General features: G+C 40.9%; 1 protein-coding gene across 1 annotated transcript; it reads right to left on the bottom strand.

The window, feature by feature from the left end:
* Positions 1–10,963: 10,963 nt before the first annotated feature.
* SLC2A9 (solute carrier family 2 member 9) lies at positions 10,964–56,417 on the bottom strand. Its single transcript, XM_081960271.1, has 12 exons — positions 56,177–56,417; positions 50,957–51,055; positions 41,979–42,139; positions 36,262–36,386; positions 29,088–29,233; positions 28,477–28,609; positions 25,753–25,940; positions 20,690–20,800; positions 18,109–18,210; positions 16,719–16,794; positions 15,033–15,160; positions 10,964–11,272 (listed from the first exon to the last, which is right to left on the bottom strand). The coding sequence occupies exons 1-12, from the start codon at positions 56,225–56,227 to the stop codon at positions 11,018–11,020; spliced, it is 1,575 nt and encodes a 524-aa protein (XP_081816397.1). The 5' UTR covers positions 56,228–56,417; the 3' UTR covers positions 10,964–11,017.
* Positions 56,418–60,948: the final 4,531 nt, after the last annotated feature.

Raw genomic sequence — 60,948 nt, 5'->3', positions numbered from 1 at the left:
TCTAGAAAGCCAAGGTCATCCTTTGTCTCTGCACCTCAGCACCTGACCAGAACTGGATGAGTTCATTCATTTCATTTCATTTTATTAGATTTATAAGCCGCTCCCTCTCCCCAAAGGGACTCGTGGAACTGCCAGCATGGCAGTGGGAGATTGGACCATGTGATAGATTTTTGGGTGTGGGGCAAGATCTTAAACTTTCAACTAGGTGGGGAAAACCTGGAAGCTTTCAGATTCGGGTTTTCCCAGATGTGCCAACATCGCTCTCTTAATAAATTGGAACTTTGAGCAATACTTTGCCTTGGACTCTGATTTACTTTTGGATGCTATTTGGAACCCTGATAGACTAGTTAGGGTATTGGATCTCCCATGTAGCAGTAGAACCCTGAGAAAGTGCAGGCAGTGGTTGGCTCTCCCTGCACGCATAGACAGCTGCAAAGTTTCCTGGGGTTTGTTAACTTTTACCAACAATTTATCTCAACATCTCTGCAAATTGCACTTCCAATTACTAACTTCCTAAAAACTAAGGGGAAGGGAGTAAATCCAAACTGAGACAGCCACTGAACAGGACCATGGAGTACCAAGCAGCATTTGAGACTGTTTTCAGTAGAACTAATGTTGAAGCACCTAGATCCAGAAAAACATTTTATTATTCAGGCAGATGCTAGTGACATGGCAGTCAGGGTGACCCTCCTCCAAGAGAATAAGCAAGGCCAATTACAGCCATGTGCATATACCTCCAAAAAATTAACAGATACAGAACAGAGATTGACAGTTTGGGAAAAGAGGTGTATGTTGTCCATTGGGTTCTCCTCACATGGAGCTATGTGAAATCCCCTTCCAAGTGAAATCCCCTTCCAAGTATGGACTATCCATAAAACTTTGGAGGTCCTTACGACCCTGTGGAAATTATTCCCAAAGCAAGTACACTGGGCCCAATGCTTCGAATGTTTTGATTATACCCTCAAATACATTCCTGGGGAGGAAGAATTTTCTAGCCTATGCCTTATCCAGAATGCCACAGTACAACAGCACAAAATCAGAAGTGGTCAAATCCCAGCTTCTCAGCTAGCAGCTAAAGTGATGACCAAGGTGTTAACTTACATTCCTAACATTCTCCCCTTTGGGTAAGTGATACATATAACCTTACATTCCTAACACAAGCACAAGCAAAAGCAGACTTCCCAACAGACAATGCCGCAACCCAGGTGTTAAAACACTCCTCACCAACAAGTGGTTTCAGGCCCATAAAGACACTTGTTTGTTAAAAGACGTCCTGGCCTGGATGGAGGGAAGTTGTATGTCTCAGCTAGCCAAAGCCTAAGCCAAAGTCATGGCAAACCTGCCATGACTCAAAACTAGCCGATTTGTAACTAGATTTGTAAAAATGTTACACCTGATAAAGAAGCAATTCTGGTGGCCGTCCTTGAAGAAAGATATATACAGCTACATAGCCAGTTGCCCAATCTCTGCAGCCACAAAGAGAAGGCAAGGAAAAACCCCAGGAGTATTACAAACCGTGGCTCAGCTTTCAGCACCCTGGAGAGAGATTTCTATGGATTTCATTATAGAACTGTCCAAAAATGCAGGAAATACTGTCATTTGGGTAGTGACTGACACCAAGCAGGTTCACTTCATACCTTGACAGAAGATTCCCACTGCAAAAGCCCTGGCCAAAATGTTTCTACACTGCATATATCACTTACATGATGCCCCCCAAAGGATTATATCTGACCGGGGGGTCAAATTCATGTCAAAGTTCTGAGGGGCTTTCCTAAGCCTCCTGGGTACCAATCAGGGCCTGAGTTTGAGTCATCCTCCTCAAACAAATGGCGGGATGGAATGCATGAACTCAGCTCTAGAGTTCTACCTAAGATGCTTCATCAAGTAACAACAGGACAATTGGACTGACCTGCTTTTGCAGAGGTTTGCCTACAATAATGCAGGATACTTGAGCACTGGGTTCACTCCATTTAGAGTAGCTACTGGCCAAGAATTCAATGCCAGAACTACCAATAGAAGAGCCTACCATACCCTCCCTTAATGTTCTGAGAGAGCTCCCCAAACATGACAAACACTCTGAAATTAACTCAAAGGTTCCTTTATTAGGAACACCGGCAGCCCTGGCAAAAAGTTTCTCTTTCACTGCAGGCTAACAAGTCTGGCCAGCTAGGAGATGAATAGTTATCTGCCACATCTATTCATCTATGCCCCCTGCCTTTTATCCCCAGACCTAGGATGGGGCTTTGCTAGCAGTGGTGGCTCTTCCTTCCCAAGGATTGGCCCACAGATTTCCACTGCTCTCTTCTCTGCCTTCTCTGCTTTGGCATATTAGGCACTGGACCCAGCTGTCCCTCCTCTTCCTCATCAGCCACCTGGTGGCTGTTGACTCTCCAGAGGGCTGATGGATGTCCCAGGCTGCACCTCTGTCTCTCTCTGCCAGTTCTATTCCCCCTTCCCCCTCTGAGCTCTCAGGTTGCCTTGATGCTGACCCTGTGCAGGGTCTCTAACATCCACCAGCTCCATGACATCATCATGGAGGAGTGGAAGAGGATTTCAGTGGTAACCTGTGAAGTTCTGGTGAACTCTATGCTCAGGAGGGTTAAGACAATGCTGGAAAATAATGGTGGCTACACAAAATATTGGCAGTTTGGGCCCAATTGGACATTATCACTTAGGGGTATGCTCGCTTTTGTTGCCAGCAGTTTAGACGTTAACAGCTGTGTGTTTTGTTATTTTGAGGGGATAGCACATTTACACTGTTATACAAGCTGTATACTCACTACTTTGCACTGTAGCCAAGTGTCATTTCTTCAGTGTTGTCACATGAAAATATATTTTTAAATATTCACAAAATGTGAGGGTGTACTCACTTCTGTGATACACTTGTATATAAATTTACATATATACATACATACATACACACACACACACACACACACATATATATATACAGTACACACATACTGTACATAAATACATACATATACACATTCTTATAAATATTAACTATTTGCTTACTATACATTCGCTTATACATATTAACTATAATAGCTTCTATAATATAAAGTATGCATAACACTTTCTCAATTTTAAATGTTTAGCTATGTCTTTACTAAAACAAATCCCATATTAAGATGTATTCTATATCTATCATCATCTCTTGCCCTTTTTAGTATTTTCAGCTCCTATTGACTTTTTGATCAGTTGCCCTTGCTTCTCCCTTGGGATCTTGTATCCCTCTACATCACTCATGTTTAATCTAAATGTCTTCTCTGCCTCCACATTGGCCTCTTGCTGTCTGCTCTCTAAACTACCTTTCAGAGCCTCTTTGATCTCTGCTAAGGAATCTTTCTTTTTGCTTTCTTCTACTTTTGGCTTCTTAAAAAAAACATTTAACTGTTATATTTTTACTGTCTCTCCTGTGTCTTTATCGACTTGTGTCGCTTGTTGGTTTCTCTCCTCTCTTCTTTCTTCTGCTCTTCTGAATTTTCCTCTATTGTTTGAATTTCTTGTTCAATATCCATCATCATTTATTGGCGATTTCTCGATCTCCCATCTGTATCATGTATCAGTTCTATCAACTCCCTTTGATTCCTTATCATGGTTTTCCTTGATGACTTGAAACATTAATAGTATTTCCATTGTATTTATTTTTGCAAGTTTTCAAGAATGTCAAAAAGTCAATGTTAAATGAATTTGCTCAGTCCCTGAACTGTTCCTTAAAATCCATGTTTGTAATCCTCAAAGTCTGCTGTTTTATTCCCTCTGAGTTATTTAAGTTTATAAGTCTTGTTTAGTTTCCCCCCCCTCCTTTCACCTTGTGGAATATTCTATCAAATGGTATTAGAATGGCCCGCCAAATTTCCTCGTTAACTCACAGAATCAGGTGTTCAGTTTCAAGGACAATTCGTCTCCTTTATAATCCACATTGATTTCAAAATTTCAAAAGGCTCACCAGTTATTCCTCAACTGCCAAAATATAACAAGTAGAGACAACAGGAAAAACGAAGAGACAGCCTTCCAGATGTTGTTTGCCTTTTACTTCTCTTCTTATCTCCTCCTATGACTCCCCCCCCCACTCTTTTTCAAGTTCTTTCCTAGTTCTATATCAATATAGTATCTTCTTTGGCCAGTAGATGGTGACACAGCTTTAGATTTCAATACCAAAAAACGGGGCTGCCAGTTGATTGTCAAAGTTCAATAAAACTTGTTTTTCTTTACATAATTTCTTCTAATCAGCCATCTGATTACTTGCAATATTCCATACCCACCCATTTTCCTTTTTAAGTAGAATCATCAGGGTCTCTCTGGGAGTGAACGGGCATGATTCATTGTCGTTATTTTTCTAGCCTTCCTATCCAGGGCTTTTAGTTTTGCTTGAGTTCAGGCCACTATTCCAGTGAATTGCTCAGGTGTTGCTTGCCTTGATGGCATTTCCTCCACTGAAGTTTGGATTTTAAGATCTTATTCACTCTATTGATGTATTCATTCCTAACCCTTTTCTTGACTTCATTGTGCTTGATGTTGTGTTTTAAAGGATGCCCAGGTAGGGAATGGGACAATTAACTGCAAGCCTCTGGCCCAGCCCACTTCCTCCCACTGCCTTTGCATGCCCTCCCTTCTTCCTACAAGCTTGCCAAAGCTTGCCTCTCTTGCCAAAGAAAGGCATCTAGGAAATCCAGCACCATTGGTTCAGCTTCCTAAAGTGCTCACATTTCTTCTCTGGCATTTGGGGCAGGCTACAAATGGGGGAAGGAGATACTTTCTTTGCCTTGCTGAAAAATTTCTCAGGATACTCACCCAGCTAGGGGTTGGCATGGGGTGTGGAGGGGGAAAGGAAAACATTGTGGAGATCTGGGATGAAGAGGCTCTGTACTCTTTGCTGAGAAAGGGGGCCACAAGCATGGGGCTGCCAGCGTCTGTGGCAGGGAGGTGCAGGCTGGCCAGGAGGGAGAAGATGTGTGGTGATCGTATTATTTGTCCCCATTGATTCCAAGAGGGCATGGACATTTCTTCCTCTTGTCTGGTGTTCCCTCTGGCTTGCTAGGGAAGAGGGGTGGATAGCTTCTGAGTGGGAAATGGATGGGTGGGTTGTGCATGCACATGCATCTGTGTGGAATTGGGAAAGATACCCAGGTGGAGGGTGGACGTGGGCATACACATTTTTACTTTGATACTGCCACCACCTGATCACAAGGGAGGAGAAAAGTGTGTGAGCCAGAGGAGCAGGGGGAAAGTTCCCCAGGTGCCTATTCCGCATGCTGTACCCCATTCCTGAGCTATCTGAATAGGTCTGGGGACTGGACTGGTCTGGGGACTCCCTTCCCTTACTTCAGAGGGAGAAATCTGGGTTGTGGTTGGGTGAGTCCCAAAAGAGGTATCACTTTTTCCTCCACACCTTATTGCCACCGTGGCCAAATCAAATCGAGGCTTACATAGATACTGATTGGCCTTTCAATGGTCCACCTTTAGCCCAAAACATGGGCAGCAACTATGGCTGCCTGCACCACCTAAAATGACAGAAACACTCAGCTTTTGGGGAGATTCCCCCCCCTAATCTTGGCTGATGATTTGCAATGGCTGCCCAGAGCAGGTGGGCATATCTCAAACCCAACCTAGGCAGTGTCTTAGAGACCTTCCCAGAGGAGCTGCCAAGTCCTAGCATCAGCAGGTCCTTCCACATCTCAGGGGCTTTTGGGATACATTTCCAATGCCTCTCCCCTCTCCTTGTGAGTCCTGGGCATCTCCCGGTACATCAGGTGGCCCAAGGAGACCCAGCAGTGTCTCCCTGTGCTTGACTGAGCACCTTCATGCCACAGACCCTCCTCCTGCCCACAGCCATGGCCTCCTTCTGGCAGCCCAGCTAGCCTCTGAACCCTGCCTGCCACAGGAGTCCCGTGTCTCCTTGCCTGGGGTGACTTAGCTGAGGACCAGGCATTGATCCCAAACATGGGTGTGAGAGGGCGCCATGCAATCCTCTTGCTAGATCTGTACTTTTCCTTAAAAAAGGAAGGTATCATTAGGGCACCCACACCCACTCAGCCCCCATCGTCCCTTTATCTCTCTGGCCCCACCAGACCTGCCACTTGGCTGCATCCTTCCAGTTCCATGTATTTGTTCCATGTATTTGGAGAAAGTGTGCAGATGGACTACCCTCTTCCATGTGTGCCAACCATACAGGATTGAGGGAGATGGCTGGTACTCTCAAAGAAGGAGAAGCAAGTCAGGATGTTTGGCCTGAAGATGTCTTCTCTTGCCCCAACCATCTTCCTCAGCTCCTCTGCATGCCCAGCCTCTTCCAAACATCCCTTTAACACAGGAGATTTATGGACATGCAAAGGCAGTCTTGATTTTCCAGAACATAGTGCAGATTTTCAAAGAGAATGGAGGCTTTGCCCTCTGGCTCAAAATCTAATAAGCATGACAAGAAAGGAAAATGGAATAGGAAAGCAAGATTTCTAGCATGGTATGTGGTTGCCTGTCTCTGCCCCCCTTTCTGGAGCTTTCATTGTTGTTGTTGTTGTTGTTGTTGTTGTTGTTGTTGTTGTTGTTGTTAAATGTATTTGCTACCCATCTCGCAGTTTGAGGCAACTCTGATATAGCAGGGCTCTCTTACAAATGCAGGGCTGTTCCATTTGATCCATCCAAATGGATGTTTCAGGCTGTCATACTTTTCCATGTGTGTGGTTGATTTCTGATGGGACTTAGCCAAACATGATGATTGTAGATATCAATACAGAATTAAGTGGCACCTGTATTATTCAAGTAGCATAGAATTACTGGGACTAGTGAGAAAGATGTCATAACATTGACTGCTCTCTGCATCTGAGAAACTGTCTATGCCATGTTCCCAACAGGAGCTGTGAACTAACAAACCTGTGATGGATCTTCCACTAGCTGAGCACAAGTTATTCCCTCCAATAAGAGGTAGTATCTCTTACTTTCTTCCCAGTAGAATTAAAATAGTTATTGACTTCAGCTATTCCCCAAAAGTTGTTTTAAATGTCATTCCTCACAAGTTGTTTGACGTGTTGGACTCCACCAACACTAATACTAAATCTAGAAGACATGCAGGTAGAGACGGACACAGCTTTTAATAAGAGAATTCTTACCGAAGATCAGAAATAATCTCTTCAAAAGCCTCTAAACAAGCACAAAATTGCACCCATAGGGGAAAAAGTGAATAGAGGAAAAGACTGGACTTGAAGAGAAAACGTTACTGTGGTGAATTCTGCTGAGTAGCATGGGCTGTTATGCTAAAGAAAGGAAACAACTCTCAGCAACTCAGTATTTATTATCTTTTTTCTATATAGCCTGTACTTGTTTTAAATCTTCTATATTAACTGCATAGTTCTTTTTACCATTAACTGTGCACAATTAGAGATGCAATTGCACAATAAATTAAGAGCAAATCTGTTTGCAAGGTTTTTTTTTCTCTCTGAATATTTATATGAATTTATTACAGTCTTTGTGAACTAAATGATCTTGAATGGACCAATACGATTTTTTATATCTATTGAATGATCCTGAGAAAATTGAGTGATCATTTATTCAAGCCTCTGCTTACACAAGGCTGTTTACCTGTCCACTGGGATTGCAAATTTATGAGGATTGTAAACTTTCACAAGAATTGTAAAACTGCTTGGAATTGCAACAACACACTGCAGATTCTATTCATCTACAATTACCACTCTATTTTGTTTTGTGGATTACAAATTGTCAGACACAGCAATATTTTTTAAAGTAAGAAATCTCTTCAGTATTATGGTAAACTATTATTTTTGTATAATCTTTTACATTAACTACAAACTGATATTTCATTTTTTACTTCAGCTGAGATATTTTTCCTTTTCAGCTGAGATTTTGTTTTACTTTTTATCTTTTATTCATTTTTCATTATATAATACACCTGTGGATTACAAATTGTATCAAGAGGTCATCTTAAACATTAGCCAGAGAAGGGACCAAAAGAAGAGCTTAGAACTAAGGAGAAATTTCCTGACAATGTAAACAATTAACCAGTGGAGTGACTTGCCTTCAGAAGTTGTGGGTGCTTTCAGAGACAGTAACACTAACTTGTCTGAGTGTATATATATGTATATGTATGTGTATACACACACACACACACACTCACATACATACATACACACACACATACACACACACACATATACACATACATACATACATACATACATACATACATACATACATACATACATACATATATTTCAAACTTACAGCAGTCTTTGTCATCATCCAAAAAGAAAAAAATGCAAGATAGTCAGGAATACAGGAATATCATGAGGTAAATTATACAGTATACAGAACACACAGAAGGGCAGGGAAAAAGGGGAAATCCCCCTTCATACTTAAGGCAACCAATCATGAGTCAGCACTAACTAATCAACTACAACTGTGTGTTCTGGTCCATTGTGTACTTTACTGTTCCAGCTACTAAATTCAATATTTAGTATTGTGTTGCGTTATCCTCAAATACTGGTATAGCTCCTTTAACTTCAATAGCAAAATCTTTCAATAATTGTGTACAGCATATTATCTCTGAACATAATCTTGATAATGCTATGGATTCTGCTTCAGCTGTAGAAATGGCAATTGAAGTCTGTTTTTTTAGATTTCCAACCCACTAATGTGTTTGCAAACATTATAACAAATCCTGACTTTCTATCTTGTACATCATTAGCCCAATCACGATCTACAAAACATTTCAATCCCAATTCACTTGAAGGTTGTAAATGCAATACTAAATCTATGGTTCCCTTTAAATAATGTAGTAACCAGTGTTGTTGTGTAGACTTTGATGTATAATGGCTTAAAATATTGGCTGAATGAGGGCCTTGACCATTGTGATAAGTACAACAGACTTCCTATGACTGCCTGATACAGTTCCTATAAAAATAGTTATCTTTGATAGTTTGAAAATCTGATATCATGGGAGTTTGTACACTTTTACAGCTTTCCATATTATTTTTTTCTATTTTCTTCTTTTCACTTAAAATATACCCTCCTTCTTGTAGTTTCTTTATTTCTACTCCTAAAATGGTCTTTATTTCTCCTAGACACTTTAACTGAAAATCCTTTTCAAGCTGTTTTGCAAATGAATAAATTTGTGATTGTTCTTTTGTTATGTAACAAATACCACCCACAAATGCTAACAATATAGATATTTTGCCTTCACAATTTTGAGTATGCAAGCATGGATCAGCTTTATTGCTTCTGAATAGTATCTAAACATTTGTTCCAATTTCTCTGATTGTTTTAGGCTTTATGTTCTTTGTTTTATTTATATACTCTTCCTGGTTAATCACTCTCATAACCAGGAGCTTGTGCCATATATATATTTGTTTTAATTATGCATTTAGGTAAGCAGAATTGATATCAAAATGGCATATCTTGTAATTTTGAAATGCTGCCAAGGTTAAAATTAGTCTTATGGTTTCACTCCTCACTGTAAGCACAAATACTTCATCATAAGGAACATTTTTCTTTTGTGTGAAGCCTTGGGCAACTAACCTTGCTTTATATTGTACTTTATCATTCACCAAAAGTTTCTTTTTGTACATCTATTTGCATCTAACAGCTTTTTCTCCCTCTAGTAACCTCATTGGAGTGAAAACTTTACGTCTTTACATAGACATCTCTTCATCCATTGCCTCTTTCCATTTCTTTTGTTTTAATACTTCCTGGTAATTTTGAAGCTCTAAAGAGTGTTACACACTTTTACTTCATCAACTATAAATCTTTCTTTGTTTGCTCTTTCAGACCTCCTTGGAATAAAATGTTCCTATTTTACTGGAATCTCACTCTCCAAACATTCCTCTGAGCTATACTCAGACCCTGAGCTACTCTCTGATTTCTATTTAACGTGCCTGTTATATTGGATACCTCTGACTAACTGGCATACAAATTTTGGTATTGGCATGTATCTATTTCCAATTCTTATGTTTAGAAAAATTTGTAGAACGTGAAATAATGACATTTTTGTGTAAATCTATATGCCTTTGTTCTTGACTGATAACCTATAGATTTCAGTTTCCTTGCGTTTGGTTGTACTTTCCTCCTAATTGTTTTGGGAATGTGCACCCATGCACTGCTGCCGAAGATTCTTAAATGTGCCAAAGATGGTTCTCTTTTTATAACATGTAATAATGGAGTTTCATTAATTGCTGAACTCCATAGTCTATTGACCAAATAACTGGCAGTTAAAATTGCCTCATCCCAATACAGCTTACCTATTCCTGCATCTTCCATAGTTTGTAACACAGCATTCCTGTGTTCAGCATTATGTAATTAAAACTATATATATAACCTGATAAAGATGAACCACAAAGCAAGATATGTTTTCATAATTGGGGTAAAGATACTGTAAGCACTAGATGATATTGGTTGAGCTACAATGTTCAAATACACATTCACTAAATTGTATTTATAAAATAACTGTCACTCAAAGATGGAAAATAAAAATGGACTGCAAAAACCTAAAGCACTGATTATATTTAAAGAGAAAAAGATTCTGAAGACCTAAAATTTAAGTATATCCTCATAGACAGAATTGCCATGAGTCTAAGAAGTTATCTATATGGGACTAATTATTTTAGCATTAACCTCAAAAGGTTAAAACACTCCATAAATCCAATCTTCACTATTTAAAAAATCTGAGTTTTAATCAAAGTTGTAAATAAAAAATAGGTTTTTGAATTTGCAAAACATATGCTTGAAAAAGTGAATTATGCTTGAACCATGAACCCAAACTAGTGGTAAAAGTCACTGCACTCCTACAATTAATCAAGGAATCATTGGAAATGCTAGTTGCTTAATATGCCTCACTGCTCAGATGTGAGTTTGCATAGTTAAATGCATCAATGATCTTGCTCAAATAAGGCAGTTCCTCATTTTTTGACTCTTTATCAACTCTAGTCACAATTTCTCTCCAACCACAAGACAATTAATAAATAGCTTTATTAAAATGCAAAATAAAAACATGTAAAAATTGAATTTAGGCCATATCACGTTTGTTTTTTTCATTTCCCAATGAATGACAAAAATTGGAATCTTGTACTTCACTTGATTTTCCCTTAGGATCAAAATGACCCATTTCCTGGATTTCCAGAGGCATTTTCTTCTTGGCAAATGCCTGGTCGATTTCAGCAAGTGTTTTCTTTTTTGTTTCCGGTAAAACACAGAAAAGGAAAGTGGCTCCAAGAAGACAGATGGCAGCAAAAACCAGGAAACAATATGTTTGCAACCCTTCCTGAAAATACAAAGCAAAATGAAACCTGGATTATCAGAATCCCTACCACAGATTTCAAGCCAGTCTTGGTCTACAAATGTATAAGAACAGCTTCCTTTGACTAAACACATGCCTTCTATTACTAGCATTTCATAATATGCTTTAACGCTGAGCATCATATTTTGATTTCTCTAGCTTAAAAACAATAGAAAATCATTCAGCCCAAACTATTTTGAACTATCCCCGCATATTGTTAACCACTAGCTCTGGTCATATTAAAACTGTGCTATTTAATTGAATACAAAATTATGTAGGAAAGTTGATCGGAACTATTTTCGATGGTCATAAAAATAAGGGTGAAAAAGGGGTATTAGTTGTAGTTACCTACGTTTTATTTAAATGTAAGGAAAAATGTTGCATATGTAAATACGAGGAAACAGCTAAAGCCACCGTGATTGGCCCAATTTCCTGGCAGGAAATTGGAGACCTGTCACTGGTTGAATGTGCTGGACAGTTCCCTTCAAGAGGGAGCTGCTGGGCAGTTTGATCCCTGATTTTTTTCTGGCTTGTAAATAAACAGTTCTCTGCCTCTTAATGGACCCTACTTAACACTGGTGATGAAGGTGGGATTCTAGAAGAGAACAAAGGACACCCAACCACCGCGTGGCATCGACAGCCATCTTCACAGAGAGAGGAACTTTGCATCTGCCAATCCAAGATAACTACACACGATCCACCAGCTCCAGCACCCTTTGATCCAAATACTGAAGAATGGTCCTCCTATATGGCCCATTTTTGAATGTTTTGGGAGGCTAACAATTATAAAGATTTATCTGACAATAGAAAAAAGGCACTTTTTCTAAGCTATTGCAGACCCGGAATCTTTAAGATGGCTAAATCGCTGGCAGCCCCAACGGACATAGAAACCATAACGTAGGCCACTCTGCAAACCATCCTAAAGGAACATTGCATGCCCTCCCCATCGCCGATGGTGAGACAAAATGAATTCTACAGCAGATGCCAAAAGGAAGGTGAGACGATAAATAATTTTGTTGCAAGATTGAGAGAACTCGCCTCTGAATGTGAGTTCATAAATCCTGAGGAGACGATGAAAGATTGTATAATTTTGGGAATGAGAGACCTAACATGGAAGTGGATATGGGATCGATCTGCACTATCATCGCCTGGAAGAAACTCAAGCAGCTAAGCCCAAAACTAGAAAAGAAGGATTTCAAGCCACAGAAATTAATTTTGATCGATTTTCACGGAAACTGCATCCCTGTCCTAGGAAGAGCCTCAGTGAAAGTAACCTTTAGTGACTTCAGCAGACCACTGCAGCTGACTGTTGTGGAAGGTGAATGCCCAACCCAGCTTGGGGTCAAATGATTCAAGTCCCTGGGACTGCGAATGACTGGCATCCATGCTGTCCAGAACGATGACTTTGCAGAACTGCTCACCGAATTTGAGGACGTTTTGACGGAAGCCCAGGCAAGTATAAGGGTACTGCTGTATCTTTCAACCTAGACCCCAAAGTTGCCCCTGTCCAGATTAAACCTCACAGAGTCCCCTTTAATCTCTGGTCTAAAATAGATGAGCAGCTAGACAAGCTAATTGCTCAAGGGGTTTTAGAACTGGTTGATCACACTAAGCAGGAAACACCCATCGTCACATCAATCAAGCCAGATGGGTCAGTCAGAATATGCATGGACTATAAATCTACATTAAATAAGGCCCTGCAACAAAGCACCTATCCCGTGCCCATGGTCCAATACCTACTGCATTCCCTGGGAGAGGGGAAAACTTTTGCAAAACTTGACTTAGCTCAGGCATATCAACAACTGCCTGTGGACGATGCCACCGCAGAGGCACAAACCATTGTGCATACAAATTACAATTTGTGGTGAGTGTAGCACTGGGGCTATTCCAAAGCATAATGGAACACCTACTAGAGGGCATTCCCAGGGTTGTGCTGTACTTTGATGATGCCCTTTTGTCTACAGGCGACAGGGAAAATTGATGCACTGGCTAAGGATAGTACTGATCCGGTTTCAAAAAGCCGGACTTAAAGCAAAAAGAAAAAAGAAAAGTGCCAGATAGCACTCCAACATGTTCAATTTTTAGGGTACTGAATTGATGGGTTGGGTAACCACCCCACTGATAGCAATTTTTTGCTCTTTTTTGCCCTCCCCAGCTCTCAGGAGCATTTTGCAAGTTCCCCAAACCCTCTGCATGTCCATTTTTGCAAAGGGTTTCAGTAGGCCAAAAATGCTGTATTCAGTGTATAAGATGCACTCAGTTTTTCACCCACTTTTTTGAGGGGAAAAAGGTGAGTCTTATACTTTGAAAAATAAGGTACATTTGAAACGTTTTTAGTGGATCAAGGAATCTAACACACCCTGTCAGCTACTTTCCATCCGGCCACTAATGGCTTGGCTTAAAGGCTGATCTGGTCAACTAAAGAGGCTCTGACCCGGATGGCACCAGGGGACTGGCAGGTTAACATCCATAAATTTCTGCTTGCCCAGCACATAACCCCTAACACAACCACCAATCACTGCCCAGCCAAACTGTTAATGGGTCATAAACTGAGGTCAAAACTGGACAGGCTGCACCCAAATTATAATGCAGAAGCACCCTTAGATTCGCAATACAGGACTTAGTTTATGCCTGGAATTATACAGGGGGTACAACCTGGGTTCTGGGCAAAATAATCAATATAACCGGACCTCAATCCTACCGAGCAGAGTTGACTGATGGTGCAGTCTGGAGGAGGCATATTGACCAACTCTGGGGGTGAAAGGAAAACCCTATCAGGAGACACACCCAGAAGGCCAAACAAGAAACACACCTACACTACTCTCAAAACCCGAACCAAGCATGCAGCGACATATCTGAGGACCACAGTATCCAGCTAAGAGGTTTCAAGGAACTGGGTGTGGTGGACTTGGCCATGCCCCAGGCCGAGCCCCAGATGATTTCACCAGTAGACTCAGGAGCGGCAGCAGACCTGACTATTCCAGCTGCTGCTGCTGAAGCAACTGGACTGCACAGGTCAGGTCACACACCCCTATCTGTGTGACTATGTAAGTTGAGTGATTGATGGACGCTCCTGCCAGGAGCGGAAGGGTGTTGCATATGTAAATATGAGGGAACAGCTAAAGTCACCGTGATTGGCCCAATTTCCCGGAAATTGGAGAGCTGTCAGTGGCTGAAGGTGCCAGACAGCTCCCTTCAAGAGAGAGCCGCTGGGCAGTTTGATCCCTGATTTTTCTCCTGCTTATAAATAAACAGTTCTCTGGAACGACGTGTCCTGCCTCTTAACTGACCTTACTTAACAAAAAATTTCCTCAAATAAAATTTGTATAAGTTACCAAGGGAGCTTGTGGTTTCTCATTTTTGGATGCTTTAAAGAGGTTTTGTGTGTTTTATGCAAACTGGCACTTCTTTATATTAAGTTGCCTCATAAACAGGAACAGATCAGCATGCTCTATATCTTCTCAGAGCCTCATCTTTTCCTGTGTATTTTTCAATTAATTATTCTGTTAATTTTTATTTAAATTGCCCTATGTTTTTATTTTTATGTCCCCGCCCCTTGATGGTTTGCATGTAATGACTTAAAAACTATTCTTTTTAAAATAAAAAAATAAATAAATCAGAAGTTTTAAAACACTGAAAAAAGACAGTATGAATAGATCAAGAGGGTTACATATTGATTTCATTGCAAAGCATACTTTGCCCTTTTTAAAATGTTCTGGTACCTTCTGTAATTCAGAGCCCATACCTGAATGAAAGGGAAAAGGAGTCCAACTATGAAATTGCAGAGCCAGTTGGTTATTCCACCAATCATAAATGCTGCTGGCCTTTGAGACTGTGGAAATAACTCTGCGGTGAGGATAAATGGAATTCCACCTGCAAGAAAGAGACAAAAATTAGGTGTTTCATAAACCTAAATAAGAAAAACAGAGGCTTGAGGTCTATTCAGGCCAGGAATCTATTGCTATAGTATACTCTGAGGCCTTTCATTCTCTTGTAAATGATTACACATATTTGATATTTTATTAGAAAAGATGAATATGAAATATATAATATGTACATATATCATTCTTGATCATTATATATTGAAAATTATTTTACCATGATTCCATTAAAAAAGAATGATAAATGCAAACAAGATGTAATAGGTTTGATTCCTTGCAAATAGTATGTGGTACCCTGCTATGAGTATGAATACTTGCATCCTGACTTGATATTAATAATCCAATGACATCCTACTAATCTCATCTATTGTCTTCTCCTTTTATGTCCCTCAATTTGACAAATTTAATGATTTTTTTAAAGTCATTTTCTGTTCATGTGCTCCAAATACACAACTTTTTGCCTCAAGGAAGGAATCACTTTTAATTTAATACAGGATAGACCAATTCTCTTAAAATCCCTAATTTGAAGATGTTTATCTTCCTGGTTTTTTGTTTATGTACTTGGACTCAAAATGGCAAAAACTGTGGACTCAAAACTATAAAATGACAATGTCAACTGCATATAAAGAGAATTTGTATAAGAGAATTTGTATAAGAGAATTTGTATAAGATGTTTTACAGGTGGCACTTATCCCCAACGAGAATAGTAAGAATGTCTAAGAATAAATCCGAAAAATGCTGGAAATGTCATCAGACGCCGGGCACATATTACCACATGTGGTGGACTTGTAGTGAAGCTAAAAGATACTGGACTATAATCCACATGTGGCTGGAGAAAACGATACATAAACACATAGACCTAAAACCAGAACTCTTTATATTGGGAATAATACCAGAAACATACAACAAGGACTTGAAATATCTGATTATAAATGTTTTAACAGCTGCTAGAATTGTATTTGCCAAAAATTGGAAAAATGAGAAATTACCAACACAGGAGGAAATTATTTGGAAAATAATGGGATGTGCTGAAATGAGTAAGCTTACATTTGAAATTAGAGAACTAGAGGATGAGCAATTTTATAGAGTATGGGATTTGTTTTACCAATGGTTAGGAAAAAAAACTGGAAATGAAATTGTTTTCTTATGCAATAATAGAAAGTTATATTTACTGCTATGGACGTTTTTTTTTTACTATGAAATAGAGTACTTATTTACACGATATATGAAGAACAATAATGAACCTAATGTGTAAGAGTGGGATGATTTGTACATTTAGGTATAATTGTAGGTAGTGATCATTCTATAATATAAAGATTTCTGCTATACTAAATGGATGATGTAATGAACAATGGATACATATATGAATTGAAATACTTAATGACTATATGGATTAATAATTAACAATGAAAAATTATATTTGGCGCTGTGGATGATTGATGACACTATGGTTAATTGAAGGTATAAATGTACAATATGAATTAATAGGAATATTAGAAAAACCAACACAACTCTTTCCGTCAGAGCATCTTTGAAAAGAGAGTCACTACCTGGTCCGATGCAAAATGAGGCAATGATTGCAAGAATGCAGACTATACTGAGATATCGAAGCCAGTCTGCTTGATCCTGAAAAATACACAATAACATTAAAAATGAATTATTTTTTTGTAAACCTACAGTAACCTATATGGCATTTTTATATTATGTTTTATTATTTGTGGTTTATTCAAATTGCATCTTTTTTATTTGATTTTAAACCATCCAGAATAGTTATTGGGCAATTTTTTTTTAAAAAAAATGCAAATCAAATACAAAGAGATTCTCAGACTGCTTGTAGAGAACAAGAACATTTGCAGTCTGACACAAAGACCACTTTGCTGACACCGTATCTTTGGAAATCTGTATGCCATCTAATACCTGCTTAGAATAATAAACCTAGTCGTTAATATGTCATGGGTAGCAAATAAATCCCAGCTTTATTACTCAGATTAAAGGTACAATAACAGAAACACTCTCTACAGGCTGAGACTAATCAGTTGAAGACATCCAAAAAGAGAGTGGGCAGGCCCTTGTGTGGGGCAGCTTTCTAGTTCAGTGCCCTCCAAGCTCTATCTCCTCCTGTCAAAATCAGCCAAGGTCATACCTAATCATAGTCTCTGATTACCCAGAACTACAACTGTTGGATTGCTTAGCATTTCCATCAGAAATGGATTTTGTTGAACCCAAAGTTTAAATTCTAGTTTTCCCCCTTGTTGTTCAAGACTGATGGAAGTGCTCTGACATTCAAATGTCAGATGAATATGAATATGAAAAAAAAATCAATATTAACAAGCAAGAAGGGTAACTCATTAACACAGCACCTCATGTTTGTCAAGATCTGTACAATCAGGCTAAAGGGCTCTTGGGCAGACAGCTATGCAGAGCATTCCCAGATCTTTGGAAAAGTGGAACAAACATATATGCTTCAAGGCAATTTTCACTACCTCCATAGCTGTGATCCTGAGTAGTATGATTTAATCTTTGAAAAGAAGATTTTATTTAAAACTGGAAATTAGGACTGGTGAAGGCATAGTTTAAAACCATGGTTTGTTATAATGGTTCTGAAACATTTCTATGTTTTTCAATTTACTATAAATAAAACTGGGAAGGTATTATTGCAAAAAATATAATGCAGATATGTATCAGGGGGAGCACTTCATTGTTATGCCTCAGTTTGTTACACTACAAATCCTGTAAACTACAGTAATATTTTTAATGTAAAGTTTGAACTTGCTTCTAAAATATAGTTCACAAAAGAAAATTAATATTTTTCATTGTTCTAATTCAAGGTTGCACAGAAAAGATCTAATATTGGTTGCATATAAGAATGATTAAAAAGAATGTTTAAACCTGATGATTTCACATATTTAAAAGAAAATAGATCAATTAATATATACAGACCTGTAGACTCATACACACAGTAAGTATGACGAAGAAGAAAACCATCAAACCAAATCCCCCAATCAAAAGAGGTCTGCGTCCAACTCTTTCAATCACTAAACCCTGAAGAAAAAAAATAGATGGTTAATTATATTATAGAATTGTGGATGGATTCATCCTAAGACCTTAGTAGAACAGAATCATCCTTAGGCAACTCATTCAATTCATAGTACTTATATTTATACAAGGCAAATCAAGAGTAATTCCCATACATAAACTGAAAACTTAACTGTTCTTAAATCAATCTATAAACAGACACCTTTGAATTTTGGCCTTCTAACTTTATAGAATACTTTATCTTTTTAACTCAATGTCCTAGTCTGTCCCTTTATTCCCTTTATTTACTCCTTTAGCAGAATCTGACTCTTAAAGCTAGTAGGTTTATTATGCACTTGGTTCAAAATTAGAATTTTTTTTGAGCTTCTAATTTCCAAGTCAATGTACAAGAGTTCCAAAGGCTTTGTATACACTTTCATACTCCAACCTATATTGTTCTGTAATGTGTTTTACACTTTTCTGCTTCATCAAAATGAATCAAATTTGTGAATAAAACTGATCTGATTATTTGAATTCAACCCAGCAAAGCACAGATTCAAATGTATTAAATCAGATCAAAATTCTAATTAAATCTTGACAAATTTCGCATGCTTGCAGTGCTTAAAACCAGTAGGTTTGCAACCAGCTCTCAGGGTTCCAATTAACCCCCAACGAAAGAAGATTCCAAGGTTTGAAGTTCCTCAAAGTTCCATTTTATTAGAGATGTCATATTGGCACATCTGGGAAAACCCGAATCTGAGAGTTTTGGGTTTTCCCCACCCAAAAGAAAATCAAAGATCCATTCCCTGCACCCACAAGTCCATCACATGGTCCAATCAATTCACAATCCCAACTGAAGATAACCCCCAGTCACTCCCATCCAGATGCAACCAAATGCCCTTGATTCCCAAAGAAAGGAATGTTGTTATGGCTAATCCTCCACTGACTCTTTGTAATCCCCCCTCCCGTTTTCCCAGGAACTAAGTGTGGCAGCCTAGAAGCTCCAAAGAAAAAAATGGCTTCCAGAGGATTGACACCAGCAGCAGACCTGAACCAATATCAATTACTATATTTCTATACTCTAAAAATAATGACCTTTTAAATTTTCTTTTTGCTCCTATATACTCATGATCTCACATTCCATCTTCAGCTACATTATTACAATGTATATTAATACATTATTAGAATAGCAATTAGAATAATAATGTATTAGTAGCAACATATAAATATATTTTGTAAGTAGAGTTCAATATTTCATGGTGTTCAACAGTCAGAATGATAAAGGCTTGAGTTGTTAGTGGCAACCTCTCTACATGTAAAGAAGTAACATTCTTGGCATTCTACAAATGGCAGTTTCATATGAAGTATTATGCATATTTCTTTCTCCTAATAGCTTTAAAACAAATGCTTCAGCCGGTTGTTTGCAAAGTATGACTTTTTTTAGTGTTTTCCTCAGTAACAAAAATAAATCATCTTTAAGGAAAATATCTTTGAATGGTAGAATAAGAAATCTTCAAATGGTATAGGTCAATGTTCCCCAACTTTTCTGGCTCTGCTGACCAGCAGTGATAGTGGAGGGGGGAGGGGATGGTTTCACATGTGTGCCCACCACTTGCACAAATGGAGTTTCACCTGATTCCCTGCCACTTGAGTGGCCCAGTTCCCAATGGGTCGCAGACCAGTATTGGTCTGTGAACTGGGGGTTGGGGATCCCTGGTATAGGTAACAGTTTTATCTAACCAAAAGTTCAAGTGTAATCCTAAACATGTTTTCTTGGAAGTTCCAATATTCTTCAAAGAGCCATTCCAATTATTTCAACAAAAGATTAAAATGTACATTTCAGTTAAAGCCAAGAGTTCTTACACATGTAAAATTAGCTCTCTATATTTTAACATAAATTAATTGTCATTAGTAACATCCATCTATTTTTTTTCATTAATGTGCTATGGGGTACATTTCTTCATGCCACCCATGATTCCAAAAACAAAATTAATAAATATTGATCTATTCAAAAGATCAAACTCCTAAGTTTGTAACAAAACATTAGATACAATCTCAGTTGCTTACCCGATTAACTATTTTCCTCTCAGATTTTCAAAACAAGTAAAACCTTTGAGATGGTGAACTATGTCTGTTATTCACTCTAAAGTGTTATGCACATTTTTTAATTAATTTTTATCCTGCCTTTATTACTTTACAAGTAACTCAAGGCAGCAAACATACATAATACTTCCTCCTCCTCCTATTTTTTCTCATAGTGACAATCCTGTGTGGTGAGTTGGGTTGAGAGAGCGTGACTGGTTCAAAGTCATCCAGGCAGCTTTTATGCCTAAGGCAGGATCAGTACTCACAGGGTCCTGGTTTCTATTGAAGATTTTTATCAGATTCAGTCTTTTTATTTCCTTATTGCCAGTTCAAAACTAAGATGGAAACTGAAAAAGATTTTATTCTAAATTATATACTTTTTATACATTTCTATGGGTTTTCCAATGCACTAGACACTTACTGAGAAAAGAGCAGCCAAGATCTCCACAGCTCCTGTGCTTAAGATAACATGCGGTATCAATTCAGGACTTAGGCCAGCTCCCTTGAAAATGTCATTTGTGTAGAACCAAATCTGGAATAGAAGCCACCTTCCAGTTACTGGGTTTCAAAACAATTATTTGACCCTATCAAATTCTAAGTTCTACATACAGTATATACATACATTTAATGATGGTCTGGAAATTATCAAAATAGTTCTCCATAACCTCCAGATGTCCAGCCTATGGACATCACCATGTTGAAAACATTTGTATCTAGGTATATTATTGAAGACAATGCGAAATATTTATGAGGTTGCTTCAAAACAACACCAAAACGAATAGAAACAATACTATTCACTCTAAGCTTGAGTTTTGTTTTTGTCCATTTTCCTGTGTCAGCACATTAATATTTTCCCACCCCAAAAATGAGAGAAAAGGATCAGAATAGAAAGTGGTGAATGCTCATCTTATACATGATAAAGGACATTTTTGTGGGATATGAGGAAAGAGTCCATCACCCTTATTTTCATTTAGCTGAACAACCAACAATCAAACCACAAAGAGAAAAAAAAGATAATGTACGCTGTTGTAAAGTTCTTCTGTACCTCAGCTTTCAGCTCCTTGACACCAGGACAAAAAGTAAACTGCTTAAGAAACCCCTTTCTGGATTTCAATCAATTTCATTCATTCATTTCATTCATTTTCACTTTGGCCAGTGATGGTTGGACTGAATTTGCCACAAGCCCTGACTGGGGATTTACTTTCTAGGGAAGGGAGTGGAAGGGAAGGGGAAGGAAGAAGGGAAGGACTTCAAAAACAATTTGGAAAAAAACATTTTGGACCTGAGGGAACAATATGATCAATACACGTGATGTTAATTGTCAAAACATTTTAAGGTAATGACTGCATGGTCTCATTATTTATCACTTAAAGGTTGCAATGTCAAGCAGCATTTCAATGTGCAAAAGAATAATTGCAATCCATAGAGCCTTTACAGGTGAAACTCGAAAAATTAGAATATCATGCAAAAGTTCATTTATTTCAGTAATGCAACTTAAAAGGTGAAACTAATATATGAGATAGACTCATTACATGCAAAGCAAGGTAGTTCAATCCATGATTTGTCATAATTGTGATGATTATGGCCTACAGCTCATGAAAACTCCAAATCCACAATCTCAGAAAATTAGAATATTGTGAAAAGGTGCAATATTCTAGGCTCAAAGTGTCCCACTCTAATCAGCTAATTAAGCCATAACGCCTGCAAAAGGTTCCTGAGCCTTTAAATGGTCTCTCAGTCTGGTTCAGTAGGAATTACAATCATGGGAAAGACTGCTGACCTGACAGTTGTGCAGAAAACCATCATTGACACCCTCCATAAGGAGGGAAAGCCTCAAAAGGTAATTGCAAAAGAAGTTGGATGTTCCCAAAGTGCTGTATCAAAGCACATTAATAGAAAGTTATGTGGAAGGTGAAAGTGTGGAAGAAAAAGGTGCACAAGCAGCAGGGATGACCACAGCCTGGAGAGGATTGTCAGGAAAAGGCCATTCAAAAGTGTTGGGGACTTTCACAAGGAGTGGACTGAGGCTGAAGGCAGTGCATCAAGAGCCACCACACACAGACGGATCCTGGACATGGGCTTCAAATGTTGTATTCCTCTTGTCATGCCACTCCTGAACAACAAACAATGTCAGAAGCGTCTTACCAGGGCTAAAGAAAAGCAGACCTTGTCTGTTGCTCAGTGGTCCAAAGTCCTCTCTTCTGATGAGAGCAACTTTTGCATCTCATTTGGAAACCAAGGACCCAGTGTATGGAAGAAGAATGGAGAGGCACACACTGCAAGATGCTTGAAGTCCAGTGTGAAGTTTCCACAGTCTGTGTTGATTTGGGGAGCCATGTCATCTGCTGGTGTTGGTCCACAGAGCTTCATTAAGTCCAGGGTCAACACAGCCACCTACCAGGAGAATTTGGAGCACTTCATGCTTCCTTCCGCAGATGAGCTTTATGGGGATGCTGACTTTATTTTCCAGCAGGAGTTGGCACCTGCCCACACAGCCAAAAGCACCAAAACCTGGTTCAATGACCGTGGGATTACTGTGCTTGATTGGCCAGCAAACTCACCTGACCTGAACCCCATAGAGAATCTATGGGGCATTGCCAAGAGAAAGGTGAGAGACATGAGACCGAACAATGCAGAAGAGGTGAAGGCCGCTATTGAAGCATCCTGGTCTTCCATAACACCTCAGCAGTGCCACAGGCTGATAGCTTCCATGCCACGCCGCATTGAGGCAGTAATTGCTGCAAAAGGGGCCCAATCCAAGTACTGGGTACTTATGCATGCTTATACTTTTCAGAGATCTGATATTGTTCTATGTACAATAGAACAATATCAGACCTCTGAATATCAGACCAATTGTTTTATTGATTGCGTGTAATATTCTAATTTTCTGAGATTGTGGATTTGGGGTTTTCATGAGCTGTAAGCCATAATCATCACAATTATGACAAATCACGGCTTGAACTATCTTGCTTTGCATGTAATGAGTCTATCTCACATATTAGTTTAACCTTTTGCATTACTGAAATAAATGAACTTTTGCACGATATTCTAATTTTTCGAGTTTCACCTGTAAGCAATGCATGCTGCCTGCTCACCCTTCGCCTTGGGTCAGGGGCTGGGGCCAGGGATGTATCATTCCCCAAGGCCCTGGACCTGCTGCCAGTCTCCACCAGGTTAGGGAATGCACCATTCCCCGGCTCTGGGCCAAGGCCCGCCTGTTGCCCACTCTCCCTTCGCCACACGAAGTATCCTTACCTTCCTCCCACGACAGGCTGCCTGGGAAGGCAAGCCAGGGCTCAGCCCTGCCAGCCCGCATCTCGCACTCCTTGTCGCAAGATGTTTGCAGCCTCTTTTTTCAGTGCGCCTGGAGGTGCTTCTTGCGCCAAAAGATGCGGTGGCTGCAGGCTTCTTGCAGTGAAAATTACCGGAGTCGCTCCACTTCTTGAATGCACTGCCCTGTTCCATGCACCAGTCACACATGTGCACACGCACACACCGTTGTCTGCTGCCACTGCACCAGAGCAACTTGCCTGGGCAAGTCAGAGCTGAGTGGCTCAGCAAGCAATGGGGTGCACATGCACGGCTGGTGCATGGAACAGGGCAGTAGTGCAGCATGTTGAAGAAGTGAAGCGGCTCCAGTAATTTTTGCTGCAAGAAGCCTGCAGCTGCTGCATCTTTCAACACAAGAAGCACCTCCAGGTACATCGAAAAAAAGAGGCTACGGCTGCCGGCATCTCGCGACAAGGGGGGGGCAAGATGTGGGCTGGCAGGGAGCCCAGCGGCGACAGCCCTCAATTGTCTTCGCTGGCAGCCAGCCGCAGGAGGAAGGTAAGGATATGTCATGTGGTGAAGGGAGAGCGGGAGGCCTTTGACAGATTAGGCCAGGCCTAGTCAGAAAATAGGTAGAATAGAAATTCAATTTTTTTTCATTCCGGGTTCTGTGGGCGTGGCTTGGTGGGGGGGTTTCATGTGACTGAGTGGGCGTAAGTAACACCAAGTTCACCATGCTCACTCTGCCACTGGACCCCCCCAACCACCAAGCTACACCCACTAGTGGACAATCCTAGTGGACCATCACTTACGTATCAGCCAGCAGTGTGCTGCAGCTACCAAAAATGCCAACACAATCATAATCTACCTTAAGACGGAAGGAATTAAGATCATGTGAAGGGTTAAAACCACTTTCTAATGCCTTGGTAAGACCACACTTAGAATATTGCATCCAATTTATAAAAAAAAATATTGAGACTCTAGAAAGAGTGCAGAGCAGAGCACCAAAGATGATTAGGGGATTGGAGGATAAAACATATGAAGAATGGTTGCAGAAATTTGATCCAGTTTAGCTTAATGAAAAGAAGGACTACAAGTGATATGATAGCAGAATTCCAATATCCAGGGCCCTGCCACAAATAAGAGGGGGTCAACCTATCTTCCAAACCATCTGATGGTAGGAGAAGAAGCCAAGGAGAGAACTAACCTAGAATTAAAGAGAAATTTCCTGACGGTTAGTACAATTAATCAGTGGAATGACTTGCCTCTAGAAGTTATGGGTGCTCCAACGTGAGGTATTTAAGAAGAGATTGTATAACTATTTGTCTGAAATGCTATAGAGCAGAGGTCCTCAAACCTTTGAAACAGGGGGCTGATTCATGGTTCCTCAGACTGTTGGTCATGTGACTGGGTGGGTGTGGCCAATTTAGCAGTCCATTTTGCCTTTGTCCTTTCTGTACCTGTCCCTCTCCTACTCACCTACCAGCCCTGATCATATGGCTGTGAAAGACATCCTGAAAGGCTGTTTTTAAAGCATTTTAAAAACTTTTAGAGCTCTACTTTACAAGATGGCAGCTGCTTTCCAAGCCAGCAGTAACCCCTCCCCCACTCACCCACTGGCCCTGGATCACGTGGCTGCACTAGTGAGATCACCCCTCCCCCGAACCCTTCGGCCTTATCTTCGGCAGCAGCAGTGCGATCAGAAGTGCAGCTCAATCAGTGAAATAACTAACCAGAAGTAAAACTGGACTGGATGCTCTCTGGAAGATAAGGGGAGGGGCAGGGCAAGGGGAGGGGCTGAATCCCACCACTCCGTGGGCCAGATACTTTGCATTGGCAGGCCATATCCGGCCCGCGGGCCATAGTTTGAGGACTGGTCCTATAGAGTTTCCTGCTTGAGCAGGGGGTTGGACTGGAAAACATCCATGGTCCCGTCCAACTGTGTTATTCTGTTAATTGCAGATTTGCAGTTCATATATTTTCAAGAAGGGGAAGGGGAAAGAGGAAAAACACAAACAGAAACAAGTGAGGATTTATGTGTTCAGTGGTTTAGATCTGGAGTAAAAGCAGGAAGGGACAGGTCATACATCTCTTGGCCAACTGATCTCCCAGATTTTTATGTTGAGGGAGTGCTATTATAAATTACTTGATATTTCAAAGAAAAGGTGGGCTGTGAAAGCAATAATTAAATACATATTTTATATAACGACTTACAGCATTAAGGCCACAAAGTTGATAGCAAGCCATGGTTACAACCACAGTGAGAATCTGCCACCGCTTAGTGTTGTCACACAAAAGTTGAAATACAGATGCTACTTGAATGTTTCTCTGTACTCGACTCTCTTTCAGAACTTCTTCTATTTCATGTGACACGTCAGATTTTCCAAGGAATTTCTGAAATGCTGGAAGCCCACAGTTCATACAATTTATACACAATTAGTATTATTCACGTGAAACTGTACTTTACACCAAATTGTACATCAATTACACATTTTACACATCAAATTGTAATTGATTTTATATCTTTATTTGTTGGCAAAATCAGGTAATATAATAACTAAGATGGTTCTTTGTAAGTAGAAATTTAGAAGCACAATGAAATCTAAACTTATCTTATATTTACTTCTCCGGGAATTAAGCTAAAGACATTTACTTCTGACTAGATTCTCCTGGTCACACATCTATTAAAATTACTATATTTATTCCGAACTATGGAAGACAATGGCAATGGGTTCCATTACAGCAAATTAACCAATCTTTCTTTTTACCAGTCTTTTCTGTCTGAGCTAGTTTATAGATAAAGTTAAATTATTTAAAATATTTTTTAGTTGTTGGTCTTCACACGTGCATGCATGCCAGAAACTGGAAGACCAGGTGGCCGGTGCACATGTGTGTGCCAGAAACCAGAAGTTCATCTTCCTGGCATGTGCATGTACATCGGGCAGCAGCTCTTCTGGTTTCCAGCATATGCACACACACTTCCATTTTGGCACTCAGTGCTGAAAACGTTTGCCAATAGTGGTCTAGGACCTTTACACTCCCACCATTGGCCATGCCTCCTTCACCTCCAGCCACCCATCTCTGCCCATTCACAGCCAGCTTTCCTCCTCCACTGGCCCACCCCTGGCCATTCTTCACTGCCAATGGGCCCAGTGGTGGGATTCAGCCGGTTCATTCCAGTTCAGTAGAACCAGTAGCTAATTTTTTGCGAACCGGTTAGATGTGTTCCGGAAACTCTGTGTTTTCCAGAACACATCTTGTTTTCGTTCAACTTCCTTCCAGTTGGGATAAAAACCCCTCCCCAAAAGTCCAAGAAAGGAGTGATGAAAACCTTTGATCATATCACTCAGGTGAAAGCTGTCTTACTTTACAGCAGGAGATGGGATAATTATTATTGTCCCAAATTGCCATAATGGTTGACCAGGGCAAATCCCCCTGGCACTGAACCATTTCCACACAGTTGTAATTCTGAATTATTTCCACAGATGTCTTTGGACTAAGGGAGGTTTGGCAAATGCCTGGTAGAGGATTAAAAATGCAGAGCTCTAAGTGAAATGCAAATGGGGGTGAGGGGAGAAAAACAGGGGAAGGGAGATCTTTTACTTAATTCAACTATACTTGTTCATAACCGGTTTCCAGTGGTTGTTGGGAGGAGTGATACTTTTCTGCAAGTAGAGGGTCATGGTAAAGATTCCCAGTTTTCATTTAGATCACCCTCCCCCAGGTGCGCAGAGCAGGGAGAGTAAAGTGGAGCCGAAAGGAGGAGGAGGAGCCAGCCAGGTGCAGCTCTTAGGGATGATGGGCAGCCAGTTGCATTCCAAGCATGAATGGAAATTGTGTGTGGGAGGGGCATGTGTGTTTAAGTGTATTAAACCAATGCAATGTTCAATGCAATGAATGGATATCGTTTGCGGGAGGGGCATGTGTGTTTAAGTGTATTAAACCAATGCAATGTTCACAGAGTATTATCAGCATGTGTGAATATGGAGATTTTTCCCCCTTCCACCTGTTATGATGCCAGAAGTCGCACCGGCCTCCCCACCCTTTCATTGGAGCTGGCTGCGTTACAAGCCAAACTATCTCTGAGAAGCCTACAGGTGCCCCTCTCTTCCTTCCTGGTCTCCCCACAACACACTTCGATTGTCTTCCCCCATAGTGGCTCCGATGGCTATTCTTCCAACCTCCACTTCCCCTCCCCTTGAGTCCTGGTGACAGATCTGTGCTGCCCCAATAGCAGGATGCTTTGGTACTGCAGCTTTATCATTTCCAATACCTTCCCCTTTAAAAAAAAATCTTGCATCACATGCTGCTCCCCCACAGCTCCCGCGATTGCCAATTCCACACTAACCCGCAGCACCTGCCTGCCATTCAATTGGCTGGGGGCGATTTGTTCTGTGCTGCTAAAGGCCTGGGTCAAACAATGTCTGGGCAAATGGACCAGGCCAAAGGACAAGGGATGGAGGGCCAGAGACCCATTGGCTATGGAGAATGGTTGGAGGAAGATGGCCAGCAAAGGAAGAAAGCTGGCTGTGAATGGGCTGAGGCGGGTGGCTGGAGGCGAAGAAGGCACGGCCAAAGGTGTCTAAACATCTCATTCTGCCTTTAGGACAACCATGACCTGGGTGACTGAGAAAGTCTTTGTCTATCTCCATAGACAAAGACTGTTTCCAGCAGGAGAGAATATGCAAAAATGCCATAATACAATGATGGTTTCCTTTAGGCAGATCAAGGCTAACTTTTAAACATGGCACTGCTGTTTTGTTGTTGATATGTTATCAAACCTAAAAGATTGGAGAAGCTCCCTACAGGCCAGATATCAGCATGTAGTGCTCCCGAAGACTGCCGTCCACAACAATATTGCATTTGTGCTTATGATCTTTGCTTTTCAACCAGGTGAACAATAGGATCAATTGAGATAAAATATGAATGTGACAGTACCTTTTTCTGCTGCTTTTGTGTCGTTTTTTTCAAGTAAGAGGAAGCGAGGACTTTCTGGAAGAAAAGGCAGGACTCCAATTTGGAGAGTTGCTGGAACAATAATCATTGCAAACAGATAAGGCCACAGGGATTCCTGTAATCAGTCAAGAAAATTAGTAGTATTGGTATCGCTGCATTTCATGTAAAAATGTAATACTAAAAACATGGGCAAAATTCACAGTTCAGTAAAGAACAGATGCTCTATAGCCAGAAGAATGTCAATTATGCAACCTGACAATAAGTACCTTTTACTGTGAATGTCGACACCACCAATAAGTGTAAAGTTACGAATGCTGATGAATGTAGTTTCTATTCTTACATTCTCTCTTAAAATTGACAGTAAAAAGATTTTTTTAAAAAAGAAACTCACGTCTTATTTAAAATTACCAAGCAAAAGTGAACAGAAGTTGTTCAGCTTCTATTTATTTACACAAGATTGTAAATAAGTCTTGTTATTTGATATTATAGTAAAGAATATCTGGACATCATTTATTTGTTTATAATTAATGGGCTTTCAATCTCAATTTACACGGGGTGCAAAGATGAATAAATAATTCAGAATTATTACAGACCTTTCCAAATATCTCAGGTAACCCCAAAACCTGTCCACTGAAAACACCAATGCAGATGAAAATTGCTGTAATTTGTCCTAGTGACCCACGGATCTGCTTGGGAGAAATTTCACTCAAATACATTGGGAGTGCACTCAGAGATACCCCTGTGAAAAACAAAAAAATGGTAAAGAACATTTTTTTTAATAAAAAAGAAAAATTGTAGGCAAGCAGACAGATTCCTATGGAAGAGAATATTTGCAGCTCAGGGTCGAACTATGGGATTCTTGGTGCTCTTGACCTTGGTTGTTTACTTGCAGGCATTTCATTACCAAACTAGGTAACACCATCGATGTTAGAGGGAGTGAGGTTTGCTCTCATTATATATATATATACTAGTGGCTTATCCTGTCAATGTTGTTGGGAGTGATCTTGGTAGTTCTTTGATTGGGGTATTGTTTATTTCTTGATTGTTGGTCTACTTGTTAATCTAGGTGTTAACCTCTGCTCATCTGGGTGTTGCTGCCAATGAGGTGGTGTTTTGGTCATTTGGATTGTTTCTTTTGAATAGTATGTAGATGTTGGATAGTATATTCTGTTGATTGCTGCTTTGTGTCTGCCTGGCTTCCAGGAATTCTCCAGCATTTTTGGACTTGATTTGGTTAGGATGCTCAGTTTCCCAGTTGAAACTATGCTTAAGTCTGTCCATATATTGTAAAATTAAGGAGTTTTCATGTGTTCTGACTACTAATTGGTATTCATGGAGCCACTCTTTGTTGTTAGTTGTGAAGTTGTGTCCGACTTCACAACTAACCCCATAGACAATGTTCCTACCATCCTCTGGATTCCATTTAAGCTCAAGCCTATTGCTTTGGTGACTCCATCCAACCACCTCATTTTCTGTCATCCTATTCTTCTTTTGCCCTCAATCTTTCCCAGTATTAGGCTCTTCTCCAGTGAGTCCTTCTTCTCATTAGGTGGCCAAAGGATTTGGCCAAAGGATTCACTCTGCTATTCTTCTTATCTTGTTTGTCCTACATAATGGCTGTTACAGTCCTTACACTATTGTAGATGATTGTTTTTTCTTCTGAAGTTGCTGGGTCTTTTGGTTTACTTAGGATGTTTTGGAGGGCTTTGGTTGGTTTGTGTAGTATTATGATATCATGTGGTTGTAATTGTTTATGCTTTGGTTCAAGCTACTGAGGAACGACAGGATGCTAATTCTCCATAACTATTTATTTAATACAATACAATAGCAGAGTTGGAAGGGACCTTGGAGGTCTTCTAGTCCAACCCCCTGCCTAGGCAGGAAACCCTATACCGTTCCAGACAAATGGCTATCCAACATCTTCTTGAAGAGTTCCAGTGTTGGGGCATTCACAACTTCTGGAGGCAAACTGTTCCACTGATTAATTGTTCTGTCAGGAAATTTCTCCTCAGTTCTAAGTTGCTTCTCCCCTTGATTAGTTTCCACCCATTGCTTCTTGTTCTACACTCAGGTGCCTTGGAGAATGCTTTTACTCCCTCTTCTTTGTGGCAATCTCTGAGATATTGGAACACTGCTATCATGTCTCCCCTAGTCCTTCTTTTCATTAAACTAGACATACCCAGTTCCTGCAACCGTTCTTCATATGTTTTTAGTCTCCAGTCCCCTAATCATCTTTGTTGCTCTTCTCTGCACTCATTCTAGAATCTCTGCATCTTTTCTACATCGTGGCGACCAAAACTGAATGCAGTATTCCAAGTATGGCCTTACCAAGGCATTATAAAGTGATATTAACACTTCACGTGATCTTGATTCTATCGCTCTATTTATGTAGCCTAGAACTGTGTTGGCTTTTTTGGCAGCTGCTGCACACTGCTGGCTCATATTTAAATGGTTGTCCACTAGGACTCCAAGATCCTTCTCACAGTTACTACTATTGAGCAAGGTACCACCTATACTGTACCTTGCATTTCGAACCTTGCTCTTTTCACCATTGAATTTCATTTTATTAGATAGTGCCCAATGTTCAAGTTTGTCAAGATCCTTCTGTATCCTAAGCCTGTCTTCTGGAGTGTTGGCTATTCCTGCCAGCTTGGTGTCATCTGCAAATTTGATGCGTTCCCCATTTATTCCCTCATCCAAATCATTGATGAAGATGTTGAAGAGTACTGGGCCTAAAACAGAGACTTGGGGTACTCCACTGCATACTTCCCTCCATGTAGATGCAGTTCCATTGAGGACTACACGTTGAGTGCGGTTGGTCAGCCAGTTATAAATCCATCTGGTGGTGATGCTGTCCAACCCACATTCTTCTACTTTATCTAGTAGTAGGTTATGGTCTATCTTATCAAATGCCTTATTGAAGTCCAAGTAAACTATATTGACCGCATTCCTCTGGTCTGCTAATTTGTCATTTTGCCAAAGAATGCAATAAGATTAGTCTGGCATGATCTGTTTTTGACAAACCCATGTTGGCTTTTTGCTATTACTTTGTTTGCTTCTAGGTGTTCACTAATTCGTAAGCATTTCAGAGTCTTTCAATTTTTTGTGCACATTGCACATGATAATCAAAGCAATATAAGAATAATCTTCCATATATAAAAATAATCTTCCATACATAAAAATAATTTTCCATATATAAAAGTAATCTTTCATGGCTCTTTTCTTTTTATTGAAAAGACAGTGCCATGTCAGTATAACAATTACAAATAAAACAAAGCCAAAGAAAAATCAATAATAAATCTTAACATAGAAGTTAATAACTATAACAGTACTATATTAACAGTAATTACAGTAATACGACCAAAAGAAAAAGAAAACAAAAGAAAAAGTTTTAACTAAATTTCTACTTACATTAGCTTATTTACAATTTTTCCATATGATATCCATAGTTTTATACATCTTTGTTTTCCAAACTAACAATTATTGACATTCGTAAACTTCTCTCTCATTTCTACCTCTTGTCTCTATCCATTCATAAAATTTATTCCATGTCCTATAATATTTCGAATCTTCTTTATCTTTAATTTTTAAGCTTAATCTATCCACTTCAGCACAATTCCAAATTTTCCTAATTATGTCATCATCCGATGGGATGTTCGCATTTTTCCAATATTTAGCACATGTAATTCTTGCTGCCATTAATATATGTAACACTAAGTATATAGTTGCTTTGTCATAACTTTCCAACAGTATACCTAAGAGGCATGTTTCTGTTTTGAACTCAATATGTTGCTCATTTCTAACCAATTATGAATTTTCTCCTAGTAATTCCTTGCTTTCTTATATGTCCACCACATGTGGTAGTATGTTCCTGGAATCTGGTTACATTTCCAGCATTTGGCAGATGAATTCTTATATATTTTGGGCAATCTTGCAGGTTGCAAATGCCACCTGTAAAACATTTTGTAGAGGTTTTCTTTATAAGCCGTGGCCATCGTCAATTTGTAGTTTCTCTCCCAAATTTTTAACCATTTTTCTAATTCTATATTGTATTCTTTGCCCAGGCAATCATTATTTCTTTAACTATCTCTTCTTCCATTTTATAGTTCAATAAATAAATATACATTTTAATCAATTTTTCATCTGTCCCCATTAAAATTTTATCCAGTGCTGTTTATTCTTTATTTACATAATTTAACATCTTTTTCATGCTGCAAATAGTTTATGATCGGAATTCAATAGTGAAATTGGTCTGTAGCTTTGAATTTCTTGTAAGTTAGTTTCGTCTTTAGGGATGAGCGATATTGCTTCAGTCCATGATTCAGGCATCTTGGCTTTTCCTTCATTATGTTTAATGTTTCCTTTATTATGTTTAACTTCATTAAATATTTCTTCATTTCCTTCATTATGTTCCCTTCATTATGTATAACTTCATTAAACATCCTTCATTTCCTTCACTATGTTTAACTTCATTAAACATTTCCACTCCTAGTTCTTCCAATATTATTTGATTATATTTTTATAACTCCACCATGATTTTATCTGGTCCTGGGGTTTTATTCTTCTGGTTTTTCAGGACTAATTCTATTTCCACTGTCGTTATTGTCCTGTTTATCGCCTCCCTTTGTTCTTTAGAGATTGGATTTATCTTTTTGGGGTTTAAATATTGTTTTATCTTAGTTTCCTCCATACTGTCTTGCACATATAATTTTGCGAAATATTTTTGAATAATTTGCTTCTTTTCTTCTGATTTATGTTGAATATTTCCCTTGTCATCTTTTAGTTGATATATCATTCTTTTTTCTTTTTCATTTTTCAATCTGTATGCCAGCCACTGTCCAGATTTGTTGGCTTGTTCAAAGTAATTTTGTTTGGCCGCTTTAATTTTCTGTGCTAATTCTTTTTGGGTTATTAAATTAATCTTACGTTTTATCATCTCTCTTTTTTCTTTTTTAATTTTATTATTTGGGTCTTTCTATAATTCAGCTTCAGCTTCCCTAAGTTCTTTTTGCATACGTTCTTGTTGCTCTTTTTGTTTTCTGTTTTTTCTTGCTATATAGGCGATCGTGAGGCCTCTTATGTATGCTTCATAGTATCCCAGAGATTTTGTATTGAGGTGTCTTCTTTTTTGTTTGTTCTAAGAAATAATTTTAATTCTTTCTCTAGCATTTGAGTGTATTCTGTTTCTTTTACAATATTTGGGTTAATCATCCATCTTTTTCTTCTTTTTTGGCCTTTCCATTTTAATTTTATTGAGTTATGATCCACCCACTCATTTGTTTAATTTTGATTTCTTCTAATTGGTTACATAGTTCAGATGATGTCCAGGCCATATCTATTCTCAACCAAGACTGATGCGGGTTCGAATAGAAGGTATACTGCTTTTTTGTTTTGTGCATTTCTCTCCAAATAGAAATGGAAACAACCAAAGTTGCCCTAGGAATATTGTTGCTTTGGCAAGGGCTCTAAGTTGTTCCTACTAAGCTCCAGAGGCTTGAAAAAATTGCCACTGTATTTCAAAGCTGGAATTTGTTCAATACTATTATTCCCAGTTCACCATTAATATTTGTGGCAACTGAGGTTTTCTGAGAAAGAAACATAATTTGGATGTTAAGAGTGAGTTCATGCATGTTCTTCTGCAACCTTGTCATACAGTGACATTGTAAATGCCTTGTGCTGAGTTTAGGAAGGTAGATGCCTTTTCTGATTAAGACATCTATCACTAAATCAAACAGTGGAGGAACTAGAATACAATCTTCTTTCACCCTCAATAGATTACAAGTTCTACAGTCAAGCGGCCAGCCCAGTCACAGCTGCTGAACAATCAATGTGATTTCTTGGAACAAAACTGAACGGAAGCCTAATTTTAAGTCAGTGAAAGCAACCTATAAGGAATGGTGTTTGAAATCATGTCTGATTTTCCCCCAGCCCAGAGATTGTAAAATGGCACTCTGAACCATTGTGAATAAGATCTCCCACAAATTACAAATTACTACGGCTTATTTGTTAAAAGTTTTTCCTGATTGCGCGAATACAATTATTTTATTTTATTAAATTTGTTTGGTGCTCATTTTGCCATGAGGCAACTGAGACAATGGTAAAAACGGTTATAACCCTAACTATATACAGTTAGGTTTGTATATATTGGACAATGATAGTCTTAGGAGTTGAGGAGAAATCTCAAGTAATCTTTTGCAAAACTGATTTTGTATTTTTCTTTTTAAAAAGTATATAATAAGCATTCCACTCTCCCTTTTCTGCTCTATTCTATTCCAACAGAACAGTTTTTATGTAGAATCTACCAATCACACTCCATTTCTATGGCAACCTTTCATATTATTGCAATTCACTCTGCTTAGAGCTGCCCTTCAGACCATTTACAAGCTTAAGCTGGTACAAAATGTGGTGATTATGTGCACTCCTCATTTGGCACAATGCAACACCTCTGATCAGCAAGATGCATTTGTTGACAGCAACCTTCTGAGTTAAGTCTGAAATGCTGAATGTGGCCTATTAGGCAAGAAAAACCAAATGCACAGGTATAGAATAGGTGGTACCTGGCTCAAAGCAGTACCTATGAGAGGGATCTAGGAGTCCTAGTAGACAACCACTTAAGTATGAGCCAGCAGTGTGGTGCAGCTGCCAAGAAAGCCAATTCAGTCCTAAGCTACATCAACAGAGGAATAGTATCAAAGTCACAGTACAATTTTATACTGCTTTGGTAAGATCACATTTGGAATACTGTGTTAGGTTTTGGTCATCATGATACAAAAAAAGATGTTGAGACTTCTAGAGCAGAAAGAAGAGCAACAAAGATGATTGAAGGCTGGAGGCTAAAACATATGATGTAGGATTCGGGAACTAGATATGACTAATCTAATGAAGAGAAGGACTAAAGGTGACATGCTGGCAGTCTTCCAATATTTCAGGGGTTGTCACCCAAAAGAGGAAGTCAACCCAGGTCCAAAGCACTTGAAGGCCAGACAAGATATAATGGATGAAAATGTGTCAAGGAGAAATACCACCTGGAACTAAGGAGAGATTTCCTGAAAATGAGAATAATTAATAAGTGGGACAGCTTGTGGCCAGAAGTTGAGGGTGTTCCATCACTGGAGGTTTTTAAGAACAACTGAACAGTCATTTGTCTGGAATAGTATAGGGTCTCCTGCATGAGCAAGGGGTTGGGCTAGAAGACCTTCAAGGTCCCTTCCAACTCTGTTATTCAGTTATTAAGTCTCTTCATAGCTTGGGGCCAGATTGCTTGTGGAATTTTTCTACCTAGTTGTATCTCCCTATTCTAGAAAGAGGACATCCTCCCTCTTTCCACAATCAAGTTCCCATCACTGTTATTTAGCAAATTCACTATTTTATGATCAAGTCAACTTTAACAATGTGCTCTAGATCTTAATTTTTGATGGATATAGAATTTTTTGCGTCATTACCTTTTCTTGTCCCTCTACAGCTGTTGTGAAATAACAACTTATTTTCTGTTTCGCAGTAACAGAACCCTTACATCATCTTAATCATTCCTTAATTTTCTTTCCCCCCTTCCTCTCCATTGTTTTCATATTTTCTTTTGTATTTTGTATCTTATTTTATCTCATAATAAAAATATCAACGAGAAAAAAATGCATCAACAATTTGTTTCTTAAGAATTCAGCCCATTTTTCCAGGTTTAGCTAGTTCAGCTGAAATGTTAAAAGACTAGAGTGCAGGGACTGCAGAACATTCACTAAACACCAGTATCTTGCACAAAATAAATCATACCTGAATCAATGCCCATTATGAATCGGCCCAAAATAATCATTTCCAAGATTCCTGCCAGCAGTGAGAAGGACATAAGCAATGCAGCCACAATGGCAAACACATTGTTTAGCAGCAGCGTTTGCTTTCTGAAAAGAAACAAATCACTTATTACCTCCTTATATTGCCAGATAAACAGTTTTTTTTCCATAAAATAATATAATTAAAAGTTGCCCCAACAGATAGAGTAAGTCAAAAATATCCCCATAATGCCAAAATTAAGGGTATACAAATAAGATAAAACAGTTTGACACCCCTGGACTAAAAAGCAAACAAAGTTATAACCAGAAGCCAACATGGGTTTGTCAAAAACAAATCGTTTTTCATTGTTTTGGCAACGTGACTAAATTATTGGACCAGCGAAATGCCACATACTTGGATTTCAGTAAGGCATTTGACAAAGTGGACCACTTCTTGGTAAGCTAGAAAAATGTGTGATAGGCAGCATTACTACCAAATGGATTTGTAACTGATAAACCATATTCAACATGTAGTCCTTAATGGAACTACGTCCACATGGAGAGACAGTGGGGTACCCCAGGGTTCTGTTTCAGGCCCAGTACTCTTCAATGTCTTCATAAATGACTTAGATGAGGGAATAGAAGGGGAACTCATCGAATTTGCAAATGACACTAAGCTGGCAGGAATAGCCAACACCCCAGAAGACAAGCTCAGGATCCCAAAAGATCTCAACAAATTTGAACACTGTGCCCCTATCTAACAAAATGAATTTCACTGTGGATAAAAGTAAGATTTTGCACTTGGGCAAGAAAAACCAATTGCACAGGTACAGACTAGATGAAACTTGGCCAGTAACTGTGAGAGGGATCTTAAGAGTCCTAGTGGATGATCACTTGAATATAAACCAACAGTGTGAGGCAGCATACACAAAAGCCAATGCGATCCTAGCAGGCAAGACAAGAAATGATGGATGGAAACTAATCAAGGAGAGAAACTACCTAGAATTAAGGAGAAATTTCCTAAGAGTGAGAACAATTAACAAGTGCCTTCCTTCCGAAGTTGTGGATGCCCCATCACTGGAAGCTTTTAAGATGGGTACTGGACTTGTCTGAAATGGTATAGGGCCATGATGGTGAACCTATGGGGCTCTCTGTGAGCATGTGAGCCATCGCTGCAGCTGAGCTCCACCACGCATGCGCACAAGTCTCCTGACGGCCTGCTGGTTTGGGGGTCTCTGCCACGCATACATGGGGGTGCATGTGGAAGATGCACTCACATGCCCAGGGGGATGGAGGCATGCACGCGCATGCAGGGGGGCAGGGGGAACACAGGGGAACGCACGTAGGGGGGGTCACATGCACATTGCATTATGGTCACCATGATTCAAAAAAAGATGCTGAGGCCTAGAAAATGTGCAGAGAATAGTAACAAAGCTAGTAAGAGGTTGGGGGCTAAATTGTACAATGAACTGCTAAGAGACCTAGGTATATTTGTCCTAACTAAGAGAAGGCTTAAGGGTGATAGCCAAATCTAGATCTAGGTCAGTGATGGCAAATCTTTTAGACACCGAGTGCCCAAACTGCACATGCGTGCATGCCCAAACTGAAAGGTGCGCACGCACATGTACGGGCATGCACGCAAGCAGGTGGGCATGCGCAGCAAAGACCCAAAGACCAGCTGGCCGGCAGGAGGCAGGGCATCCCAACACTGGCAGCACAGCAAGAGGTAAGATCTTTTTCTTTTGTGAGCTTCAGTTTCATCGTTTGCAGGGAAACAGAAGCTCACAGAAGAAATGCAATGGAGACCTGACCTGGGGCGATGGCGCGCATGCCAGCAGAGAAGGCTCTGTGCCACCTCTGGCATGCGTGCCATATGTTTGCCATCAACGCTCTAGGTTGTGCCTCAGCTTACCTTTTCCAATATGCAACCAAGTAAGAATATCATTTAAAAGCAATTGATTAGAGTACGCTTATAAAATAGGGTCTCCCTATGATAAGGATAAACTAGGAAAAATGGCTTATGTGTACTTTTATATTTAGCACAATGAAGAATTTCAAAGCAAAAGTTTGGTTTAGAAATAGCCATCTATCCAGTTACATCAGAAGAATTAAAGCATCCTTAAAACACATGAGCATAGCCATAGAAAAAAAGCATTGTATTCGGAGTAAAAGAGAAAAAAAACATTTGCAAAGGAAAAATATCAAAATGGATATGGGTAAGATACATTCTCAACACTTCCCAAAGTTGGACTTAAATATTTTCTTTGTTCATGGAGGCCTGAGAACGGTTAAAAACAAAATTGTTATCTACAATATATCAAATGCTCTCCTGCCAGTCCTGGTTTAAATGAGAGGCTTTTCTTGCAGGTTTAAGACTTATGGCAAATTATTCGTAATACATTCGTAATACATTTGAAAAAGCAAATTTAAAATACAAGAAAGCCTATGTTAGTCAGCCAGTGCAACAGTACTACAAAATTCCTGTTTCAAGTATTACAAAGCCCATCCTGTGTGGCCCTCACAGGTGACATGATAGCAGTCTTCCAATACTTGAAGGGCTGTTACAGGGAAGGAGTTGATTTATTCTACATAGCACTTGAGGGCAAGACAAGAAGCAATGAGTGGAAGCTAATCAGAGGGAAATTCAACATGGAACTAAGATGAAATTTCCTGACAGTGAAAACAATTAATCAATAGAACAGCTTGCCTCCCAGAGCTGTGGATCTTCCATCACGGGTAGTTTTCAAGATTGGACAACCATTTGTTTGGGATGGAATAAGGACTCCTGCCTTGGGCATTGGGTTGGACTAGAACAGTAATGGCTTACTTGTTTGTCATCATGTGCCGAAGGTGCAAGTGTGCCTGGACCCATAAGGCAATGTGTGCGTTTCCCCCCCCCCTAGTGTTTCCCCCCGTGCCCCATTTTATATCATCAGAATATTGGAGAGGAAATCAGTTGAATCTGGGAGGTTATTCAGAGAGGGTTCTGTCTGGGTCTCTTCTTCCCTCCCCATTGGATTCCCTCTTCCCGGCTTTCTTCCCTAGCCTCGTTTTCAGGGGAGGGGAAGCAAGGTGGGACAATAGTAGCTAAAAGGCTGCATTGTGTGTGTGTGTGTGTGTGTGTGTGTGTGTAGGGTTTATTAAAGATAGGGATGGGGGAAATATGCCTTTCGTTTCCCAAGGACCCAGGGAAAATGGAAGAAAAACAGGTGTGTGTGTTTGTGTCTATGTCTGTGTGTGTGTGTGTAAATAACAGCTGGGATAGCTTCAGCCACAAACAACAGCTGCTGTTATTTTTTGCTGAGAGCTTCTAAGCTACACAGCATTTAAAAATAAATACTAACAATAACGAACCATAATATACAGGATCAAAGGAAGTAAGGTGAAATCAGAGGAGGGGAAGGAAGGAAGGAAGGAATAAGGATGTGATGCCCCTCCAGAGGCTACTGCACTACACTCCCATCATTCCTGAGTTGTGCTGTTAAAGAAATCCAGTGCCACCAAGTTGTGAAGTCAAGTTGTGAAAGATTGATTGAAATTCCTCACAAAACCTCATTATTCGGATTAAATTGCCATGTTTGGGCACTCGGTCCCAAAAAGGTTTGCCATCATTGGCCTAGGCAGTCCATGTTTAAAGGGATAAACTTAGCATACAATGTCATTCTAAATAGCAACTTATTCGATGGCTTGATGTTTTCCAACATGTCTCCTATCTTTATACAAACCATACCTTTTAACGTCCTTTTCATATCTAGATTGTATCTGCACATATGACCACCATGGTATCCCAATCCCTTGCTCACTCAGTTCCTGCTTAGTTTTAAGTTCCCCCTTTTCATTTAAAACATCTTTATATCTGGTAATATTCTCTATATTCGTGATGGCGAACCTATGGCACATGTGCCACAGGTGGCACAAGGAGCCATTTGTTAGGGTACACAAGGCATTGCCCTATCAACTCTAACGGACTTAGGCCTTCTTTTTCGGCCGTTTTTCGCCCCCCGGAAGCTTCAGGGAAGGCTCTGGAGGGCGAAAAATGGCCCTACAGGCAAACCAGAAGTCCATTCCCAACTTCCGGGTTTCCTGTAGGGCCATTTTTCGCCATCCGGAGGCTTCACGGAAGCCTCCTGAAGCCTCTGCAGGGCCTCTGGGGAGGGGGAGAAGCTGTTTTCACCCTCCCCAGGCTCCTAGAAAGCCTCTGTAGCCTGGGGAGGGCGAAAAACTGGTCCAAGTGGGGGGGGGCATGCACGCAGGCATGCATGGGTGTTGTGCATGTATGCATGCATGCGCATGGGGTTATGCACATAGCATTATGGGTGTGGGCACATCTGTGCACAACCCCCCTAAGCTCCCCTTTTGGCACGCGATGGGGAAAAGGTCACTGCTCTATATCAATAACATTTGGGTAAATCAGTGCCTCCATTGTGGACAGCCAGACTGGAATTTTCAAACAATGTTGTTCTTTAATTTTCTCCCGTACTAATAATAATGCACTCCTAACATAATATCTTTGGAAATAGCTGTGTATTTTGTTTCTTCCATATCATAATAACGCATGCCATCCTAGCTCAAGACAATGTTCCTCCAAGGTCAATAGTCTTTTGTTCCTCATGCCAATCCATTTTTTTCGCCCAAGTAAGGGTCGAAGCCTGGTGGTACCATTCCCAATCCGGTAGCCCCAAACCACCTCTATTTTTAGAATCCTGCAATATTTTCAAACTTATCCTTGCTTTTTTCCCTTGCCAAATATATTCTTCAAAGTATTTTTCCCAGTTTTATTGGCATTGTTTAAAATAAATATAATAATCTTCTAATGATATTCATTTTTATAGTGGCTACTCTTCCCATCAACGATAATAGTAGATTTTTCCACTTCTCCAAATCTGTTTTAATTTGTTGCGCCAATTTATAACAATTACCTTCTTTAATTTTTACACACATTGACACTAATTGAATTCTAAAATATTTAACTTTCTTGACTATCTGTATACCTATTTTCTTCTTTAGTTTTTTTTCTGTATGTCTAATATTTTTAACTATTTTTTTTTGTTTTCTTCTTTATTTATTTTCAGTCCTGCAACTTCACCATATTCTTCTATTTTCCTAATTAGTTTAAGTCCACTTTCTTGTGGGTCTTCCAAGATAAAAACAAATCATCTGCGAATGCCTGTAGTTTATATTGTTCCTTTTTTATTTCCATGCCTTTAATTTCTATATCTTGTCTAATATTTCTATTTAACACTTCCAATGTCAATATAAATAATAGTTGGTGGAAAAATGTGAGAGATACTGTCTACTCTTGGTATAGGATATTAAACCAATCCTCCTGCACTTGGTTTTAGGAGAATTATGGGTTCATATATCAGGACATTCTTGTTGGATTTATTGAGAAATAAATACCGTAATCAATTTTGTCATAAATAGAACTCCTATAACTACATGGCCATTAGATGGCAGCAAAAAGATGCAAAAACTATGATAGCTCAGTCCCAGAGACTGATTGCTACTTTAGACTTCTAAACAATATTTTTAAAACCACAGAACTTTTTTTTAAAAAAAGCCAAATTTATACAAAATTGCATTGCATACATTATTACTTGCTAATAATCACAACTGTTTTATCGTGGGAAGTATCTTACTTGATATTTTAAATGCAGGTGCAACAATATTATCAGCTGGAGGAAAAAAAATGCACAGTATTGTTTTCAACATAATACTTACCGACCAAAATACTTGACAGCTGGAGTAACAATTGATGCACCCACAAGTCCACCAATAGCAAAAATGGAGACAGATAACGTCCACAGCAAGGTAAGTGACTGTTCAGTGATTGAGTGGTTATATCTTCTTTCCCAGGTTTCATTGTAAAACTTCTTAATAAACTACAAGCAATCCCAATAAATACATAATAAATAAATAAATATTTATCAGTGTAGTCAAATATAATTACAAATTAACAAATTATTTCAATACTTAAAAATTCTGCTATAAGAAGTCTTTGTTTAAAAAATGGGATGTGCATTTTACACCAACTTGCCTACTGACACAGAACTTTATGCAACATGTGAAATGTCAAATCCCTCTTGGTCGTATTTTTGAAAGTTTGAAGGTTGATATTGGTTTCCTACGTTTGTATAGAGAAGCAAGCCTGCCCCCACTCCACTAGTCATCAAGGGAGGGAGCAATGGGGTAGTAGGCTCTGTCATTCACCTCTGTGTGATCATTACAACATTTGTAGAGACTACAGACAAAAAGTTTTCAAAGGTTCCTGAGTAGTACCTGCACCCTCCTTCCCAGTTTTCTCAAGGTCATTATTGCTGAGAAAATAGCAGCAGAAGCATTATGTATACTATCTTGAGTTGAACAAAATAGAGGTGGGATATGATGATGATAAAGATGAAGTGCTCTTATTATACTGTGCCCTGGACCAATAGGATCTCTTCAGTCCTGTAGATTTTCCTATGGCCCTTTATTTCCAAGGATATGGAATAGTTCCGGGAATATTGAGTCTGAGAGTTGGTCATACATTATAGCCTCAACTACAATCCTTCTCATGAATAACGTCAACGGCTCTCTAAAACTGCTCCAGAAATAATGCAGGTAAGTATGCAAGCTCTTTTATCATTAATTATACAGTGGTACCTCAGTCCTCATCAATAATCAGTTTTGAAAGACACGCCGAATACCAAAACTGAGAGATACCGAGAAAACCATGTGATTTATCATTTCAGCTGGAAGAAATAGCAAGTCATGAGGCAGCTGACATCAGCAAGTTCTTCCTTGCATGTTGACTACCAAGAGGAAGATAAGCCCCGGGACAAGATTTCTGCTTCAAAACACATCAGATACTGAATTCGAGGAGTTTTAAACTAGTCGAGTGCAAATATATGACTGCACCCAGATTTCAGCTGGAAAGTAGTGAATCTATCATTACAAAAAACATGCTTAAGAAAATCCAACTACAAAATTGTTTATTGCTACATGATTGTCGGACCGTCAAGTCTGAACTGCTTTGCTTCTTTCAAACCTTATGCTTTTCAACTTGCCAATGAACTGGGGGTAGGGAAATGGAATGAGGAGAATGTATGCAGAGATTGTAAGAGCACGAAGAAAGCAAGGTCATCAGTGTAGGTGCTTGAGACAGTCTCATAATTGGACAACAGTGACGTGCGGTGAGGTTTATGGCTGGTGAGGCAGCAATTTTTTTAGACTTGTGGATTTCAACTCCCAGAATTCCACAGCCAGGCATGCTCAGTTCTGATTTAAAGCGACAGCATTTGTTTTCCTTCTTTCTTTTTCTTTTTCTTCTCCCTTCCCCTCCTTCCTCCTTCTCTCTCTCCCTCCCCCCTCTCAAACACACACACACACACACACACACACACAAAAGTTGGATTGTAGTGTTTAATTCCATGTAGCTGATTTACAGTGCAAAGGAGGAGTTATTTTTGCCCTGTCCAATCAGCTTTTCTCTTGCACTTTCTTTGATAAAAGTGATGGAAAGATGGTCTCCCTCTTTGAATGAGAGAATCCGTTTTAGTCAGAATGTTCAAATGTAATAAAATGATCTTCCTGTCTCGATCTGTTTCATTGGAAAAGATGCCCGCCTGAGGAAAGAGCCTTTCACGTCTCTGAAAGCCAGCTGTGAAGGGTCTGGCCCAGCTTCCCTGCCGCCCTCTGCCCCGGGATTCACCCACGGCACTGCCCGCCAGAGCTGCGCGGCATCCAGGATGCTCTTGTCGGGTGAGGGCAGTGCATGTGGGGCTTGGATGGAGCGGAGGAAGCCTCTTCCCCCCACTTCCCCCACCCAAAAGAATAAAGGGAACCTCTGCCGCTGCCGGGCAACATGGCCAGCCTATCTTGCGCCAGCTCTCTGGCGCCCAGCCTGGGAGTCCCTGGAGAAGCTAGCAGGGGCTGCAAGCGCCGCAGGCTAGACTGGAGCCAGAGGCGATGCTCCTCCAGCCGAGTAAGGCAGGCTGCCCACCCTACCTTTCCTACCCCCTTCTCTCTCTCACTCAAACAAACTCTCTCTCAAACAAACAAACACACACACACACACACAAAGCTTCTCTGAAGAAGCCCTGCCTAAACGAGCGCCTTCTACTATGAGGCAGGAGAACTGGATGCCTCCCCTACGTCAGGAACTTTTAGGCTTTTAACCCTTGCTTAATTTAAGGGTTAAAAGCCTAAAAAATCCTGACCTAGGAGCGGCACACAGTTCTCCTGCCTCAAAGTAGAGGACACTTTTTAGAGGCTTTTTCAAACAGTTAAGCAGTCATCCACAGTGAGGCAGGCTCAGGCAGCAACTAGTTCAGCCTGACCTCAGCTTTCGCCTTTTTCCTTTTACATTTTTTTTTTCTTTTCAGGATGACAGTGGTGAGGGTGTGCCTCCCCTGCCTCACCTGACTGCACATCACTGTTATCAACCAGGGGTGGAGAGAATGAGAAAGTATTGTTTAACAGGGCGAGCATCTACGCAGGAAACCAGAGCTGGTTTTGTTTCTTCAGTACCAACATAGTGTATCCAATAAAGTTTTACTTTTGGGAATTCATTTCTCCTGAGAGTGTTTCCTTGTGTTGGGTTCACTAATTGGACAGTTGACACAGGCATGAATTTAGCTTTGCAGAGGCCTGGAATAAACAGAGCAAGTTATCCCCTGCTATAATATGTCATCTCAAAACAGCTCCAGAGAGGTTTCCATCAGTAAGGAACTGCCCAAACAGCTTAAGATTTGCATCACTGGAGCACATTCAATCAGTCAGAGTGAGAGATAAGCAGGCATATGTCATGTCCAGTACTTCCTAAAATCCAAGAGCCCAAGTTGAGTGCTAAAAAGCAGGGGTGTCAAGCTTGCATCATCATGGTGTCGTCGTATTAGGACTTCCCCCCCTTCACTAAACTGGGTGTGGGTGGGGCCAGCAGGTGATGCATCCAGCCCATGGGCTGCAAGTTTGACACCCCTGCTAGAAAGGAAGAAAGGAATTGAATTTGCCACAAGCTCTATCCAAGTTAGATTATGTTGTAGCAATGAAAGAATATGAGGTAAGAGTTAGAGATAATTAATTGATTCAATCAAGACAAGGAAACACATCAAATCCTATTGGGAAAGACAGAAGTCAATGAGCAAAGCAGTAATTTTAGACCAGAATGGAAATGTTGTATTTTTTATTTTAGTTTTTTTGCCTTCAACACCTTCCCTGAAATTTATTTGCTTGCTCCATCTGGGAAAATCAAACTGCATGCAAACATCACAACTGGATGCCAAGATTGGTTTCAGAAATGGAAAATTCTTTTGTGTTCCTAAAGGTGCTTTAAAAAATTTTTTCTAAACAAGTAAATCCACTCTGAATGCTTTTAATATAAAAAAGTGGGATAAAAAGTGGGATAAAAACATAAATAAAATTCCTCCAAAAATTCTGAGAAAAAAGATGTCAATTCCTCCTTTAGTTCAAGAAAAGCAGAATTTCTAAGAAACTAAGAAAGGCTGTGGGAGAGTCCTTCAACATTCTCATTCCCATTCCTACTTTTCTTTTTCAATGTGACAAGGTTATATAGCCTGTCTTCGTTGATTCACAAAGGCCCTTTTAAAATCACCAAGATTCTGAGATTCTCCCATGAATCCTGCAATTTGAACAGGTGATGCTTGCATTGCAGACTTTAAAAAAATAGTTGAAATCTCAATTGTTTTTCACATTTCAGAGGAAATCCCAACATTTCAGATAAACCTGTTTTTCTCCTTCTTCTCCTCTTTAACATGTATTTGTTATGTCACTAAAAACTCAGCATTTAACTTCTCTTGGAAGTGGTAAATCTTTAGATGCTCTTTTTTATTTGCAATGAATTTACAAATAGTTCTCGGCTTACAACTATTTATTTAGTGTCTATTTAAAGTTGCAACAGCACTGAAAAAAGTTACATGACCATTTTTTGCACTTAAAACCATTGCAAAATCCCCATGATCATGTGATCAAAATTCAGACCTGGCAACTGGCTCATATTTATGATAGTTGCAGTTTCCTGGGATCGTGTAATCACCTTTTGTGACCTCCTGACAACCAAAGTCAACAGGGAAGTCAAAATTTGCTTAACAACTGTGCTACTAAGTTAACAACTGCAGTGATTTTCTCAACAACCGTGATTAAAAAAAAATGGGGCTAAACTCACTTAACGTCTTACTTAGCTTTGGAAATGTCGCTCAGTTATGGTTATAAGTTGAAGACTGTCTATATTTTCCATAATTCATTTCCAAATTAAAGAACTTAACTACCTCTTTGTTATTTGAGGGGGAACATAATTGACACAATAGGTCAATTACCATTTAGGGCTTACACTCATCAAACACAAGACACACAAATGTTTTTCCTTTGGAAGAAGTCATTTCTGAAGTCACATTTGAATAAAATGTCCTGTCAGTGTTTACTAGATCAATTGCTGAAGCATGTAATGAATTTCATCAGTGACCAAAGTGCAAGTAATGGGGTCAAAGGTGCAAGATAAACACAATTTCACCGTGACTAATATAGTGTTCCAGTAAAAAATAACAACTTGCACTTTGCATGACTATCATGAATGACCATCAACAATATTGGAACACAACTGAAATAACTAAATAATAAATGCTCATTTCTCCTTTGGTCATTATATACTCTATAGTAATATGTATGTTGGGGCTACCATATTGTGCTTGCATGTACTGTCTTGCACCTGGACTCAACAAAGCAACTTTGTAAGAGCTGTGCAAAATACGGTTGCAATGAACCTTCATATAGATACATATAGATACATATAGATACACTGACAAGTATCAGAATTTTTTCCCTCAGACTTCTGAGGTTTAGTGATCTCTTTCTTTTCAGTCTAAGACAAACTTCCTTAACTTTTTGTTGTCATGACCCCTTCCTGCTTTTAAAAATAAAAATGTTTCTGTGTTTACAAAGAGAAAAAGTTTGTGTCAACTTTTCTTTTACACCTGTTTACATGTCCAAATGATAATGGAACTATCCATGATTGGTGATGCAAATTAACCTCTTTGGATGACAGTTTTTTTATAGGTAGTTGCTATTATACACAACCACAGTTGAGCCCAACATTTCTATTACTCAGCAGGATAGTTGTTAAGTCAGTCTTGCCGCATTTTACAATATTTCTTGCCATAGTTGTTAAGTGAATCACTGCACTGCAGTTAGTAATACAGTTGTTAAGTGATTCTGGCTTTCCTATTGACTTTATTGTCAGGAGGTTGCAAAAGGTGTTATGTGGACACTGCAGCCATCATAAATACATACCAGCTGCCAAGTGATCACGTGACCATGGGAATGCTGTAACGGTCATAAGGTAAAAGCAGTCATAAGTCACTTTATTCAGTCCTGTTGTAACACTAAATGAATGGCTGTAAGTCAAGGACTACCTGTAGCTACAGGCTGTTTAAGGAAATTTCAGCTAGTTAATTTTATAGATTGTCTTGAGTATCAGATAATCTGTATACCTGGTATTTCTAAGCATCTCCCTAATTTTAAATGTATAAGATACTTAGTCAACTAATATTAAAGCACTTAGGTAGAGAAGGATTTCAGCTTTAAAAAATGAGAATCAGGTGAACCCAAGGAATGAATAAAGCTTGTGTCTTCCCATTTAAAAGCTACAGTATTCATAGCCAAAGTGTGGACTCAGTATATCTATAAATAGCAATAGCACTTAGACTTATATACCGCTTCACAGTGCTTTACAGCCCTCTCTAAGCGGTTTAGAGTCAGCATATTGCCCCCATTTGGGTCCTCATTTTACCCACTTCACAGGATGGCAGACTGAGTCAACTTTGAGCCTGGTGAGATTTGAACTGCCAAATTACAGGCAGCTGGCAGTCAGTAGAATTAGCCTGCAGGACTGCACTCTAACCATTGTGCCACCATGGCTCATCTATAAAGAAGATGAAACACATGGAACTTGATTTCCCTGTCCCACTAATATTTATTGCTACCGCTACAATAACGTGTAAAGCTTACTGACCACGTCACACTGTTATGGACTTTTATTTCCAAAATGTTAACAGGTAGGGGTAATCCTTGAGTTACGAATATAATAGAGCCAGCCAATTATATTTGTAACCTGAGGATTCATTAATTGGATCACATTAAATTAATGTGATCCTTCCCTGCTTTACCCATTGCATTCAATTCAATTCAATTCAATTTCAATTTATTTGTGCTTCTAGACCGCCCCCTCTCCCAGAAGGGACTCGGGGCGGTGTACAGTCCATAGAGAATATCACAAAAATACAATAAAAAATTAAATATGTACAGTTTGGAGGAGGTTAAAATGCAATTAAAAGAACTGTACAAAGCTGAATAAATATAAATTTTTTAAAATCCCTAAAACAGACACAACAGATTAAAAAACCCTAAAATAACCAGATAATAATACATTTGCCAGGAGGGACAGTTGTAATTATGCCAGGCCTGCTAATCGGAACAGGTGAGTCTTCAATTTTTGCCGGAAGGAGCGGAGGTCAGAAGTGGTTCTAATGTCGGGGGGGAGGTCATTCCAGAGGGTTGGGCCCATCACAGAGAAGGCCCTACTCCTTGGTGTCGCCCGTTGGCATTGCCTAGTGGACGGCACCAGGAGAAGTCCCTCCCTGTGTGAGCGAATTGGCCGCAGGGATGTATGTGGGAGGATGCGATCCCGCAAGTAACTAGGTCCCGTGCCATGGAGCGCTTTAAAGATGGTAATCAGCACCTTGAAACGCACCCGAAAAACAACAGGTAGCCAGTGCAGCTCGCGCAGGAGAGGTGTTACGTGGGAGTACCTCGTACTCCCCATCACAGCCCGCGCGGCTGCGTTCTGAACCAACTGCAGTCTCCAGGCGCGTCCCAAGGGCAGCCCCATGTAGAGAGCGTTGCAGTAATCCAGGCGGGTTCGCTAAACAGATGCACAGGTTGTTAAGTGCACATGAGATAACTCGGGGGGGGGGAGACCATAGGAACGGGTCAAGTGCTACTGACCACCCAGGCCTCCCACAGCCCACTGAGATACCTCATGCTTCCTGCCCCACCAGGAATGTCGATTTGATGATCAAGCTAGCTGTCTCCCCTCCAGCCTCTCTGCCATGATTTCTTTGTCTGTTCAGGGCACTCCAAAGGTAAAGCAGTGAGAGCAGAGGCAGAGCAGGAGGAGCCTGCCCTGCTCAGCATGGTTGATTCACCATGCTGCCTGTGCAGGACACCTGTTTCACTTTTGGAGTGCCAGGCAGCCTCAGTGAGTCTGAAGGAGTACAAGACCAAACCCACAAAGGTTTCTCTACTCTGCGCCAAAAGCTTTTGCAAAGGGGTGGAAGGTTTTGGGGAAAGCAATCTCGCACTGCTTGAAGCCTTCCATCCCTTTGCAAAAAAAAAAAGGAGGAGATCTGGTATCCTGCACAAGCAGTCTTGGTAAGTGAGCCAAGCGCTTGTCCTGTCCTGCCTCTACTCTCACCACTCCGCAGCATGCTGCCGCACAAACCCCATAGCAGAGAGGCTAGAGAAGAGACAGCTCACTTGAGGAGAGAAGAAGCCGTCAGCTTGTTCTGGAACTCTAGATCATCAAAAGGTAAATGAGTAATCGGTAATGGGGTGGGAAACAGCCAGTGGGCTAGCATAGCATGACCAGTGTCTGTTAGGTCCCTGGTGTGTATGTGTGTGTGGAAATAGGCAGGGGGAATATTGCAATGTCTCTTGTGTTCATAAGGGTGCCTGCTGACATGGCAAACTGACTGCCATGGTGCTGCAATGTTCATAATTTCAAGTCTGTGTTGTAAATACTATAGGGGGGGGGGACATGAAACTTTGAACTGTTGCTAAGTGAACTGTCATAATTTGAGGACTACTTGTATAAAAGCAAGGATAACCATATGTAGATGTTAATATGCAGTCTTATTCAACTTAAATAAGCAAGGAAAAGTAAAATCAGAAATATAAGAATAGTGCTTCCACTGAAGGAGTAGATTCCCTCTTGTTCTTTATTAAATTTAAAGAGAGATGCGGCTGTGCGCTTCTCTTGCGTTTCTTCTTCTTTCACTTTGTTGGGGCTGGAGTTGCCTTGAATTGCCCTCCTCACTTTATCCAGTGACAGAGATGGCATGTTAGGAAGCCGGCATTCAGCATGTGATGGAATCCTCTCTCTTTCACCACCTTCCTTGGGGGAAGCGAGGGCATCTGGGCGGTGGTGGGTGGGGGAAGCCCCGCGGCGCTCTGCTGCAATGGAGAAATGGGCAACGGAGTGGCCAGCTCAAGGGAAGGAGGAGGCTGCTTTCCCTCTTCCTTCTCCCTGCTCCTCCTCCTTCCCTCGTGCAATTTCTCCATTGCAACGCAGCACCCAGGATCCACTTTGATAGTGGGGGTGGGGTGTAATTTAACAACCAGTTCACCCAGGTCAGTTAGCCATCACAGGTGGCTCGTCCCACATGTGCAATGGATCTGGAGGTTGGGGGTGGGCCATGCCTCCCATGACAGCCAACCTGACCCTGGCAAAACTGATGGTTATATTATGTGAATCCCACCACTGTCTGAACATCTTCATTGCTCCTCTGCTGAGAAAGAGCCAATTTACAGCTGGGCAAGGAAACAAGGAACACAGGACAAATGAAGACCAATGCTGCAAAAACTTTATCTTACTATACCCCATCGCTGCACCAAACTGATTTTAGACTTTAAAAAAATCATTTTCTCACCACTGTCGGAGCATTCACCACTGAGAGATTGTAACCATAGAGGAAGGAGGATCCAAAGGCTCCAGTCAAAGATGCTGTTATAAGACTAATAGACCAGTCCTGAAATGAAATGAGAGGACAGAGTAACAACAGAAATTGCAAATAAACAATACTTGCAGACATACAGATTGGAAAATCTTACTTTTCCTAAACCAAAATCAGAGAGGAATTGTCTTTCTTGAGGAATTTATGTGAAAATGTATTTAGTTACTTAATAAAATAGAACAATGCCTTAGGAGGTACCTCAGAAATTGAGCGATCTGTCTATTCCAATCTGTTTATGCCAGCTTTCTCCAGCTTCTCCAGCTTGAAGAACTGCTGGTGGTCTAAGTCAAGGGTTTCAAACTGGTGGCCCACAGGCCGGAATTGGGAAAACGTCGCGAAACATCATGTGATAGCAATATGATGTGGCAAATTTGGCACCCATGGTCTAAGTCTATAGTTCCCCTCCCCCAAAAAATCAATTCAAGTGTTGTCCATGATGGGCTGCTGAAAATTCTTGGAGTTGTACTTGGGGGACAAGATATGGGAAAAGTTGAAATATGAGTCAGGAATTCCTAAAATATGCTGTTGATTCATTTTATGAGTGACTTATCTATAACATTTTTATTAATCATTTCCAGTGAACCATTTTCTTTTTTTTCTTTTTTTTAAATTCTTAAGGGGAAAAGGTTCCATTTCTAGCAAGTGCACCAACTTGTAATAATTCATTTTTTAATAATTTTGGCCAACCACCACACAATCTAATACCCACATGTACAAACCTCCTCACCTCTAGATAGCATGAACAAGAGTCACTCTCTCCTAGTATAATCAAAATCTAGAGCAGTTATAGAACTCTTTGTACAGCAATGGGTCTCATTAAAACAAAAACAGAACGGAGTAAACTTCTAAAAATGGCCAGAGTTAAATTACCTATCTATAATTACAAAAAATAATGAATTGCCATATTCTACATTAAGCCTGAAACCATCCTTGACACCGGATGATTATTTGATTGTTACCCATTGGATATTCAGATAAACAGAAGATAGAATATTTTCTCCTAACGATAATGAGGCTTATAGGAAAGGGTGCACTGCTTTCTTGAAACACAGATCCTTGTAGCAAATATTTGAATCACAGATTTCCTAGTTCAGTCTCCAAAGTACATTTGGGTAAGTACAAGAGGTGGTATTCAGCCGGTTCTCTCCGGTTCGGGTGAACTGGTAGCAGCGGCTGTGGGAGGCTCCTCCCACCCACCCCAACGTAATGCACGAGCAATGCACATGCACAGAAGGCAGTGCGCATGTGCAGATGTGGCATGTGCAATCAAAGAGAGCGTGCACGCTCACATTTGCGAACCAGTAGGGAAGGTAAGAGAATCTCACTGCTGGTAAGTACTGAATGTACTTGGTACACGTATTCACTTCTATTTTGGATATGAATCCCAGTAAGGTATTCTACCCCAGTTCCCTTAGGATTATTCCATCTTTTAGTCAACAAGCCCAGGTAAACATTCTTACCTGTCATAAAGACCATTGAATATGAATTTGGCAAAGATTGCATGTTGAGAAAAACAAATGTTCTATGCCATCATATAGCAATCTAGTCTATGACAGTAAGAGGAATAAGCAAGTAAACAAATACCATTTATCAACATTATAAAGTGAGCCCAGAAAGAAACTAGAAACACAGCTGCTGTAGGTTGGGTGTTAAAACCTAAGTAACTCAATTCAAATAAGAAACAAGGTTTTTCAAGGAGAGTACAATCCTGTCATAAGAACATTCCAATAGGAAACAAAGGCAACAACACAAGCAATAATTCTTACTTTAAGATCAGAAGTTTATTGTTTCTAATAATTTGGAACATTAGAAATGAACAGATATAAAAGAAATAATAGCAGTAATATCTTTCATTAATAAGTCATTGCAATTGGCCAATGATTCACAGCATACGTGGACTGCTATAAATCAAAGGGCCCTGAGCTGATCTTGAACCCTGTATTTTATACTGTTTTTTTTAACCACATACATGCTTCACAACTTCAGTAACTTCAGTTTCCTTGAATACCTGTGAACATTACTTTCAATTCCTCATTTCCAACAGTTTCATTCTTCCTGTTTTAAACGAATCCACACAAGTGCATATTTTGCACAAAAAACCCCCATATTTCACAGTTTGCAACAGCTCAGCAGGATTACAAATATTTCTGGTAAATTTTGAAATCATCCTAGTTGAAAACTTTGTTCATATTTCTTTTCTTCTGGGGCCTTCTATCATTCATAGAACTTATAGAATCTAATAGATCAATAGGCTATATTTCTTGATTCTCACAATCCTATCCAAGTCTTACCCAAGAAGATATATTTCTCTCTTGCCTAATTTAAGTATTTTATGGCCACATTCAACCCTGGAACTTCTAATATTTGGGGGCAAGACTGAGTTGCATATCAGCTACATTTTGATGCAATGGAAAATGCTTTACACAATTCAACAAAGCTTGGAAATGCCCTGGTCAGAGAAGCTTCACAAAAAGCGGAATAAGTTTTCTTGGGCTTTCCTCTTCTGGAGTCATTGAAGCAAAGGCCATAATATTATTGCATTTAGCATTGAACCAGGTCTCTCTTAACTCAAGACTCTTTAATTTCACTTAGTACCAAAGTTTTAAGCTGAAAAATTGATTGAATGAACCTAGGGAGAATCTGTAACTAGCAAGTGGGGATGTTTAGACCACTTGTCCTTCCCTCAGCCCATTTTTACAGCAATAGCACTTAGACTTATATACCGTTTCATAGTGTTTTTATAGCCCTCTCTAAGCGGTTTACAGAGTCAGCATATTGCCCCCAACAATGTGGGCCCTCGTTTTACCGACCCCGGAAGGATGGAAGGCTGAGCCAACCTTGAGCCTGGAGAGATTTGTACTGCCAAATTGCAGGAATAGCCGGCAGGAAGCAGAAATAGCCTGCAATACTGCACTCTAACCACTATGCCACCACAGCTCATACAGCACCCAATTTCTTTTCCAGCATGAGGGCTTTTGCCATCAAAGGATACAAAATAGCAATGGATACAAAAGCAGAACTGGGAAATATTTTCTATTCTCGCAACAGATAGTCCTGAACTTACAACCACAATTGAGCCCAACATTTCCATTGCTAAACAAGACAAGTGATGCCCATTTTATGCCTATTGTGTTACCTTATTTGCCACAGTTGTTAATTGAATCACCACAGTTGTGTGAATCTGGCTTCCCCCACTGAATTTGCTTGTCAGAAACCAGCTGAGAAGCTTACAAATGGTGATCACACAATCCCAGGACACTGCAGCTGTCATAAACTGTCATAAACACATGCCCAGTTCCCCAGTGCCTGAGACTATGAGGATGCTACGAAAGTTGTAAGGTAACCAGTCGTGTCACTTTTTTCAGTGCCACAGTAGCTTTGAACAGTTACTAAAACAAAGAGTTGTAAGTTGAGAACTATCTGTAGTTCTTTCTGCTCTTCCAGTAACATTGCTGCATTTACTACACATGTCCTTGCTCAGCCTGGATACTTTGACACTCCGCCCAAAGAAAGAAGTTTCTTCCACAGTTGGAAGAAAATAGAAAAAGATAAAGCATAGTTCTCCCAAGGAATAATGTTCTTTGCCTCTGCTTTAAAGCATGATTTCTGAATCTGGGATTTATCAGGCCTCACTTGCTCAGCAACTACTGCCCCCAAAAACTGAGAAAAAAGGACAGACACCTGTATGATTTCAGCTTTCATGATACAGATTCATTTTTATGTAAAACTGAAAATGAAGGGAATTGAAGTGAAGAGAATTAGAGTGTAATTTAGGTCCCCAATGGAGTTTATATGGGAAGCATCTGGGGTGGCTTTTGCAAGGCTACCTGGTGAATTCTTGGGAGATCTGAGATAAGTCTTGTAATACAGAGACTGGATCATTTTTAGGGCTGACAATACATGTATACCCAATACAATGGGACCTGGGAGGGAGAGAGGGGAGCTAGGGCTGCAGAAAGTGAAACTAGAAGGTAAGAGAAGCTGCCAGACTTTAGAATGGATGGGCGAGTGAGGTAGACCATTTTCATTCACTCAAAGGGCCAGGGGCGGGCTGACATTCAGGCTGGGATGCAAGCCACAGGCTTCCACTGGTGCCCTGAAAAATGCAGACAGAGTACTGCAGCCTAGTACAAGGAGTCCTCGAGTTACAATCACAACTGAACCCAAAATTTACGTTCCTAAGTGAAGCATTTGTAAAAGTGAGTTTGCCCAATTCTGACTTTTCTTGCCACGGTTGTTAAGTGAATCATTCCATTTGTTAAGTTAGCAACGTCGTTAAGTGAATCTGGATTCCCCCTCGACTTTGCTCGTTCAGAAGTTCACAGAAGCTGATTTCATGTCCCACAGAACGCTGCAATCATCATAAATATGAACTAGTTGCCAACCATCTGAATTTTGATCATCTGAACATGGAGATGCTGCAAGAGTCGCAAGTATGAAAAATGGTCGTAAGTCACTTTTTTCCAGTGCCACTGTAACTTTAAATGGTCACTAAATGATCTGCTGTAAGTCGAGGACTACCTGTATTCTGCGGGGCTGCATTCTCCTCCTTTCCATCCACCTAATAATAACCCAAATGATTTGGGTAATATTTTTAGCTATGAAACCACAACAGCTGCAGTACCAAATTTCTGCTGCTCCCTCTCTAACCCTCCTTTAACCCCTCTAACACCCTTCTCTCTGCTTCCTTTTTAACTCCCTCCTCCTAGCTTCTGTCTGGAGGGTAGAAACCCAATTCCCTGAGCGCCGATCAGCCTTAAGCTTACCCCCCGGGCGCATGCCAGCTAGGCAAGCGTACGTCCTGGAGTCCGAACAGACACCAAGCCTGCTCTTCTCCTTCCTGGCACTTGAGAGACTCCGGCGTCTTGCATAGGAAGGCGGCGAGCCTGCAGGTCAAGAGGAAGAGGGAGCGGCACCTGTCACCGGAGGATCCCAAATGTGTTGCCATGGCCGGAGCTGTCGGGTTTCCCCCCCCCCCCCCCCCCCAGGGACGGCGAATGCCGTCGGGCGCCGCTTCCTTGGGAGTGAGTCCTGGATGAGCCACTTCCGAGAAAGCGGGCGCGCACATGTTGCGCTGTGCACGTGGATTGCTGAGCAAGATGGCTCTTTTCCCCCGAGAGCTCGCGCTTAGCTTACGTTTCTCCCTCGTTGTCTACTCGTTGCGACGAGGGGCACTAGGCTGGTCATGTTCGACGGCTACTCTGGCTTCGGCGCGCCTCCGCGCCTGAGACTGCCAGCTCCTCTACCTGTGCCCCCAGCGTGCGGGAGGGGCGCCGAAAAGGTGGAGCCCGGAGCCAGTTGGCGCCAACTACAAGAAAGAGTGCGGCTCGGAGCCCAGGCAGAGGTTGCAGGCTTTCGTTCCCGGGTTGCTGGAGAACCGAGTAGAGAAATGCAAACCGCCGCTTTGTCCTGCAGGGGGACCTCGACCAGGCGGGAGAAAGTTTTCTCTAGAAGATGGGGATTCTCCCAACTTCAAAAAGAGTTCCAGTATCAGAACGACTTTGCACTTGGCTTCTACATCCCTGTTCGTTCATCTAAAATTTGCCACTTTAAAGACAGACCATAAGAACATTCCAACTGCCCCCCCCCCACTTTTTTTTTCTTAAGCATATGGCATGTGTTAGCACACAAACAAATTTAAAATCGGCTCGTAATTTCCTTGGTGGTTTTGAATTTTAAATGTCTGCCTTTTTAGTTACGGCCATGAAAAAAATCCAGCAACATCGTATCTAATAAATTGTTCTTTATCTGTGAAAAAAAATTGCAACAAAACTTTCATTATGACCGATAAAGTATGTTAATAAAGGAAAGATGAAGAAAGGAGTCATTGAAATGATCTGGGGGGGGGGGTGCCCCAATTTCCCTTCAAATATGTCTGAAAGGAGTTTTTCCATAGAAGAAATAAATATTAAGGAAGCAATAAGAGAAATTTATTTCGTTTTGGATAGTATAGAGATAGCTCCTAAGAATACTGTGGAGGTCTTTGGTTGCTGCCATCTCATTCAGACAAAGTGCTCTTGTACAGCTACCCCAATGTTATTGTCACTCCAGGGTGCATTGTTGTCAAGCACATGAAATCTGATCATACATGTGCATGTTGCTCAGAAAATGACATTTGTGAATGGTTGCTGAGATAGTAATTAAATGAGGATTGAGTATACTGTCATGATCTCTGCTGACTAATAGTACCATAATTGCTATTCACATTCTGAACTAATGTAACACAATTCTCAACATTCAGAATAACAGAGTTGGAATGGATCTTGGAGATCTTCTAGTCCACCCCCACCCCCCACCCCCGCCCTCAAGCATGAGACCCTATAACATTTCTTCAACATTCTGAATGTTGAGTTTACATACCCTTTCTGAGTTTTGGTCTAAAACTGGTTTTCGGTGAAGTTTAATTCTGTGCTTGGTGATATTTAATCCTGTGTTTATTGATGGGATAATTTTCCCTATTCAACTTTTTTTTTTGGAAGGAAAAGGGTTAATCACTGTTCCTGAAAAGAAACTGGGTTGAGAAATCTGGCTACTTCCTGTGTCTATTTGGTCTGATAATTGGTTTAACAAGCAATGGCTACTGTGTTTGCTCTTTTGCTACGGTAGTTGCTTTCTTTGTAGTTAGGCTACAAATTGTTTATACTTGAGTTTGTCTGGGGCGTGAGCTCTGGCAATGACCCAGACAAGGCTTGTGTTTAATCATTTTAAAATGATTTAAATAGGTGCAATTTAATTATTTGCATTGTGTTTGAATTTTTACCCGCCTCTTGGTTTTTTTTTCTATCTGGGGAGGAGGTCTTCCTTCACTAGTGGTTCCTGGCACTGTCCTTTTGGGGTGTACTTCCAAGAGGCAGGATGCAAACTTGGCACTGATTTTTTTTTACTGCCTTTCTGGGGGAGAGGGGCATGTGATCATTCCTTAAATCTGGATGATTTCCTTAGGATATCTTGTGAGGTGAGTGAGACCAGCTGGTATCTTTAAATGCTGCAAATGGATCTAAGGATTGCTTCTCCTGGGTGTGCTGTTTCTGGAGAGCTTAAATGCCCACTCTGCTAAAGAGTTTCACTTTATGAGCAAGAGTTGGTTGCTGGTAGTTATAGTTGCATTTTAACTATTTTAATTCCTCAAGGTGCTCTGGCACCCTGCCTGATTTTTAACTCCAGCAAATCGGGTGTGCACTGAAGCAGCTAGTAATGCTGGCAGAAATCTACCCTTGTGCTGTGCCACTATAGCTCATCAAAACTGATCAGTGACACAGATCATCTTCTGGTGTAATTTAAGTGCTGCAGAAGTTGGCAATATTGTATGCTGTGGCAGGATTGGGGTCTGCAAGCAACAGGGAACTGTTTGTCCTGTATTTATGCAATAATGGTGAAATGAGGCTAGCATGAATGTTTCTGTAGCATATGCACTGAAGAAGCATATGTGCTATTGTTTCTGTGGTCCAGAGTCAGAGGCATTGAGTGTCCAGGTAGGGAATCGTTCTATATCAGCCTTCAAGGACAACTGATGAGACGGCATAACATTGTGCCATGCTTCCAATGGTTAGATACTTCAAGATTAGTTAAGTATGCTGTGGGGAAGGCAGAGTGCCTGTTGGCTTCACTGGCAATAAAAGGAGAACTGGCTAAGTCCAGTTGGTGCTCTGGGTTTGCTACATGCTGCTTAATAAAAGCTTTGGCCTGTTCATATCCCATGCTGAGTAGAAGTGGGTGGGTGGGCGGCCTTGGTGGAAATGCAGATGCTGCGCTGGGACTGAGAGGGGTGGCGGCGATGCTGCTGGAGGGCAAGCTGACATCCTGGGGCTGCTGCACATGCACCCTCTCTGTTTCTACAAAGGCAGAGCCCTTCCCCCCCCCCCCACTGCAGGGCAATCCAAAGAGGGGAGGAGGATGCTGCAGAAAAGGCTGCCTTCCACCCAGGCCCTTGTGACTCTTGTGCCAGCTCCGCAGGGCTTCGGGCTCCAAATCAGTCCACTGGCTTCCCACCCAGCCATCAGCCTGCTCCTCATCCACAGCACCGCTTACCACTGGCAAAGAAGCAGGGCAAGAGGTAGGCCATGGCCAAGTCTCCTCCCCCCCCCGGAGCGTCGGACTCCAAAGGCCAAGTTCCCAGAATAGCGCCAGCAGTCAGACAGGCTGATGTGCAAAGAGAGCAGGCAGGTGGCTGAGTTGGAAGCCAGTGGGTTGTTTTGGATCCTGAAGCCCTGCAGAGCTGGCATGAGAGGCACGCAGGCCCAGGTGGAAGGCAGCCTTTTCTGCAGCATCGCCATCTCCTCTTTGGATCACCCTGCAGTGGGGGTGGGGGGTCTGCCTTTGCAGAAATGGGGTGAGCACATGCGCAGCAGCCCCTGGATGTCTGCTTGCCCTCCTGGAGCACTTTCTTTCTTCTCCTTCTGTCGAAAGAAAGAATATCCCAGCATCCCAGAACTGCGCCACGCTGGGGAGTTCTCCTGCATGGATGCAACTGGTGGCAGCAGCAGCAACCGCACTGACAGAGCACACCCTGCTTTGGGGGGCCATTCCCCCAGCCAAATCAACTGTGGCGGCACAAACAGATGGCGGGATATTCTTCCTTTCAGTGGCAGGAGAAGGAGGAAAGTGCTCCAGGAGGGCAAGCGGTGCAAATGTGCAGCAGTCCCAGGACATCTGCCTCTCTCCTCTCTCAAAGACAACAAAGCGGGCTCAGCCCTTCTTCCAACAGCCAAGGAAGGGAGAGGAGCTGAGGCCTCGGCTGTTGGAAGGAGTGCCTGCGGCTGCTTCATTCTCTTTGAGAGCTGCCTTACTTGCTGCAGTGTGAGGCGAGCGCAGCTGGGGAGAAATCAGGGGGAGGGGGAGGAGAAAGCCAAGCTTCTGCTAGGGACGCCTTTCTCCTCTGTCTCCCCTGATTGCTCCCCAGCCATGCTTGCCACCTTGCTTGCCATGGCACGAGGCAAGCATGGATGGGGAGAAATCAGGGGAATGGGGAGGAGAAAGCCGCCCCTAGCAGAATTTCCCTTTTAAGGAAATTCAATTAAAATAGTTTCCATGTCATCAACAGATAACAACATGGACAATAATGCCTCTGTCCCTCCCCCTTCTCCTGATCTCTCAAAGAGAACAAAGTGGCTGCGGGCGCTTCTTCCAATAGCTGAGGCCTTGGCTGCTCCTCCTTTCTTGGCTGTTGGAAGAAGCACCTGTGGCTGCTTCGTTCTCTTTGAGAGCCGCCTTGCTTGCTGAGGCATGAGGCAAGTGCAGCCAGGGAAATCAGGGGAAAGGGGAGGAGAAAGCTGGAGCTGGTCTTCCTCCCCCACCATCGACCTTACCTTCAGTAAGGGAAGGAATGTCTGGGAGGGAAGGGACGGGGGGGGTGCCCACCTGCAGGCCACCATGAAAAGACCACCCAGGTAGCTGCGCAGCACCAGCAGCAGCTTGTGGATCATGGTGCTGCACAGGGACTGGGTCAGAGCCCCTCTTCGCAGGAGCCCCAACAACGTCCCTGGCCTCCTTAGGGCAGAGCCAGCTCCAGGCGCTAGATTGACCCCCGACAAAGTCCGTTGTCTGCCGAGGAGCCCCGCCGAGGCTTCATTCGCTGCCCACTGTGATACCTGGACTCCTGGTGACAGATGGGGTCCTTCAGGCACTTAACTTGGCTGCCTGTTTAGTAGCTCCAGTCTCTCTCTCTGAGTGCCTTGTCAGAGCTGCCTTGGGATTTTGCCTGCGGGGCCATCGCTTGCTTGGAGGAGGGTGGGGGGCCAGTTAGAGGTGTGCCAAGATGTCAAAATGGCCTCAGGAGAGGCTGGCCAAGGCAAGGAGTGCCTGGGAGGGGAAAGGCGAGGGGCAGGCCCAGCCAGTGATGGGATCACGCCAGTTCGCCGACTGCACACAAAGTTAACAACTGGTTTGGCTGAACCAGGCTGAACCAGGCT

This window comes from Natrix helvetica (assembly GCF_964273705.1).
Source record: "Natrix helvetica genome assembly, chromosome: 7".
NCBI classification, from domain to species: domain Eukaryota; kingdom Metazoa; phylum Chordata; class Lepidosauria; order Squamata; family Natricidae; genus Natrix; species Natrix helvetica.
This window is presented reverse-complemented; position numbering and strand designations above follow the sequence as displayed.

Coding starts and splice junctions, on each gene's coding strand:
- SLC2A9 (XM_081960271.1), bottom strand. CDS start 56,227: ATGACCAGCCTAGTGCCCCTCGTCGCAACGAGTAGACAACGAGGGAGA. Junction 42,140..50,956: donor TGGTGAATGCTCCGACAGTG/GTGAGAAAATGA, acceptor GATTGCTTGTAG/TTTATTAAGAAGTTTTACAA. Junction 20,801..25,752: donor AACTTTGTGGCCTTAATGCT/GTAAGTCGTTAT, acceptor CTTCTATTCCAG/ATTTGGTTCTACACAAATGA.